The 72,089-nt window shown below is 35.8% G+C and overlaps 4 protein-coding genes across 4 annotated transcripts; 3 read left to right on the top strand and 1 right to left on the bottom strand.

The window, feature by feature from the left end:
* Positions 1 to 38,255: 38,255 nt before the first annotated feature.
* LOC145005169 (cytochrome P450 Tp9025-like) lies at positions 38,256 to 40,812 on the top strand. The gene is made up of 2 exons (XM_078964218.1): positions 38,256 to 39,189; positions 39,920 to 40,812. Exons 1-2 carry the CDS (start codon positions 38,308 to 38,310, stop codon positions 40,532 to 40,534), a joined length of 1,497 nt encoding a protein of 498 aa, XP_078820344.1. The 5' UTR covers positions 38,256 to 38,307; the 3' UTR covers positions 40,535 to 40,812.
* A 1,025-nt stretch (positions 40,813 to 41,837) lies between these two features.
* LOC145006822 (uncharacterized) lies at positions 41,838 to 42,455 on the top strand. The gene has a single exon (XM_078965864.1). The coding sequence runs from the start codon at positions 41,838 to 41,840 to the stop codon at positions 42,453 to 42,455; it is 618 nt and encodes a 205-aa protein (XP_078821990.1).
* A 2,197-nt stretch (positions 42,456 to 44,652) lies between these two features.
* Positions 44,653 to 45,911, top strand: LOC145006821 (secreted RxLR effector protein 161-like). The gene is made up of 2 exons (XM_078965863.1): positions 44,653 to 45,204; positions 45,864 to 45,911. The coding sequence occupies exons 1-2, from the start codon at positions 44,653 to 44,655 to the stop codon at positions 45,909 to 45,911; spliced, it is 600 nt and encodes a 199-aa protein (XP_078821989.1).
* Positions 45,912 to 48,900: 2,989 nt separating this feature from the next.
* LOC145006820 (uncharacterized) lies at positions 48,901 to 50,096 on the bottom strand. Its single transcript, XM_078965862.1, has 2 exons — positions 49,571 to 50,096; positions 48,901 to 49,529 (listed from the first exon to the last, which is right to left on the bottom strand). The coding sequence occupies exons 1-2, from the start codon at positions 50,094 to 50,096 to the stop codon at positions 48,901 to 48,903; spliced, it is 1,155 nt and encodes a 384-aa protein (XP_078821988.1).
* Positions 50,097 to 72,089: the final 21,993 nt, after the last annotated feature.

Here is a 72,089-nt window from a genome sequence, read left to right as displayed (position 1 = left end):
GTCCCTGGTAATAGATTTTGTTTTAGGGACGTAAAGTGAGTATAACGGGAATGGGTAATCGGGTTATTGTTGGTTGATGAAATTAAATATAATTATTTATTATAGGTTGAAAACCCTATTTGCTCACCAGGCTCCCAAGCCTGACCCACTAAGTTTATTTGTATTACAGGTAGTGGCGCGAGGGAATAAGATGTATGAATCATCAAGTTATTTTGTTTATTAGACCAGTTGTTATATGTAACTGTTGTATGGTCTATCTTTTATCGTTTATGCTTTTGGTCTGTATCGGAACATGACATCCTGAGATTTTGTTATTTAATGATAATACATTTCTTTAAGAAATGTTTTGATAAAATTTATTTTATCATATTTTATTTTGGGAAAAAATTTCGCAACTCTTTTAATCAAATGATTACTCTGATTTTCTAAAACAAAGCATAAACAAATCGGTCTTTTCTGGCATTGAAATTTGGGATGTCACACTTAACCCCAAATAACTTAGGAGCTATATAGGCCTAGAACTCCTAGAATAAGGCAGTTCAAGCTCCTATCAGACACGTAGTAATCTCAACTCGAAAAGAACTAAGACTTATATCCATCATCTCCATAATCCCCTCCTTGTTGGTATCGAACATCACAGAAGTAGCATCCAAGATACCGCGAGTAACCTCAACCGAAATGAACTCGCAGAGCCTCTCATCAATTGGTTCCGTGCTTGAGCTAGAACTAGAACTAAAACTAGAACCTAAATCTCATTGAGTAGTCATGAACATACTCAAATTGAAACACATACATATAAATAATCAATGTATAGCTCGAGGAAATCCTCACTATATAGGTATCCTTAGAGTTTCCAGATCTACTCTTTTCTTAGGTACCTATCCTATGCTTCCAGTAGTACGGGCCCAAGACTACCTTTCCTACCTACCTATACCTTCCTCAAGGGTAGTCCTGATTCCTCTGAGTGACCACACTTAAACCATATACCAACCTTATGCTAAAAATATACATATCCTAGGTTCTCTAGAAATGTCTCAACTCCTACCGCTCACAATACTAAGAACCACGATCAACACCACAGGTTGCCTTATGCATGCAAGTTATACACAAAATAAGATCACATAGACTGTTAAATGATAATTCTACCCTAAGTCCACAAGAAAAAAAGGAATAGGAATGAGGCCAAATTGGTCATTATAGGTCTACATAATCATAATTATATGCAACTTTGAAAGCATACACTTAGCAATTAATTGAGTTGAGATCAATTCCAAGTAAATAACATTCAATCCTTCAAGGATATAAGGAATCACACAAATTAGGTAGTTATATCATATAATTTCTGAAGGTATCCGTAGCCCTAATCTACGATGCAATTCTCATATCAAGCATACTACTCATTATACATAGGTATGGGTAATCTTGTGAACCACTTACTTGAGCTCGACTAATTACGTGCATCACACCCTTTTTCTTAGTAAAAATATTTTTAGTAGTTGAATTTCATTTTTCTTTAAAAAATATTATCATTTCCTCAGTTTGAGTTTTGACACACCCGACAGTGTGCTCGAACCCTACAAACCAACGCTCTGATACCAACTAGTAACAGCCCAAAAACAGTAAAAGAAAATATTTTTAGGTCCATCAAATCATTCATCAATTGTTTCAAATCCTACACCAAATCATAACATTCAAGGCATCATAGTACAATTATTCAAATTGTGGAAGTGATATGGGGAGGATGTTTTGCCATCACGCCAGAACCTTCCCTTTCGAATCGGAAGTACCTGAAACCACAAACATAAACTGTAAGGGATGAACTTTGTGAGTTCCCCAAATTACAACATATCAATTGTACGAATATAGGCCCCATCCTTGGGGTATATTTCAACCGAATAAACAAATATGGGTCCCACCCTGGCGCCTCATTACGGGGTATATTTCAACCCGAACATGCCATAGTGGGCCTTGCCCTACGGTATATTTCAACCCGACATACCATTTTGGGCCCCGTCCTAGGGTGTATTTCAACTCGAACATGTCATATTGGGCCCCGCCCTGGGTATATTTCAACCTGAACATGCAAACACATATAAGCCACATAACATCTATCATTCTAGATAACACTATAATGGGCCGACACTGGTGCCATTGACCCATAGATACAGTGAGAAAACTCAACTTACAAACTGATGAGAAACTGAAACAAGACACTGCACCGAAATCAACTCTATAGGTCACCTTTAAGAATGCATTGATCAAAGCTCAGAATATAGATCAAAATAACCAAAATACCCCTAATTTAACTTTGGCCAAATAGGAAAAATCAACCGACTCAACTAGGTCAACTTAGTGAGTACGCTGAGAGAACTTAACACGTACGTGGGGCGTACTATATGCTTGACGAAATGACGAAGGGCTGAACATGTACGTACAACGTACCTTTTGGTGCGCCTAATGTACGCGGTTGCCACCCACTCAACCTATTACGTGCTTAATCTTGAAGCACTTACATCCAAAATCTAGATCTAGACCCTAAAAGGTGTTCTCAACCGTAAGGTTTCCAACTTTATGGTTTTGTATGGCAATTAAGACCTTAACATCAAAAACCCTAGCTTCTTAACCCATTAAGACAACCTAGATCATGCATGGAAAGAAACTAATGTCCAAGATCACATTTTATGAATTAACACACCCTAAAACATCTGAAAAGACAACTCAAAGGTCCTAGAGTATGTCATACTCACAATCATCATGAACTGGGAAAAAATGTGCCAACTTTAAGATAAAATAGATCTTAATGGAATATTCATCAAGATTGGAGCTTTATACCTCTAGAAGATGCACAAGAGAGTAGTTGTTGGATCCAAAGCCTTGGCTGAAACACAACAACTTCTAGGTTCCTCCTTCACCACCAAGAGCACTAAAATGGCACCAATATGGCTCTCCAAGCTTCAAAACACACTCACACACTATAGGGTTTCGAGATAGGGATGGAGGCTCAAGATAAGAAAGGGTATGGGCTTATAATGATGCTTAAATAGGGTTCAAACCCTAAAATTTAAGGTTTTCACCTTGGCAATGTACGCGCAACATACGAAACGTACGCCCAATGTGCGCGAGCCTTGCCCAAAAGTTACGAAAATTCCCGTTGGGACTAAATTTGCAAACCAAAATCAAATCAAGGGTGAAATTTGAAAATACATGGAAATCAATATGTTACAACTCTCCCCCATTTGAATAGATTTCGTCCTCGAAGTCTGCCACAATGAATAAATCGGGGTAGTGCTCATGCATCTCTACCTCAGGATCCCATATCCATTCAGAACCCCTCCGATGCTACGACTGGACCTTGACCAGAGACACTTCTTTGTTGCATGGCCTTCGTCTTCCTATCCAAGATCACCACTGGTCTCTCCACATAATTCAGGTGTTCATCCACTTGAAGATCATCTAAGGGAACAACCGCAGACTCATCAGCCACACACTTCCTATGCTTAGACACATGGAAGGTGTTAGGAATCTGGATGAGATGATTAGGGAAATCCAAACGATATGCAACCTTTTCCACCCGGGAATAAATCCTGAATGGACTAATGAATCGAGTGCCCAGCTTGCCCTACTTAGGAAATCTGATGACACCTTTCCAAGGTAGCACCTTCAGAAGCACTAAATCTCCCACCTGAACCTCGAGGTTCGAACATCGCCAATCTTCATAAATCTTCTATCGACTTTGCATGACTAGCAACCTATCGCGCATATGTTGAATTAACTCAGTGGTATTGAGTACCACCTCTGTACTCCCCATGAACCGATGCCCGACCTCACCCCAACAAACCGGGGTCCTGCACCTCCTTCCATATAGCATCTCAAATGATGGTCGATCAATAATGTCATGATAACTGTTGTTGTAGGAGAAATTGGGGAGTGGAACATAAGTATCCCAACTCCTTCCAAAATCTAATACACAAGCCCAGAGCATATCTTCAAGCGTCTGAATCGTCCGCTTGCTCTGGCCGTCAGTGTCGGGGTGGTATGCTGTACTGAAATGCAGTTTATTACCCAAATCCTCATGAAACATCCTCCAAAACCTGGAGGTGAAACGTACATCCCAGTCTAAAATCACTGAAACTGGCACCCCATGCCGAACTACCACCTCCCGAATGTAGATGTCAACTAAATTCTCAATAGATATATTCTTGACAATTGGTATGAAATCTGAACACTTGGTCAATCTAACAACAACAATCCATATAAAATCAACTCCATGTACCATCTTGTGTAGCTTTGTGATGAAATCCATAGTAATCTCTTACCACTTACACATGGGAATGGGTAATGGCTACATCTTTCCATGGGAACTCTAATGTTCAGCCTTAACTTTCCTACAAGTTAGGCACTGCTCAACAAACCAAGCTATTTCCTTTTTCATATAGGGTTACCAATAACTAAACTTTAGATCCCATTACATCTTCGTGGCCCCCGGATGGATCGAGAACCTTGACTTGTGTGTTCACTCCACCAGTTGTTAGAACCCAGACTCTACCATATTGAGTCAACGACCCCCCGACTATCTCTGACAAATAAGGGAATCTGCCTCTGATTCTCTTAGCCTTCTATTTCTCTTTTTTCAATCCCTCCACCTGAGCCTTTTTGATCAAATCCAACAAAGGCAAAGTTACAACTGTTGGAATAGTGTCCAAGGTCATTAACTATTGGTAATATTTATAATAATAGCAAGGTCCTTTTAGGTTTCCCTCAAGACCTAAATTGAGTAGAATAAATAAAGGAGAAATTAGTTTATTAATTATTATGGTTAATAATTAATTAGAAACTAATTGGAAATATATTTTGGGAATTAATTAACAGTTTAATTCATTAAGGGGTTGAATGTTCATTAATCGGTAGTTGGTTAATCAGGAATGTTCCAGAACCTTATGGAAATAGGGTTGGATGAGAATCACTCCAACCCACATGGGAAAGGAGTGAAATTTCGTGGTTAGGCCTCCATCCCACATGGGAAGGAGTACTAAACCTAAGGAGGTATCCAAGGCTATAAACATGGCCTTAAGGATTCCATTCCTCCTTGCACCTTGGCTTGAAATATTCGCTAAACCTTCTTCCCCTCCCCCCCCCCCCCCCTCTTAGGGACGATTTCTAACCCCTTTGGGTTTGTGAAATTTACCCTTCTCCTAGTTATTTCTATTCCACTCTTTGGTGTCATTGGGTGTGATACCATTAGAGTGATTCTGGTTTGGGTCCTTTCATCCAAGCAACTTCATGGAGGTTTAAGATCTCAAGCATGGAGATCAAGGGCTAAATTAGAGGTATGTTTTCTTACTTATGTTTTAGTTTTCTAGGGTTGATGTAATTAGCATGAAGCCATAGATTCATAGGATGCATGTACACTTAGGTATATCGATGTTTCGATTTTTCCGCTGCCTAGTTTTAGAGTTTATTTTATGCATAGAAAATCCAACAGCGGTATCAGAGTCATTGGTTCATGGTTACTTTCACCCTAGATCCATGTTTTCTGTAAAAACTTGTTTGAAACTGAATGGAAGAAGAATACTGAAAATTTTGTAATTCATAAAAACCTTAGCCGCAGCTCACGATGTGAACTAGGAGTTCACGACGTGAACTTAGCATAATTTAAGGTTTCAGGGTTTTTGCCATTTTTCGAATATGTAGCTTTGATAAACATGGATAAATACCTAATTTAAATTGTGTTGAATCTAGAAAAGTAATAAATATTATTTAAATATATTTATTTGAATTTGAGTATATATTTAATAATAGATAAATATTATTTAAATATGTTTATTTGAATTTGAATATTTATTTGATAATGGATAAATATTATTTAAGTATGTTTATTTGAATTTGAATATTTATTTGATTATTTGAATTTGGATATTTATCTATTATTTAAATAGCGAATTTAAATATTTTATATTATTTGTAATAAAGGTTTATAAATTTGAATATTAACCCTTCATGATTTATTAATTGTTACATTGCGTCCTCCCAATTAATTAGAATTAATAATAGACAAATAAATTTATAGAGTTTTAAATTTACCTCTTACATATATATATATATATATATATATATATATATATATATATATATATATATATATATATATATATATATATATATATATATATTAGAATTGTGTCTACTATATGTATAAGAAAGTTACAACATGCGCCCTCGCATGTTTAAACATTGATATTGTCAGTCTTACCTTGACTAGGCTCACCCGTTCTAATGTAAGGGTTTAAGGAGGTCTATTTGATTCCTAATGAGGTCAGTTTTTAATATGTTTCGTGCTTACCACCCTCACCGTCTTATTGCATTTTGAGAATGGAGTTACCGAAAGGGTTTTGATAGTGATAATGATCAATCTAAAAGTATTATAAATACAAGTATAAAACAAATCTCATTTTATTAATAGAATGTGAGTTTATATTATCCATGAAAATTGCCCATTCTCTTTATATTTTGTTGGTGGAGCTCGTGTGGTTAACCGGTACATCAATCTAGAATATAGTTGAGAATGATACGGAACTCGCAAATCTCAAGCGTAACTTGAGTCGGGGACCATGCGGTTTTGCAAGGTTAGTTCTCAATCTGTTTAATGTGAATCTTATGTTATCCATAAAAGTTGCACATTCTTTTTATAACTTGTTGATGGAGCTTGTGTGGGTAACCGACACGTCAATTTGAGAGTATAGGTAGAGAATGGTGTGGAACTCGCGAATCTCAAGCGTAACTTGAGCTGGGGACCATGCGATTTTGTATGGTCAATTCATTATCTGTTCAGTGATCCGCGGCGACCCCGTCATTGAATTTGAGATGAACATAATCTGAGATTAACATGCTATTGATAGTCAATGAATCTCAAAGATCTCGGAGTTTCATAGTGATCAAAATTGGGGTTTGCCTACCTAAATAACTTTATGGTGTGTTTACGGCATCTCTTTACACATGATGAAGCCAAATATGGATCCTAGCCTTCTAAAATAATTTTATTTAGGGTGATTATTTTCTAAGGATAAGTAAAACAAGCTATAATGGAATTTTATTGAATGATGTCTATAACCTTATCCACTAAAATCTAGTTCTATAAAACCTTTGAAAGGATTAGTTATGAGGATGATTAATCTTGTCAATTTCGTAGTTTGGGAATAGTTCTCATAAAAGAAAGGAAAGATCATGCCTTTGTTAAAGCTTTTCCTAGGTTACTTCAAACATTGTTAGAAAGAGCAATTATCAAATGTACGTTGTAAGTTGACATATTGAAGTAAAAATGGAATTTCCTTAAGTTGGGAGTTGACTATGGTTAGTCGACTAGCTAACATGTACATATGATCAGTTCATTCTGATTTTGATATGAACAACTTGGAATATCCATTAAGGAGTTGTGTGACATGTGGTTTCCTTTTGGAACTAACATGGCTAATCATAGAAACTCATACTTCAAATCACTCCCATATTTTACTATCACGAATAGAAGTTTCAAGAAGAAGAAATCCAATTGTCCATGGTTTTAAAGGCAATTAGTGTTGGTATACCTAATATAGGCACAAACACCTAGGACAAAGGAATGCCTATTTTGAGACACGTTTTGATAGCTATTTGTTTCCATAACAAGAAAAGGACTAAGAAAGCAAACTTGCCTAAATGTATATTTGAGGTGAAAGGACTGAAACGTGAAGATGTTAAATTTGATCGTGGATCACGAGCTCGTGCTACTTTCCATAGGATCAAAAAGATAACTTGTTCTTACATGTTTGTTGTGAAATCAAATATATGGATTTATAAGGCCATTAAAACATTACTTCTAAACATTGAGTATTTTACTAAGGATTAAGAACTAACATTTGCAAGAATGTGCAGTTACTAAAATGAAGTAAGAAGACTAAAACATGGAGAAGATAATTTGATCATGGATGCCAAGCCCTTGCTACATTCATAGGATCAAAAGACAACTCTTTTCAAAATGTTTAGTCTATGGTATTATAATTGAAATTGTTTATACTATGATTCATGAGATAGTTCTAACTTATTTAAATGTGGAGCAATCTTACATGTTAAAAGAAAGTTATGAAATCTATGAAGCTAGTATAGTAGCAATAGTTCAAAATTGATTCGAACATTTGAATAAGGTGTATTATTGTGAATATACGTTGATGTTAGTTCAACTAATGGATCATTCAGATTGACCATAATAAGTACTTATTCAAATACATCCAAATGTTTGGGTGAAATGTATTTGTGGAATCATAGTATTGGATACATAAATGAGAAATGCATTACCAAAGTATCCAGTTGGATCGGATTTTGGATATCATTTGACCTTGAGTCTTATGAGAAATGCAAGTCTTGTTTATCAAGATAGATGATGAATGCGTCACTAGTGATGAGAGTATCTATTGGAATTAGTTCACTCTAATATACCGTTCAGATTAACCATGATACATGGTGAGACCAACTTCATATGAATGTGAGTCTGGAACCTTTCAAGTGTTCAGAGCTCTCATAAAGTGAAGTTAATAATCAATTAGGCAATAGGATGAGACACTTATAGTGAGAATCTCAGTCCAAACTTTATCGATCATCTAAGTAATTGTGAAAGAGTGTCATGATCTGTCTCCACCCAAAACACTGCCACTAGGAAGTGTTAGTTGGGTAGAGAAACAATTCGTTCATTGATTTTGTACTACACGAGTCGCATTATGTATACTAACAATTCATTGATTGTACCATGGATAGCGATACAAGAAGTCCTTTGGTCTTGTACCAACTAAGTAGGTTCATAAAACACTCTATTGTATGTGAAGTTGGATTTAGTCCTCACTATCACATATGTAAGTCTATGATTATGAGGCTTACGCTCATCGTGAAGCGTTCAACAATCTAGGACTTTGAATAGAGATGTGTTATCTTGTTGGAGAGCCGATCAAGCATTTTGGATAATTATTTAACAATCCTTCTGAGAACAAAGTGTATGTTGCTCGAAGGACAGTCTTCCAAAAGAGCGAGCTGATTTCCAAAAGGGCTAGTGGGAGCCACATTACTCTTAATAAGATTCGAGAGTCAACCAACGAAGAGCATAAAGTTAGAAACATTCAATTTGGAATTGAAAGAGCTATTAAGGAAACTGACATATTTCCACTTTTTCTTTATAGATCTGATAGAAGATGTCATGAGTTTTTGATGATTTCTAACCCCTTTGGGTTTGTGAAATTGACCCTTCTCCTAGTTATTTTTATTCCACTCTTTGGTGTCATTGAGTGTGATACCATTAGAGTGATTCTGGTTTGGGTCCTTTCATCCAAGCAACTTCATGGAGGTTCAAGATCTCAAGCATGGAGATCAAGGGCTACATAAGAGGTATGTTTTCTTACTTATGTTTTAGTTTTCTAGGGTTGATGTAATTAGCATGAAGCCATAGATTCATAGGATGCATGTACACTTAGGTATATCGTTGTTTCGATTTTTCCGCTGCCTAGTTTTAGAGTGTATTTGATGCATAGAAAATCCAACAACAACCATCATCAAACAAATATCCCTGATAGGAGAACTCATGGCCTTACAGCTCAAAGCATCGACCACCATATTGGACTTCCCGAGGTGGTACACGATGTCGCAATCATAATCCTTCATCACATCCAACCATCTCCACTACCGCATATTCAAATTCAACTGATCAATCCAGTATCTCAAACTCTTGTGGTCAGTATAAATAATACACCTATCCCCATACAGATAGTGTCTCCAAATTTTGAGGGCAAAAACCACATCCTCCAACTCCAAATCATGTGTAGGATAATTCACATCATGAGGCTTCATCTACCTCGAAGTCTTGGATAAATCTCAAATAATGCATCGGGGCCTTGCACAATCTCTGCCTCGGAGTCTCAAAAGCAAATTGTTGACCAAGCCTCAACCGAAAAAACACATTCTTCTTCGTCAAGCGGGTCAAAGGTACTACAATCTTGAAGAAGTCTTGGATAAATCTCAAATAATACCCTGCGAGGCCTAGGAAGCTCCGAATATCATATGGGGTCCTCGGGACCCTCCATCGCATCACGACCTTGTTCTTGGTCGGGTCGACCAATATACCCCTCTCGTTGACGATGTGCTCCAAGAATTGCACCTCTCGCAACTAGAACTAACATTTGGAGAACTTGGAATAAAGCCTCTCCCTCGTAATAACCATAGTGAGTTCTAAAGGCTGTCTTTTGCACATCATCATCTCTAAACCTTATCTGGTGGTAACCTGATCGCAAATCAATCTTGGAAAACCAAGATGCACCCTGAAGCTAATCAAATAAATCATCAATCCTCGTAAGTGGGAAACGGGTGTTCACTTTTAACTTCTTTAACTCCTGATATTCAATACACATCCTATGTGAACCGTCCTTCTTCTTCACAAATATGATTGGTGCTCCCCAAGGAAAGCTACTCAACCGAATACACCCCTTGTCTAGTAGCTCCTAAAGCTACGTAGACAACTCCTACATATCTGGTGGTGCCAAGCAATACGATATCTTAGCTGTCAGAGTCGTACTAGGAACTATATCAATCCAAAACTCGACCTGCCTCTCGAGAGGCACTCCTGGCAAATCCTCAGTAAATACATCGAAAAAAATACCGAACAATGTTCACCCCACTCAATTATGGCGTTCCCTCAACTAAAGTGTCTGCAACATAAGCTTGGAACCCAAAACAACCCTAATAAAGATATCTACTAGCCCTCGTGGCTGAACAGAGAACTGGACCATGCAATGCTCCCTCTCTAGGGATAACTAGTTCTCCCCCACTTGAGGTTTAAACTTCACTAGCTGTCACTCGCAATCAATCATGGACCCATTGGGGCCTAACAATCCATCCCGATGATAACCTTCGACCCTTTCAACGGAATCTGCACCAAATCAATAGAGTATCACTCACTACATCTAGGGCACACCCACGATGAACCCTCAAAGCACTCACGATATAGTCATCTGCGATATTAACCTCTAATAGAAAATCCAGACTCCTGGGAGCATCACAAAACTTCTTGCTAAGAACAAGAGATAGAAAGGATCAGGAAGCACCCGAATCAAAAAAAACTTGAGCAGTGATAACATTGACCATAAAAGTCTCTATACAAGATCAAATATAATCATAATCATAAATAAGGAAATCAATAAAAGATAGAAATGAGTCACATACCTGTAACTACACGTTCCTCATCCATGGTCAGCTGAAATGCCCTGCTCTTCAGCGCAGGTGCCCCCGCCTTACCCAGGCGGCCATCAGTAATCCTCAAGGTGGCTTGCACAGGCATTGCCACTACTCTGCTGCCAATCTAGAACAATCGACCTTTTTATTTCCGGTCAGATTGCAATGGAAGCAAATCAAAGTACCCCTGGGCAGTCCCTACTCATGTGGCCCGACTAACCACAACTGAAACATATTGAACCCGTTGCTCGAAAAGCTCCACTGCACGGCTTTCTGCAATGGCCCTGACCCTGTTGGCCTATGGTGTGGGAATCATAGGTCTTAGGTCTCTTAGCCCAGTCCACTTTTGTCTGTACCTGCTCCGTCTTGAGCTTCGACTGAAGCTCCAACTTAATCTCCTAGTCACGGGTCGTTTCGATCATATCGTTAAGGTTCTTGCACCCTGAGAATCTCATAAACTCACTGATATCATCTCCCAGCCTGTCATGATACTTTGTTTTTTTCATCTCCTCATCTACAGCATACTGCATGACCAAAAAGCCATCTCCCTGAATTTGGTGGTAATCTCCGCCACAGTCTTCATAGTCTGGCGAAGGTCTTGGAACTCCCTTTCTAGTTGCTACACCTCAATAGCTGGTGCAAATTCCCTTTAGAACCACGAAACGAAATTCCCTTTGCTACACCTCCTCCCATAAGTCTCATGCTCGGTCCCTCAACAAGCAAGATGCAAAGCCCACCTTTTCCCCCTCAAGGAAAAAATCGTACGCTAAGCATTCTCCATGTTAGCGATCCAACGTCAACAAATGATGACGTCCTTAGCCCCAAATAAATCATGAGCTCCACAGGCCTTGAACTCCTAGAATGAGGAAGTTCGAGCTTCTATGTAGCCCACAGTAATCTCAACTCAAAAAGACCCGAGCCTCTTATCCATCAACTCTATAATCCCCTCATTGATGGTTCCAAACATCACAAGAGTAACATCCAAGATACCGCGAGTAACCTTAGCCGAAATGAACTCGCACAACCTCTCGTCAATTGGTTCCATGCCTGAGCCAGAACTAGAAACTTAACCTACTCGAGTAGTCATCACCATACTCAAACAAAAACACAAATATATAAATAATCAATATATATCTCGAGGAAATCCTCACTATACATGCCTCCTTAGAGTTTTCAGATCTACTCTTTCCTTAGGTATAGATCCTATGCTTCAAGTAGTACAGGCCCAATACTACCTTTCACACCTACCTGTACCTTCCTGAAGGGCAGTCTAGATTCCTCTAATTGATCACACTAAAATCATATACCAACCCAATGGTAATAGCATACATATCCTAGGTTCTCCTAGTAAGTCTCAACTCCCACCGCCTGCAATACTAAGAACCTCAATCAATACCACTTGTTGCCTTATGCATGCAAGTTGTATACAAAATAGGGTCATATAGAGTAGCAAATGATGATTCTACCCTAAGTCCACAACCAAAAAAGGAACATGAAATGATCCAAAATCGATCATTCTAGGGCTATATAATGCTAATCATATACAAATTTGAAAACATACACTAAGCAATTAACTGAGCCGAAATCAATTCCATGTACATAGAATTCAATCCTCATAGGCGATAAGGCATCACACAAACAAGGTAATTATGTCATATGATTCCTGAAGGTATCCTTAGCCCTAATCTAGCATGAAATTGTCGTATCAAGCATACTACTCATAATACATACGTATAGGTAATCTTGGGAACCACTTACTTGAGCTCCGCTAATTACACGCATCATACCTCTTTTTTTAGTAAAAATATTTTTAGAAGTTCAATTTCATTTTTCTTTAATAAAAGATTATTATTTCCTCGGTTTGAGTTCTGACACACCAGAAAGTGTGCCCGAATCCCTCAAACCAAGGCTCTTATACCAACTTGTAACAGCCCAAAAATAGTAATAATATTTTTTATTTTAAGGTCCATCAAAACATTCATCAATTGTTTCAAATCCAACACCAAATGATAATATTAAAAAACATCTTAGTAAAATTATTCAAATTGCGGAAGTTATATGGCGAGGATACTGTGCCATCACGCCTGACCCTTCCCTTTCGAATCGGAAGTACTTGAAACCATAAACATAAACTTTAAGTATGAAGCTTAGTGGGTTCCCCCAAAGTACCACATACCAAACATACAAATATCGACCCTGACTTGGGGTATATTTCAACCCAATAAACTAATATAGGCCCTTCCTTGGGGCCTCGCCCTAGGGTATATTTCAACTCGACATACCATAGTGGGCCCTATCATGTGGTGTATTTCAACCCGAACATGTCATAGTGGCCCCCACCTTGGGGTGTATTTCAACCAGAACATGCAAACAAATATAAACCTCATAACAACTATCATTTTAAAAAACACTATAATAGGCCAGAATTGGTGTCTTCGACCCAGAGATACAATGTGGAAACTTACCTTACAGACAAATGAGAAATTGAAACAATACGCTACTTCGAAATCAACTATATTGGTCACCTTTATGAATACAATGAACAAAACTTAGAATACAGGTCAAAATACCCAAAATGCATCTAGGTCAACTTTGGTCAAACTTTAAGTCAAAGTGAACCGAGTCAACCAGGTCAACTCGGTGAGTATGTTGGGCGTACTCAACACGTACACAGGGCATACTACATTCTAGACCAAATGACGAAGGGTTTACCACGTATGCACAACATACCCTTTGGTACGCCCAACGTAAGTGACTGCCACCCACTCAACCCATTAAGTGCTTAATGCTTAAGCATTTACGTCTAAAATCTAGATCTTGAACCTACAAGGTGTTCTTAACCATAAAGTTTCCAACTTTATGGTTTTTCATGGCCATAAAGACCTTAACATCCTAAACCCTAGATTCTTGAACCATTAAGACAACCTAGATCATGCATGGAAAGAAACTAATGTCTAATATCACATTTTTATGACTTAACACACCCTAAAATATCTGAAAGGACAACCTGAAGGTCTTGGATATGCCATATTCACAATGATCAAGAATTGGGACAAAAAGGTGCTGACTTTATGCTGAACCAAATCTTAATGAAATATTCACCAATGTTGGTGCTTTACACCTACAAAAGATGCACAAGAGAGAGTAGTTGCTAGATCCAAAGCCTTGAGTGTAACAACACAACTTATAGGTTTCTCGTTCACCACCAAGAGCACTAAAATGACACCAAAATGGCTCTCTAAGCTTCAAAACACACTCACACACTTTAGGGTTTCGAGATAAGGATGGAGGCTGAAGATAAGGAATGTCATGAGGCTATAACGATGCTTAAATAGGGCCCAAACTCCAAAATTTAGGGTTTACACCATGGCTATGTATGCCCAATGTATGAAACGTATGCCCAACAGTCACGAGCCTTGCCCAAAAATTACGAAAATGCCCCTTAGGACTAAATTTGCAAACGAAACTCAAATCAAGGGTCAAATTTGAAAATACATGGAAATCAAGAGGTTACAACTTCCTGCATGTTAATAATCCTGAGAATACATGCATTAATATACATCAACAAAATATTGTTAATGAGTTTTACAAGTTTTGACTTGAAGTAATTTTATAATCAAAAGTATTTTATAAAACTTTATCTGGTAGACAAACTTTTATAAATACGTACTTTTCTATCAAAAATATAAATTAGATGAGTGAATCTTGATGAATGACTTAAGTCTATGTGCCTTTCCCCATGACATATATATTGGTTTATGATTTAACATATAATGCCTTGCCTTGATGTCGTGAAACAACATTATAAACAAGGCAGTTATATAGGTTACTATCATATATGACATGAAACTTATGAAGGATGAATATATTCAAGATTAGGGTTTCTCCTCTAATTGTTAGAGTATGGTACACTTGGTATAGTCTGATATATGGAAGTTTAAGGCCATATACATACAATATTGATAATCAATTAATTATGTTATCTTATCTAACTTTGTTGATAGAGAAACCACTATTGAACCTATATGATAATGATTAGGTCTACATATCATGTTTAATTATATTAGGACAAAGGAAAATTAAGATGATAATGTATTCACGATTAAAAGTTAAGGGAAGCTTTGTGGGGACAAAAAATTATGTATAATTAGGGAAAGTGATTTGTTGCTAAGAACATAGCATTGTTTGTATAATGTATCGTTTTTTCTATTGTATACATGGGAGCCTATTAGATATAGCATGTACGATACAAATAGTGTACTTCATATTGTTGAAGATATGTCAAAGGATGTTGTCATATAGTAAGAACTATAAAAAGGCTATGAGAATAAATTATATGTGTATGTTAAGATTTATTATTTACTAACTTGAATAAATAATTAAAAAATAATTTATTATTTATCAAATCAAAACAAATTAAATATAATATTGATTTAATAATTAAATAGAAGTTATATTTTAGATAAATAATTATAACAATTGCCCTTGTTGGACTACTTCAATTGTTTGGCTAGAAACTGTTTAAAAAGTCAACAAACGGATAAAATATAAAAAAAAAAAAAAACAAAATAACCAACAAATAAATAATGTATCACAAGTGAAACCCTAACTCTTCCCTCCTTCCTCCCTTGTATATTAAAAATGACTCCAAACTATAAACCTAAACAGGAAGAGGATCAATTTGGAACTTGCCTCGAAGGTGTTATTTTAAATAGAAACCCTAACTCTTTCCTTTCCCTCCTTCCTCGCCTGTATATTAAAAACTAATTGTGAGACCGGTATATTATACGGGTTGGATAAAATAAAAATAAAAATTAAATATGAAGGTTTAAACAAAAATTTATTTAAATTTAAAATTTAAAATTTAAAATTTGAATTTAAAAGGAAACATATTAAATACTATATGAGTTGTAGTTTTGTAATTTAATTGTTATTTTCAATTAAAACAATTATTAGTTAAGGTGTAAATATGATGTGTTAATTAAGAAAGATAAAAAAAATGAGAAAATGACAAATGGAAAAAACACTTATTAAAAAATACCATAAAATGACAAGTATCAAAACTCATAAAAGATTGACATGTGGTAAAAAAAACTTTTATTTATTAAGGAAGATGGCTCCAAACTATAAACCTAAATAGAAAGAAGATCAATTTGGAACATGCTTTGAAGGTGTTATTTTAAATAGAAACGTTGACCACATACATTTAAATATTTGAAAACAAAAAAAACGTATACCATTTTAAAAAAAAAACATATTTGAATCGAATGTCTGAAATAGTATAACATTATGAGCATAACATCATTGCAATGTCTGAAATGGTGTAACATGACGGGCATACTACCGTATATGGATTTTTGTTTAAATCCAATACATTCAAGAGTAGGAAACTTTAAAAGAAATCGTTCAGACTCTGAAATCCGAAAAACATTTCGATGTACATGCATAAATAAAATTAACAAAACATAAAAAAGATAGAAAAAATATGGAATACATTAAGATATAGGATTTTTGTATTTAGTTATTTTGTAATTTAAATAGGATTTTTTTTATTTAGTTATTTTTCTGTAATCTCAACTTAAAATGTCAACATGCATTTTAGGACGTATCTATTTTCACAAAATTGAATTGCTTTAATGCTTTTCTCTATTTGACTTTTCTAAATCTATTTGACCTTTCTAAACCTTTTTGGTATATCGTTTTCATTCTTTTATTGTTTTGAATTTTGACTTCTGACTTTCGACTTTCGTAGTTTTATTATTATTTTCTTTCCTCAATGTATGTATACATATTTTTCTTACAATAACTTGTAATATATAATACAGGGTTAATGTCATAATATGGTAACAAATTATAAATAATGTTTTCAAAATACCATTAAATTAATCTTCAAAAGGTAACAGTTTTTAATTTTTGTTTATAAAATAACATTGTGACCTGTAATAACCTTTTCTTCCGATCACAATTGTATTTTAAAAACAAAACCAATATTTTATTATATTTTCATGTCTTTTTTAGTTTAATGATATTTTAAAACATTTTACATATTTCTTTATCTTTTCATGATTTTTTTAGTTTACAATTATATATATATATATATATATATATATATATATATATATATATATATATATATATATATATATATATATATATATTAAAAATTTTAAAATAATTTTAGCACTTGTCTATTATCTAAAAACCACATGAAATTTATTAATTTTGTACTTTCAATAATTACACATCAAGATCAATCTTTTTTTCATACAAAATAACATATTATACACTTTTTTATTGTTTAAAAATAACAAAACATATCAAAATTAATAAGTTTTTGTGACATCCCCAAATTCATGGTCATTTTAAAAATTTTATTTATGCTTATTTGAAAATCAGAGTATCAATTTTAAAAAGTAGTATTGCGGAATTTGTTCCCAGAAAACATGATAAATATATTATCAAAGCATTTATAAAGAAATGTATTTTGTTTATATTAAAACTTTGGGATGTCATCGTCAATACAGAAATATAAGCCTAAACAGACCTTACATTCATTAACACTAGCGACTTACATCTCCTTTAATCTCTCAGTGTAATGTAGTTTCGTATCGACACTTGTGATACAAATAAACAGAGTGGGTCAGGTTGGGAGGCCTGATGAGTACATAGGGTTTTCAACCCAAAATAATATAATTGTTATGTTTAATCATCAAACAATTAACCCAACTTCCCATCCCTATTATCTCCATTATTCTTAAGGATCAACCCGAAGAATCATCTATTCATCATTGATTCATTCCTAAGGATTGTCCTAAGGAGTAAGCACAAACTCCATCGTTGCCAGGGTTCATCCAACATGCACTAAGTCCATAGCTGACAATATCTATTTATAGGTCATTAAATTCGTAGTGCCAATGTTCATTTGTAAGGCACTAAGTCTAAGTTGCCAATGTTTATTTGTAAGACACTAAGCCCATAGTTGTCGGGGTTTATCTATTTGGCACTAAGTCCATAGCTATTAGGGTTTATCTATTAGACACTAACACCCCGTTCCCGAGTTCAATTTAAGGAGAGGAAAGAAAGGAAATGGGTGGAAGTGAGAGGAAAGTAAGAGAAATTGGTGTTCCCGAGTTTCATTAAAAGAGGGAAGTGGAAGGAAATGGAGGGATCACTTTCCCTCCTAACTTTCCTTCCGATTTGGAAGGATTTGGAGAGAAAGAACAAAATGTTTAACTTTCCTTCCATTTCTCTCCAACTCGGGAACACAAAAGACAAATTTCTTTTCCTTTCTCTTCTCTTCTTTTCTCTCCTGACTTTCTTTTCTCTTCTCTTCTTTTCTTTGCTACAACTCGGGAACGGGGTGTAAGTCCATAACTACCAATATCCATTTATAGGGCATTAATTCCATAAACGTTCATTAGTAAGGCACTAAGTCCATAGCTGCCAATGCTTATTTGTAAGACACTAAGTCCATAGCTGCCAAGGTTTATCTATCAGGCACTAAGTCCATAGCTGTCAATGTTCATCTATATCATCTTTCATCTCTCATCTCATTTCATCTTTAATCTACCCATCTTTACCTATCATAATTATAGTTATAAAATACATATACACTTTAAATCAAATAAAAATGTATATTTTGTTCATCCAGCATAGATATCAAGAATGCAAATAATATGCATTCATGGTATGTAATTTATATTAAATACTTCATATCTATGTGTAAGATGAAAGTAACTATGCACTCACTTGTTAAAGTGATGATTCCAAACTCGGGCAACGCTTCGCTTCTAACAGTTCTAGTTTCCTTTGGCGAAACCTAGTATCAATATTGCTAGATTTTAGTCTAATATTTATAGTGACTATCTACGAGGGATATTTTTTTATAAGTGTTAAAAAAAATACTTTTCAACCACTATGAACAGACAGGGGCCAGACATGAAACACTAGAGGGAAGTACCATTTTGGCATTATAGCACTTCTGAAATCCAACAACCCTCTGTGGCATTTCAAACCAAATTCCCCGTACCGCGATTAGTTAAAAGATATTATAATAACACTTTGTATATTATATATATATATATATATATATATATATATATATATTGCTTACAAGTTCATAATAACGATATTGAACTTAAACATAAGTTATACTTAAAGTAGGGTAAGGATAACTCACTTACTAAGAGGTTTGGCTAGGAACCTGGCTCTATGGGGCAAAAATTCTGAGCCGAAAGCTCTTCTTCTTGGAGCCTTTTGCCACTCCGGAACTCACCTCTTAGCACTTGGGAAGTACTAAGGGTTGGGATGGTTTAGTGAGAAGTTAAAGAGAGAGAGAGAGAGAGAGAGAGAGGGAGAGAGAGAAGTGTTGAGGTATGAAGAAAATGAGAGAACATCACATGCTATTTATAGGCTTGAAATTGGCTCAACTCGGCGAGTTATGGGCCTCCAACTCGTCGTGTTGGTGTACCACATGTCACTATCTGGTGGCAAGGTGTGGGGAGGAAGTAATGGTCAGGATTGTGCTACGTGTCACTCGCAGATTACTCCATAAACTAGTTATCTTCTAAAGTCTGTAACATTCACATACAAGCTCCTTTTTGACGTTCTTTTTATCCATGCATAGGTATTGACAAGATCTAAAACTATCACTTTGACTCCATTAGCTAGTTCTCGGCTGATTTTAAATTTAACAGTATGAGGAGATTACACTGTTTAACGACCGTGTAAAATTCATAACTTCTAGATACAAACTCCCTTTTAGAATTCCATTTTATTGTTGAACTCCTATTAATGAGATATTCAATTCTCATTTAGGTTATGTTGGCTTAAAATCTATTAATCTAAAATTCGATTTCCGGGTTGTGCACTTTTATGCTAGTTCTTAGAAAAATCATAACTTCTTCATACAAAGTCAGATTTGAATGTTCTTTTTATGTACGCTCTCGGTTTAACGTATACTAAAACTTTCGTTTAGACTGATAAGGCTAAAAAGTACTTTATCGAAAACTCACTTTTTACGTCACAGCGTCGTGCCGGTTTTGCCGCAAAACTTCGACAAGTCATAACTTCTTCATTATAACTCGGATTTCAGCGTTCAGTATATGTATGGAACCCTTGTGAAATATACTATAACTTAGTTAAGATTATTTATTCTAAGTAATGTTCTATCAAAAAGTCATTTTTGACGCTTATTGTCTGTAATTTGATTAGCTCGAATATTTGGGTGTTACAATTATCTCCCATTTAGGATGATTACGTCACGAAATCATCAACGCAACAGGGGTTGTATAATGACTTTGTGCGTTATCTCTTTATCCTAGGTAATAACCGTAACTTCCTATATTCCTTCGAATGAGTATCTAAGTCTTGGACTTCTTAACTGCAGGTGGTGCTCAATCTTGCACCTGCTCTTTATCATATGTTGGACTTTCAATCGTAACCTTGAGTTACAAAACCGATCCTTATTGGAGACTCCTACTTCTACTTAAACATACTTAACTTAAGAGAAGTTCTTTAGTTCGATTATCATGACATACCGATATGTCATGTTCTAATGACCTCTTGTCGTATGATGGAACGCTTAGAATCAGGTCTCTTAGAGTCAAATTCCAGAATGGAATATACCTTTCTTCATGTTCTAATGTGATATAACCACATTCTAGCATGTATCACTTCTAGCTACAAGCTTCTTTACTTTAACGGTGATCGCGATACTTCTATTGATCGCTTTAATTATCTTTCACTTCAATCGTCTAGCTTAAGTCAGATGCTACATCGAACTTGATTCTTTGAACCACGTAACATACTCTTCTTAGTTAGACTCGATTTGATATGACCATTAGGGTCGGGATAACAATCATCTTCTTAGTCATTACCGAAACGATGGTAATGACATACATGAATAAATTGGAATCAATTACTAGCGTCGTGGTAACCTTGTGACTTTCCCGATCCAAGTGCGAGTCATGTGCTTTTAGTAGTATATACCTTTACTACCATCCACACCTACTTATACTCATCCCAAGTATTGTCTCGCAGTCCCCAAGTTCTTATTTCCTAAAATCACAAAACAATTTAACACATACGAATGTGTCCAAATAATGATAAAAATTTCCCTAGACTCTACTAGGACTTGTTCCATGCATATCTTAAACAACAATTATTCTTCAACTTGGTTGGCAGCGAAATTGCTAGACGATGGGATAACTTCATGGATTATACCAAAACTTCTTTCTTTCCGCCAACCGAAAGTGTACTTCTCACGTACCAGACATATTACCTATTTAGACGTATTCTAAAGGCAACATACTGCTCTCATGATATCTTCCAATATGTATCATTCACTATCTTAACCTTCTCATTTCCTCCATTTTCCCAGTCTGCTATGAGTCCCTATCATGACATTCTATACACCAAAGTAGGCGTTCCGTGTATCAAGATGAGAATATAGATAGATGAAGGTTTAGATGCGTATTCCTCCTTTGTGACAACCCAAAATTTCTATCTTGTACAAACCATTCAGTTCAATCAAAGTCAGACTTGTTTCTGCTAACTATTAGCACTGTTTAGAGTCTGTTTGAGCATTCTGAGCTTAGTACACCAAAGGAAGGAGTGAAAGGAAGTGCCAACTAGAGTTGTAACCTATCAAGCTAGCCATAAACCCTCAAAGGAGGAGTATACGGCCAAGAACCATGAGTTTACGGTCGTAAAATCATGGTGACTATAAACTCCATGCTATATGTACAAACCTTGGCCATTTTTCAATCACTTTTACTATTCTAAGCCTAGAAATCAGAATTATCTCCCAAGGATCATAAGATTTTGCTTCCAAAACTACAATAATGTAAGTGATTCCTTCCCTTTGTGAGTTAGTACATCTCTTCTTCTTGATTCACTCTTGAATTTATCCTCAAATTTCATCTTTTGAGTCTAGATCTTTAAGATCCTCAAGAACATCAAGAACACTCAAGTGTTTTGGGCCGAAAACACCCTCATTTGCCTTCAAATTGTAGGTTCCTACCTCCTATACATGTTTTTTAGTTAGGATGTTGAATTAAGGACTTGAAAACATCAAGAAATCAAGAACAAAAGGGTGTTTACGGCCAAGGCAATCTCCGTTGGCCGTAAACCCTAATTATGGGTGCATTGTTGCCATAACTCTTTCCTTAGCCTTGGAACTAAGTCTAGAACACTTCCAAGATGACCATAGGACCTTAACACACAAAATGGTACAAGTTACCATGAGTTTGCGGCTGTAATTGGGCATAAACCCATGGTCGTGAACTCATGGGGGATTACCATTTGGGTCGTAAACTCCTAAGTGAGGCCTTACACCCCCTAGATGCAAACCTTTGTACCTCTAGCACTTGAATCAAAGTGTTTTCCATGACCTATGGTGTCTATACTTGCTTAATTATTTGTTTAATCACTAATTATATGCATATATGTGTCATTATGTGCTAACTAGGATCCGTGTGTGTGCTCAAGTCTTCACTTGACACCTAGCATCCTATACCACTTGTCATCCAATCTACTCACTATAGGTGAGTTCATACCCCTTAATTAACCTTTAAATACTTTTAAATGCTTTTATGGGGGGAATACAATTTGAAATATTATAGTTATTAAATCAATCACATGTGATTAATAACTATCAAACAACTAGATTTACTATACTTTTAACTGTGTTATCAAACATACTACTTCAAAATGTTTATCAAATTCTTTTACAATACTAAACTTTTTACCAAACTTGTTTTTATATGACAAACCTTTTCTTTTAACTCTTTCAAACTTATATATATTGTCAAAACCATGTCTAATGCATATATAGTTATATAAGTAAGGTTTGAAGGACTTAGGACTGACAACTCACTTTATTTCTTGTTCCTTCTTTGGTTGTGGACTTAGAGTACCCTGTTGTTTGTCCGAGTGCCATTTGATCCTTAGTTATATATTTAGTATATATGTATGGACATAAAAGCTTTTATTTTAGTTCAACACACTCAGTCATACAAACAACTCTGCTAGTAAACTATAATAGGTATAGTTTAGGAAGTCATTACTCACTATTACTAGTATTATGAAACATATTAGATTCAATTCATTTATGATTAAGTACAAACTTACTATCATGAGAAATAGAAAGAACATACTATGATGAGAAACTAAGAGAACATACACATACTATACAAGAGAACATACTATACACTAGTACAAAGAGAACATTAATACACTATAACTTACTGATATGGGCATATTTAGTTATAAAATTCATGCATTATCTTAATACTTTATGTTGATTTTATCTCATTTAATGAACAAAAGGTGCTTAATTAGTTTATAATTTCATTTTTCAGCAACAATGACATGCTTGGGTGGAAAAGGAATCGGAATTGGCGATTGGACGCTTGGATCTTGGATTTTGAAGAAAGAAGGACGTTGCTGGACAACTTGACCCCTCGTTAGTGTTTTGGCCATATCTCATGAACCGTAACTCCGATTGATGAGATTCAAAATGTTCTGAAAAGTAGACACAATTTTGGACGACTTTCGTGTTTTGAGAAAATGCTGATTCGAAACGTACTCGGTGAGTAGGGTCGATTACACGGGTTTTAAGTGATGGACTCGCCGAGTAGGTCACTGGACTCGCCGAGTAGCCCCTGTTTTGTGAAAATCTATATAAAGGGACTTTCAGATCGATACCCTAGCATATAGATGAACCCTTGGAGGCCAATTGTCGACTAAAGGTGCTGCTGGAGCATGGGAAGCAAAGGAATCAACCCTACATTCAATTTTAAGAAGAATCAAGTCAAAATCAAGTTTACTCTTACCTAATCTCTTGTTTGAACTATGTTTTTACCAATTGACTTCGTTTTTGTGCTTGTTTCTGCTGTAATCATGAGCTAAAAACTCATAACTTTTGTTTAGGTAGATGAATTTGTGAACATGGATTGATTATTTGATTAGGATTAATTTTAATTGGTGATTATATTTTATAAAGCTTGTTAAAGAACCTTATTTGTTAACAATAACTATTCTTCTGTTAATAAATTAGTAATTAAGTTGTATGAACATCTCTTAGTTATTAATTTCATATGATTTATTGTGACCACATAGTTGTATGTCTAGGAATAACGAACGTGAAACTAGAATTAACTTGAAGATAGGTAAGTTAATGTGTGAGCTTGTGTGATACACCATCAACAAGAGGTTAATTGAATCACTAATTTGATTAGCTAATTACAAGTCTTTCTAAACCCGAATCAACAAACTAGGAAATTCATTAATTTAGACAACTGGCCATTGGTTGAATTAATATGTTTTCTAAGGATTAGCTATAGCGAATGTAAATCTAATCACTTTAGTCGGTAACCAATGAAGAATTAATCTGATATATTTACCATAACATCATCCATGGGACCAAATGATTTGAAACTAAACAGAAGGCCTTTTTAATTATTGAATTTAGTTGATCTTTGTTTTCTTAGCTATTAGTTGCTTAGTTTGCGTGTTAGTAAAGTATTAAAGTTTCTAGTCTTGCAAAACTAGAGAAAACTTTTTTTTACATGTTTTATTTAGATAATATTAGCATTTATTTTAATTGTTTACCGTTCCCTGTGTTCGATACCCTACTTGCTTGAACTATATTACTAATCGATAGGTACACTGCCTTTCTTGTGTTTATTGTGTGTCTAAGTTAGTAGGATTAAAACTAGTTTGTTTCACACACATCACTTACTATAGAAACATCAGAATATGATAACTAGAATGTGACATACTATTTCCGAATACAACAAGGAATTGTTGTATCATATTGTAACCAGAGTCTCCTGGAGGGAGAGCGGGCATCGTGTGTATAGATCTATACGGGACCGACACTCCCATACCCTGACTGCTAGCTACAGTCCTGGTCGCGGTAAGGCCAAGGGGTGACAAAATGTCAGCTCACTATTTTATGACACCGAAAGGTCGTCATGTATTCAGCCGTCAATCAACATGGTTACAACCAGTTCACATTCTAAACCGTTCATTAACCAACTAAGGATTAAAGGCAATGAGACTTCCCGAGGGGTATAACACATTTATTACTACCTGGAGTCTTTATTTTACCAACTATAGTCAGTAGTGTCACTACTGAGATAAAACATTGTTTTCCCTATGCCATTTACTTTATGCTGATACTCTCTTTCAAAATAACTTGTATTCTTAGGGAACCAGTAAGACAGGTACACCCATGCAACTTTTGATGGACGGATTAGATTTTGATTGTACATTTTTGGTGTCATTTAAACTTATAGAAGAACACACATGTATTTAACTATTCTATTAATGCAATGGATGTTGTTGCTTGTTTTTACTTTTATGCATTGTTCTGATACTGTACATTATGTCCTCCGCCCCAGAACGTTTCCGCCGTTTCGGTTTTGGGGTGTGACATCCTTATTACTCCAAAAAGTTACATGCCAATTCTAATATCGTACTTAACGTTTAAAAACTTGAGCACATAAAATTTCCAGATCCGGTCGGTGACATACCAAAGATCCTATCAAACGATAGCATCATAAAGCATATAAGGCATATTATAGCATAAATCATTTAGCACACAATAGCAATTTAGGCATCTTCCTTAAATAAGCTAGTGCTTGTGTCTATTCATGTATACTACCTAAAATACATTAGACATACTTCTCTCGATCATCGCTTAGCATTCTAATATAGATCTAGAAATTTCCTACAAATTCCTTATTCGCTTAAACCAATGATCTGATACCAACTGTGACATCCCCAAATTCACAGTCATTTTAAATATTTTATTTATGCTTATTCGAAAATCAGAGTATCCCTTTTGAAAAGTTGTATTGCAAAATTTGTTCCCAAAAAACATGATAAATATAATATAAAAGCATTTCCGAAGAAATGTATTTTGTTTATATTAAAACTTTGAGATGTCATCTTCAATATAGAAACATAAACACAAACAAACCTTACATTCATTTACACTAGTGATTTACATCTCCTTTAATCTCTCACTGTAATGTAGCTTCGTATCGACATCTATGATACAAATAAACTGAATGGGTCGGGTTGGGAAACCTGGTGAGTACATAGGGTTTTCAACCCACAATAATATAATTATTATGTTTAATCGTCAAAAATTACCCCAACGTCCCATCCCCATTATCTCTTTTACTCTTAAGCATCAACCCTAAGAATCATCTAGTCATTATTCATTCATTCCTAAGGATTGTCCTAAGGAATGGACACGAAGTCCATCGCTGCCAGGGTTCATCTAATAGACACTAAGTCCATAGCTGCTAATCTCCAGTTATAGGGCACTAAATCTATAACTACAACGTTCATTTGTAAGACACTAAGTCCATAGCTTCCAATGTTTATTTCTATGGCACTAAGTCCATAGCTATCGCGGTTTATCTATTTGGCACTAAGTCCATAACTACCAGGGTTTATCTATCAGACACTAAGTTGATAGCTACCAATGTTCATCTTATCATCTTTCATCTCTCATCTCTCATCGTTAATCTTATCTTTCATCTTTCATCTCCCATCTCATTTCATCTTTAATCTACTCATCTTTACCCATCATAATTATATGTATAAAATACATATATAGTTTAAATCAAATAAATCATGTATATTTTGTTCATCCAGCATAAATATCAAGAACACAGATAACATGCACACATAGAACGTAATTTATATTAAATACTTCATAACTATGTTTAAGATAAAAGTAACTATGCACTTACTTGTTAAAGTGATGATTCCAAACTCGGGAAGCACTTCGCTTCTAACAACTATGAACAGACAGGGGCTAGACATGAAACACCGAAGGGTAGGACCATTTTGATATTACAGCATTTCTGAAATCCAACAACCCTATGTGGCGCTTCAAATCACATTCCCCGTACCGCGAGTAGTTAGATATTATAATAACACTTTGTATATTACATTATATATATATATATATATATATATATATATATATATATATATATATATATATATAGTTTATAAGTTCATAATAATGATATTGAACTTAAATATAAGCTATACTTAAAGTAGGGTAAGCATAACTCACTTACTAAGAGGTTTGGCTAGGAACCGGGCTCTGTGGGGGTAGAACTTCTGAGTCGAAAGTCTTCTTCTCAAAGCCTTCTGGCACTCTGGGACTCACCTCTTAGCACTTGGGAAGTATTAAGGGTTGGGAGGGTTTTAGTGAGAAGTTAGAGAGAGAGAGAGAGAGAGAGAGAGAGAATGGTTGAGGTGTGAAGAAAATGGGAGAACCTTGCTTGCTATTTATAGACTTGAAACTAGATCAACTCGGTGAGTTATAGGACTCCAACTCATCGTGTTGGTGTGCCACATGTCACCATCTAGTGGCAAGGCGTGGGGAGAAAGCAACAATCATGATTGCGCCACGTGCCACTCGCAGATTACTCCAAAAACTAATTATATTATAAAATCTGTAACTTTCGCATACGAGCTCCATTTTTGACGTTATTTATATCCACACGTAGGTATTTACAAGATCTACAACTATCCTTTTGAGTCCATCGGTTACTTCTCAACCGATTTTAAATTTAACAATATGAGAGGATTACATTGTTTAACTACCGTGTAAAATTCATAACTTCTACATGCGGACTCCGTTTTCGATTGTCTTTTTATCGTTGAACTCCTATTAATGAGATCCTCAATTATCATATTGGTTACTTTGGCTAAAACTTGATCAATCTAAAATTTGATTTTCGGGCTATGTACTATTATGCTAGATCTTAGAAAAATCATAACTTCTTCATACGAAGTCAGATTTGGACGTTCTTTTTATGTACGCTCTAGGTTTAACGTATACTACACTTTCGTTTAGATCGCTAAGGCTAAAAAGTACTTTATCACAAGCTCACTTTTTACATCACGCAGCGTCGTGCCGGTTTTGCCGCAAAAATTCGAAATGTCATAACCTCTTCGTTATAACTCGAATTCCAACGTACTGTATATGTACGGAACCCCTATGACATATACTATAACTTAGTTAAGATTATTTATTCTAAATAATCTTCTATCAAGAAATCATTATTGATGTTTATTGTCTCCAAATTGACTGGCCCGAATCTGCGCCCGTTACACTTTTATACCTACGTTTAGACTAATATCCGTATATTTTAATTTTTTTTGGATGTTGCAACATTCTCCATTGTCACAATTGGGAATTTTTTCAAGTCAAACTTTATAAATAAAATTCGAGGTTTTGTTCATTTCGTTAATTTAATGAGGGTTAGAGTATGATTTAAATTATATAAACGATGTTTTGATATAAGCAATTGGAGTTAAATACACTTAAAAATCAAAGTTTTCTCTTTGAAAAGAAACTCTTGGACTGAAAACCTCTTTTCGGCCGAGAACCCTCTAACCGAAAACTGATTTCGGCCGAAATCTCTTTTACGGCCGAAAACCAAATCGTATATAAGTTTTTCAATAGAAAACTTAATCATTTCTCATCTTTTACACTTGAAAACACTTTCATTTTGCTCCCAAGGATCATCCAAGAACATTCAAAACTTCAAGAGAAAACCTTCAAATCTTCATATTTTCACCAAGAAGGTCGTAGAGGCCACTAGGTCATATTAATATGGTTATATGAAACTCACAATAGTATCAACTAAACATTGTTTATGGGATTAACATTACTGTAATAGTTTTATTTTAAATTAATGAAACTACAATATATTACAGCTGGTGGTATCCAGACATTCATACAAAGGTTTTTCATACAACACACTACTATACATAATAACTGGTGGTATCCAGGCATATGTATAAAGATTTTTATACAAATAGAATTATTGTACACTACATTACTAGTACAAAGTACACTAATACAACATATAATTACCAGAAACACATAGAAAACAATTTTATTTATTAATAAGGCTACAACTTGCTACTACAGGATACAGTGACTACATACTTTTTGGTCTTAAGGACTAAGACTACATTACAATCACTAAAGAGAGTATTGGATTTTCTGGAAGTACACTATAACATTTTCAAAGAACAAAGAGCATGCTTTCTAAAACAAAATGCTTATGAACTCACCAACTTTAATGTTGACACTTTCAAAACCACTTGTATTCTTAGGGCACTAGTAGACATGTACTCGCACATGTTTCGAGAAGACGAAGCATAGTGGCTTCAAGTCTTTATTTTGTTAATTACTTTTGGAGTCAATCCTATGTGATTCGAATATAATGTAAACTCTATATTATCAATACAATGGTTGTTGTTACTTTGATTACTATTATTCATTTGTTGTGATACTACACATGATGTCCTCCACCCCTGAACGTTTCCGTCGTTCCAATTTGGGGGTGTGAAAGATTGGTATCAGAGCATTGTTTATAGTGAACTAAGTATATCAACCCATAAAAGATATACACCTATAAATATAATGGGGCTATAGTGCTCTGACTAAAAATATACTTTTAAAATATAAGTATTTTATGATAAGTATACATACATACATACATACATACATACACACACACACACACACATATATATATATATATATATATATATATATACACACACACACACACACTAGAACAAGTATCACAAGGAGAACAAAGCAAAAGTATTTAGATGTTGGATGCTACAGTCAAACCTAGACAGTTATGTAATCATATCTGGGATAAATATAGCATGATCAACTATTTGAGATGCGACCAACATGTGTTTGGGAGTGATTGTGGTGTTGCAACAAGTCTAAAACTTACCAACCCAATATACAAAGAATCTATAGAACAAAACATATAGTTAAAATACTATAGGAGTATTTTAGGATACTATCAGATAACAACAAGTCTAAAAACTTACCCAGTTCATATACCAAAAAACTTTAGAATCAAACATACAATTAAAATACTATAGGAGTATTTTGGGCACTGTAACTAACTTATGTGAAAACTAAAAGACCCTTACTGGCAGGTCTATAATTTCGGAGTGTATTCTCCCAAGGTTATATATAATTGAGATTTTATAGACTTAGAATTTGTAATCTTCGCTCTACTTCCTATTGCTTGTTTGGTTGTGGCATTAGAGTAGGATCGCTTATTCGAAGGTCTATTTGATCTTGGTTATATACAACTTGCATACACTGTGTGATTATAGAAAGAACCGGTAAGGATCACCATAAAAATTTTGTTAGAAATGATTTTATTAATCTCACAGGATTATTTAGACATTTCCTTTCTCGCATGAACAACATAGATAGATGTAGCCACTCCACTACAACAGTCAAAAAAGGAGTCAAGGAAGAACAACAAGAGGTTCACGAGGAAGATTCCAAGAAGGGATCAACTGAAGAAAAAGGCACCAAAGTAATCATTACTGAACCTTAGCAATAGCAGACATAAGGAGGCTCACCCGAACATTCAGAGTCAGACTCTCCATCACGAAGTACTGGAGATCATTAACAAAACCCAAATCACGAACAATCGAAGATTCAACACACCTACGTAGAACAAAACACTATATGGAAGTCCAAAGATAACAGATCTTTACTGCTGTAACTAGGGCAATGATAGGAAGGATAGAGAGGAAAGGAAACCACTCACTAGACATGCGAAGAGACCAAGCACCGTATGCGTCATGCTAATAATTGATTAACTAATATAACCTAGTGAGTTAGTGATTACACTTCTCACACTATGTGCTAGGCTTACCGCCTCTTTCATTGCAAGTAATAACAGTAAACCAGGTCACAGAATTTCAATTAAGGATGGTCACTACTAAAAAGTCATAAGTTTATTTTACATAGACCTTTGTTATGAATTATTTTCAAAATCTTTGAAAGTGGGAACATGATACACTCGGAACTAAGATAAATTAGTTTAAATAACACTCGGTTTGTAAACACTACTAAAGGGATACCATCGTTTCATCCTTAAAAAACATATAGTAGAAAGATACTTCCCAGTAGACCCATGGGGTGCGATCATACTAGAACTAATGCACCGAATCCCATCAGTACTCCGTAGTTAAGAATGTTTGGGCGAGAGTAGTACTGGGATGGGCGAACTTAGCACTTGTACAATAACTACTTCTACCCACTACTATAAATACATCTCAGGAATATTGACAGAAACATTAAGAATAGTACAACAAAACAAGAAATTTAGATATGTGTATATAAATAGATAGAATACAACTACCAACGACCATGGTTATTCACGAGCTCGTTTCTCACCATGCAAAAGAATCATGCCTTGACATGGAAGTAACCAACCAATTGGCGAAACACCGATTCTACAAATAGACTCCACCAGTTTTCAAGCTGCAGTCACAGCCTCCGTGACAACTATCATGGCGCAACTTAATGCTAACAATGCCAGCAGAAGCGGAGGCTGTATCGGTAATTCTAAACGTAGTAACAATCAAGGGTAACAGCGAGCGTCTGTCGACAAGGATACCCCTGACCACAAACTTAAGAGCAAGAAGCGAAAATTCAGGAACAAGAAAGGGAGCAGTTCGACTCAAGGTTCTACCAAGAGAAAACAACATGTGATAGCCCCAGTAACCATAACATCTGCCACTCCAACACCATCCAGTTGATATGCTATAACACTCCCGAAGTGTGACAAGTGTAGCTTCCATCACAAGAGAGTTTTCCGAGAGATGCATTGCAAGAGTTGCAACAGGAAGGGACACACCGCTCGTTTATGTAAGACTCCATCCCGATACATCGCTTCAACCACCAAGACTGGTGTGACCCCTGTATGCCTTCTATGCGGTGCAATGGGAGATTTCAAGAGAGATTGTCGAATGAAGAGGAATGAAGAAGGAGCGGGAGGAGTTTAACGATAGGTCGGATCGAAACAACAAGGGACCTTTCTGGGATTTTTGGTACGTTTCCAAACGATAATATTAACAGCTTAAAATTTTACTAACACTGGTACCAATTAAAAAGTAACTAAATTGCTCTCTCCTTCGAAAAAATCACAACAATCATATAAGAACTAAGGATCCTTACTGGTGAGCTATGATGGCTTAGTATAAATATTAGAGTCACTCAATCGACTGTCTTCTTAATCTTAACTAAATACGGCTTGTAAACATCAAGCGATTATAGACGGACCTAGTGGGGATCATAATATGAAGTATCATCACTATTTATCGGAACACCTTCACTGCTAGTCCTCGCTTAGCGCGGTATTCAATATTCGTAGTAGTAATAACAAGGATAAAACTGAAAGCACTAGAAAGTACACATAGGATGCACTATTTTTCTAACATACACTCCTTCCGAATCAACTTAATACATGTGACAATAAGAAGTTACGACGTTGTCATCCGACATGGGTTGGCATGGTCCTCACCATATCAATCACGTATACTACCGAAATGACCTTTCGCTTTAACCGACCAACTAACGAAACTCTCGTAACTCATAAAGAAAAACTAGATATGAACCTTAGAATTGTCTCTCGCTTCAAACCTCTAAAGGACTCGTGTGAGGAGTACCACACCTTCCTTAACCTAACTGAAGTATCCCCAACAGACCTTCTAGGGATACCACACATGCAGCAAGTCAAATTTAAGCACAAAGGTTAAGGACAAATATGGTTAATCTATCACTACCAAGGGTATACGAGAGGGTGGTATATAATTAAGATTCTACGGACTGGGGATGTGTGTTTTTGCCGTATCACTTGTTTCTTGTTTGATTGTGGACTTGGGGCAGAGTCACCTATCCGACCATCTTGTCCATCTTAATTATATACAACTGTTATATACGAGGCGATGATGGATGGACCAGGTATGAATCCTACCATAAATTTTATAACAAAGGCTAACCAGGACTGCGAGTGTACATGCTACCATTCGGATGAAGATAGACAAGTAAGTCAAACCTACACACTCTCTACCGATCAAAGTAGCATACACAACAGTGAAGATATGTTGGAACGCCAGGCGAGGATTTGAATTAACTTGAGAACGAGATGATCGAATGAAACAGATGTAACCATCTCTTTCCTAATTCCTAAGTAACCTCTTTAGAATGAATTTCAGGACGAAATTCCCTCCATCGGGGGGATGATGTCACAATCGGGAAATTTTTGAAGTCAAACTTTATAAATAAAATTCAAGGTTTTGTTCACTTCGTTAATTTCATGAGGGTTAGAGTATGATATAAATTATATAAACGATGTTTTTGTATAAGTAATTAGAGTTAAATACACTTAAAAATCAAAGTTTTCCCTTGGAACAGAAAACTCTTTGACCGAAAACCTCTTTTTGGCGAGAACCCTCTAACCGAAATCTGATTTCGGACGAAATCTCTTTTTTGACCGAAACCCCAACCATATATAAGTTTTTCATTCAAAAACTTAATCATTTCTCACCTTTTACACTCGAAAGCACTCTCATTTTTCTCCCAAGGATAATCCAAGAACATTAAAACCTTCAAGAGAAAACCTTCAAATCTTAATATTTTCACTAAGAACACCAAGAACAGCCTTCAAATCTTCAAGTGGCCAAAAACTCTTAGACCGAGAACTCATATTCGGCCGAAAACTCTCCAAGAATGAAAATTGATTTCGGTCAAGGGATTTTGGTGAAGGACAAACTAAAAACCCCTCTTCCACACTTGTACAATTCTCGGTAATCATTCTTAACACAAAATAAGTGTTTTCTAACACTTTAATTAATGGTTTTGCTAATTTCAAATACAATTATGTGTTTAACTATTATTAGGATACCGTTAATTCCATGTACATCAACCCGAGGATCATCTCTACAACACCACTATCCTTACACAAACACATATTAGAGGTGAGTTCATACTCCTACGTTTTCACTATTTGTCTATGTTTTTGGGTGGGAATACAAGTAAAACACAGGGAAATTTTGTGTTAATATTCAAATGATTTCAAACGGTTTCGAACTATGATGAGCTATTCTAACTAATTCAAACCATTTTAAACTGTTTCAAAGTACTTCAATTATTTTATACTTTGGTTTCCTAAAATACATGTTATATATATGAATATAAGACTCGTTAAATAAAACTTTAACCCTTTTGTAACATGTTGAGTATAAAGGGTACCTTTCTTTGATTAATTCATTGCATTCTACAAACTACTAAACTCTAAGATTTCCATCGCATACAGAACATACATTTAAACTATAATAGGTATAGTTTGGAAGAAACTACACTATTTTACAAATTCAAGAACATTATTCAGAAACAAGTATATAAACTATTGTTTGTATAGTTATGGAACACTACTCTATTACAGTGATTCAAGGATACACTACTAAATAATTATTGACGTATAATTATTTTATGTTATAAAGTACATTATTACAAAGTAATACATACAGTTTCAAGTACAATAAAACACTATAACACTACACGTAAAATAGTTAATACAGGGTTGTGAGGCACTTCTTCAGGGTACCCATCAGGGTACAGGTTCAAGTCCTATAAATTATAACCAGAGTCTCCTGGAGGGAGAGCGTGAGATTTGTGTATAGATTTATACGGGACTGACAATTCCACACCTGAGTTGCTTGCAATAGCTAGGCCGGCAGGCTTGGGGTGACAATAAAACTCACAATAGTATCAACTTAACATTGTTTACAGGAATAACACTACTTTAATAGTTTTATTTTAAATTAATGAAACTACAATACATTACTATACATTATAGCTGGTGGTATCCATGCATTCATATAAAGGTTTTTCATACAACACACTACTATACGTAATAACTGGTGGTATCCAGACATATGTATAAAGATTTTTATACAAATAGAATTATAGTATACTACATTACCAATACAGAGTACACTAATACAACATATAATTACAAGAAACACGCAGAAAACAATTTTATTTATTAATAAGGCTACAACTTGCTACTACAGGATACATTGACTACATATTTTTTGGTCTTAAGGCCTAAGACTACATTACAATCACTAAAGATCATATTGGATGTTATGGAATTACACTACAACATTTTCATAGAACAAAGAGTATGCTTTCTAAAACAAAATGCTTATGAACTCACCAACTTCAATATTGACACTTTCAAAATCACTTGTATTCTCAGGGCACTAGTAGACAAGTACTCACATAGGTTTTAAGAAGACGGAGCGTAGTGGCTTCAAGTCTATTTTGTTAAATACTTTTGGAGTCAATCCTATGTGATTCGATACAGTGTAAACACTATATTATCAATACAATGGTTGTTGTTTTGTTGATTACTATTATTCATTTATTGTGATACTGCACATGACGTCCTCCACCCCGAATGTTTCCGCCGTTCTGGTTTGGGGGTGTGACATAAGGAGCTCGAACAAAACGAAAATCACTTCAGATCGACGAAACCACAATGTATTATGGAAGATTTGTCGAACAAAACGGAATCGGGAGGGATGTTTTTAGCATTTGGTCGTGAAGAGTTCTTGGGGAGGAAGATGAATTTCAAGTAGAATGAGAATAAGGAGCTCGAATCAGAAGATCAACTTAGATTTATGATAAATTTGAAACAAATTTATGAAGGAAGCAGAAGATGTCGATGATCGAGATTTGGAACAAATGGGTTTTAGTGTTCGCATCTAGGGTTTTTAGGATGAATACCGAGTGTTTTTTGTGAGTTGAATGGAAAAGAACGTAAAATTTCATTCCTGCCCCTCTGTGTTTTATTCTAATCCCAAAGTTCCATTTATTTACAAAAATGTCACCGCCTACTTTATGTTCCTTATGGTTTAATCTGATTTAAGACCATCTCCAATGGAAGTTTAATGGGGAATTTAATCTCATTAAACTTAAAATCCCCATTTTGGGAAACTGACTAGGATTCAATGGAATGGAGAGTTTAATCCCCATTGAACTGTATATTTTCTCTCCTCACACACACACACACATATATATATATATATATACATATATAAATTATTTTTTATTTTTTTATTTTAAATTAATATTAATTTTAATTGTAGTTTTTAATTTTTATTTTCATGCTAATTAATTTTTTTTAAAAATAACAATAAATAAAACGAAAATGATAAATGATATGACAATTCATTAAATTATATAGAGTTTAATGGAATGTAAAGTTTAATGAGTAAAGTTGTATAGTGAATGTAATGTATATATGTCAATCCATTGAACTCATATAAGTTCTATGCATTGGAGATGGTCTAATATTAATCTTTGATTATTCAAAATGAGTGGTCAAGATTTTTGTCTTCATGTCTTACAAAATATAATACTCTCACATAAACCTAACCCTATATATATATATATATATATATATATATATATATATATATATATATATATATATATATATATATATATATATATATATATATATATATATATATAACGAACCTAAAACTAGACCCATTTTTTCTAAAAGAGTTTTGTATTAAAACATGTAATTTTATGTTAGTAATAAATGGAGTTGTGTTTGCTAATTTTTTTTTTCTCATTTGATAATTAGTTTTAAAACTATTTAAAGAGTGTTGTTAATGAAAAGTTTCAAAGTATATAACAATATATTTTTAATAAGAAAAAAAAACACAGTGGTAGATTGGCGCTCACACCTTTACATTTGAAGTTTTTAACGTATTCGTTAATTATTACATCTAATTAATTTTTTAATAGTATGATCAAACGAATATATATATATATATATATATATATATATATATATATATATATATATATATATATATATATATATATATATATATATGGAAAAGTGAATATACCTTTAAAGGTATATAAGCTTAGGTACCCAAACTCATCATATTACGTCGTTTTGTATCATATATATATATATATATATATATATATATATATATATATATATATATATATATATATATATATATATGTATATATACATTTTAATTGTCTAATATTCTTATAATTCAACTTCTAACTTGATATCATGTAAAGATTTTTATAAATTTCACATTTATTTTCCTCATACATAATTTTCATTTTCAATTATAATATATATATAGCCTAATTGATGTTCGTCAAAAAGATGTGATGTAAGAGGTAGATAATAATGAAATTTTGAAAATCTTGAAAGTAAATCAAGTTAAGGATTGAAGTTGAAGAACATTATAATAAATATATCAAACAAAATGACGTATTATGGTGAGTTTGGGTATCTAAGCTTATATATTTTTAAGGGTATATTCACTTTTCCCTATATATATATATATATATATATATATATATATATATATATATATATATATATATATATATATATATATATATATATATATATATATATATATATATATATATATATATATATATATATATATATATATATAGGGATAGGGAATATACATGACAGCCCCACTTAAACTTAGGTACAAAACCACTAAAATATGTCGTTTTAACTTAGTAAATATACACGATTTGGTTTTCACTTGGTAAATATACCTCCTCGATAACATTTTCTTCCTCCATTATCATTTTACCATGCTTGTTTTCTTTCGTCAATTAATGTTAATTACTTCACTCTAGTAAACATTACTTTTTTCCACTATTAATAAGGTCGTAGATAATCAATATTCTTTCTTCCTTATCAAAACAATTTCGTCTATCTTGAATATACATCATCAAATGTTAATTGTGAATCCTTTAACCACAATCTTTATATAGTAAAACGATATATTTTCATGAGGTTTGATATCTAAGCTTAGGTAGGGCTGTAATATATATTCACTTTTCTTTTATATATATATATATATATATATATATATATATATATATATATATATATATATATATATATATATATATATATATATATATATATGGTAAAATGATAAAGAAACAATAATAATAATAATAATAATTCAACGGAAGAACTAAAAGCAACATGATTATTGACTAGGTCAGGTGATTGCCACAAATTACAAAGGGTTTACACTTGACACCCGTTTTGCAGGTGCACTACAAATACAGATACACAAACGATCATCTTCTTCATCACCACAATGGACTTCGACATCACCTTCCTTGTCCTCATCTCTTCTCTCATTCTTTCATTCTTCGTTATTCTTAAGAGAAAAGCTAATGCTTCAAAATCTATAAACCTCCCACCAGGTCCACCAAAACTACCCATCATCGGAAACGTCCACCAGATCGCCGGAGCACTGCCGCACCATGCATTCCGTGACTTAGCCAAGAAATACGGTCCCATCATGCACATGCAACTCGGCCAGATCTCCGCCATCATCGTCTCGTCACCTAAGTTAGCCAAAGAAGTCTTCAAAACCAACGATCTCGCACTAGCCAGCCGTCCATATGCACTCGTCGCTGATATTGTGTTGTATGGGAGCTCCGACGTTGCTCTTGGCCCTTACGGCGATTACTGGAGACAAATGAAGAAGATGATCACCGTTGAACTTTTAAGCGCCAAGAAAGTCCGGTCGTTCAGTGGATTCCGGGAAGAAGAGGTCGACCATTTCATTGAGTTCATTCGATCGACCTGTGGAAAACCGGTGATCTTACGTAATAAGGTAACGGAAATGATCAACAACATCGTGTGCAAATCTTCGTTTGGTGGTAACTGTAAACAACAAGATGTATTGATCGAAGTTGTGGATGAGTTGGGAAGATTGGTAAGTGGGTTTTATGTTGCAGATCTGTTTCCTGATTTTGGATTCCTTTCGGTCATTTCTGGATTGAAATCCAAGCTGACGCAGATTCACAAGAGTCTTGATAAGATTTTTGAAGAAATCTTTGAGGAACGGAAAATCAAAAGACAAAGTAACAAAGAATCCGAAGACGATCTGCTTGATGTTCTTCTCTCCATCAAAGAGAGCGGTGGCTTACAGTTCCCTATCACAGACGACAACATCAAAGCTGTTTTTGTGGTAAGTTCGTTGACTTTATTTCTAATATAAATATAAATATTTTGTAGCGTTGATATGACACGACAGCAATTTTACAAATAGGGGGATAAATTTTTTTTATTGAATTATTAAAGTCCATTTTTAAACGATTGTGTGACATCTATCCTTATTTATTATTATCAAGTTTCAATTGTGTGACATCCATAAATTAACAAATCCTGGATAGATGACGTGATGGACATTAGATAAGACTTTGAATACCAATTTACCGGGTTTAGTTCCATTATAATGTCGTAACAAAACATATAGACCATAACTTTATACATATCTTATAAATTTATAATTGGTTATGGTTTACACATATCTTATAAATTTATAATTGGTTATGGTTTACTCTGGAAAGTTTTCTATAATTGAATTATATGATACATATTCCATAAATTAAATACTCTTCTATATTTTCATTCTACCTATCATCCAACATATTTTCAATAGCAACAAGTGTATTATGAAACACGTCATCATTAAATATGACAAACATCATTATAATTAATTTTATTCCATATATTATTACTTCCCATTAAATATGACCTATGTTACCATATTTCAGTACTTGATTTTGAAGGGTGTAAGGTGTAAGTACATATGTCCCCGCCTGTTTTAACTAGGCATGTAGTACCTCTTGCGTTCACAATGCAATATATAGATAATCGAGCATTTGATGACTTTCTAACATTTTTTATTCACACAGAATATGTTTAGCGGAGGCACCGATACAAGTGCTATGACAATCGAATGGGCAATGACAGAACTGATGAGAAACCCTAAAGTCATGGAGAAGGCACAAAAAGAAGTGAGAGAAACATTTAAGGGAAAGAACAATATCACCGAGAGCGACTTAGAACAGTTGGTTTACCTCAAATACATCATCAAAGAAACTCTAAGGCTTCACCCTCCTCTACCTTTGTTGCTTCCAAGAGAATGTAGAGAGCATTGTCAAATCGATGGTTATGATATACCAGTGAAAACGAAAGTGATTGTCAACGCTTTTGCATGTGCAGTTGATCCTGAATATTGGGATGATGCAGAAAGTTTCAAACCAGAGAGATTCGACAACTCTTCTGTTGATTTTATGGGTACAAACTTTGAGTTCGTCCCATTTGGATCAGGGAGGAGGATGTGTCCTGGGATTAATTTTGGTTTGATTTCCATCGAGTCTGCTCTTGCTCAAATGTTATACTACTTTAATTGGCAACTTCCTTCTAAATCAAGCCCTACAAGTATTGATATGACAGAGAACGATGGAGCCACTGCAGTAAAGAAAATCCCATTGCTTGTAACTCCAACTCTCTATTCTTCATCTTGACGAGCAATTTAATAGTGAGAACAAATAAGATCAAAGGTTGCTGAGCCTTATCTAAGCTTCTATGTGTAGAATATGTTTTATTTTTTTTTTAATTTCTTTTATTTATGTAATGTTGTTATTAATTAAGTAATACGCATGTTTAAAAGTATACACATTGAATAGAACTTACCTCATCATCTCAGAACTACTCGCAAATGGAAAAGCATGATAAATAGCAAAGTATTTTGTGTTTTGTATCAGTACATGTAATATATACTTGAATTGATTTTTCCATAGTAGCAAGTTATTTAAATTTTTCTTACTAATTATTATTATTACTAACAGCGGTGAGTGGATAACCGTTGTTAGATCTTCAGCTGTCTGATTTCTTTAGCTTTCAATCTCAGCCATTATAATTGGCTATTTATTAGGTATTTTACGGTTCCGATCTCAACCATCACTTCGTCTTCAACCTCCCACTACATCTTCCGAGGAGCCAATTTCTCCAAAAACCGCAGAAGCCACGGCTTAATTTCATGTGGTGCTTTCTTTGATATGGAGTGTTATTCCATCTAAGCCCGTAACTGCACAACCACGATCTCTGTTTCCACCTATAGAAGTCTTCGATTTTGAAGAGGGAAAGGGTTGTGCCACGTGCTCTCTTAGTTGGACACGTGTTTTTTTAATAACACCAGGTCTTTAGGTTACGTGGTCTTTAGCTTCAGTTAGAGATCCTTTAGGCCACTTAGTCTTTTTCTTCTTTTTATTTGTAGCCTAATTAGAAGGACTCTGTTATTTTGTAAGACTATTTAAAGCCAGTAGTACACAATGAATAAGCACAACTTTTCTTCGATTTGCTTTCGATCGAGTCTTACTTTCTTAACAATCTGGTATCAGAGCCTAACGAAGCTCTAACTGTGAGAAACACACTGAGAGTTTGAGAGTTGTGACAATCATGAATGAAGAACAGATGTCAACTGTTCCTCAGTTCAATGGTCAGTACTACAGCCATTGGAGAGTATTGATGGAGAACATTTTAAGGGCAAAAGGATTGTGGATTCTTTTTGAAGACGGCCTTGAAGAACCCATATATGGTGTTGTGCTTACTGATGCTCAAAGGCGACAACAGGAGGGGGCAAAGATGAAAGATTAAAGAGCAAAAGGGTACCTGTTTTGTGCCATTGACAGAATCACGTTTGAACAGGTACTGGACAAAAGCAATTCCAAAGTCATTTGGGATTCGTTGAAGTTGAAGTTTGGGGGAAACCAGCGAGTGAATTAGTCACTCCTTAACACTTTAAGACAAGATTTTGAAGTGTTGGAAATGAAGAAAGAAGAGGCCATCAGTGAGTATTTCACCAGAGTGATGTCAGTGGCAAATCAAATGAGAAGCAATGGAGAAGAGATGCCAGACTCGAAGATAGTGCAAAAAATACTGAGAACTTTAACTGAAAAGTTCACTTATGTTGTTGTGTCCATTGAAGAATCCAAGGACACAATCGCCATGAGTGTTGATGAACTTCAAAGCTCTCTATCAGTCTATGAACAGAAGTTCAAAAGAATGGAACAACGTGAAGATCAAGTTCTGAAGGTGAGCATGGAAGGCGGAACAAGAGGTCGAGGTGGCAGATCTCCAAACAGAGGACGAGGATGTCGAAGAGGAAGACAACCATTCGATAAGTCCCTCATCGAATGTCACCGATGTTATAAGTTGGGACATTTTCAATATGAATGTCCAAATTGGGAAGAAAACTATGCAGAGCATGATGAGAAAGAAGAAATGCTTCTGATGGCTCAAATTGATTTTCAAGAGCATAGCAAAGAAGATGTGTGGTTTCTGGACTTGGAATGTTCAAACGATATGAGTGGGGATCTGTCTACGTTCATGCAGATGGATTATAGCTGTCAACAGTTTGTGAAGCTAAGGATAACCACAAGATGATGGTGCACGGAAAGGGAATTGTGAAGCCCTCCATCGGTGACATAAAATACACTTTAACTCACGTGTTTTGTGTTCCCGATCTAACAAAAAACCTCATCAGTGTGGGGAAACTACAAGAAAGAGGAGTTGTGGTGTTGATTCAGTTGGGAAAGTGCAAAGTCTACCATCCCGAAAAAGGCCTCATTCTCGATATCACTATGTCATCAAACCGAATGTTCTCAATTATGGGAAAAACAATACATAGAGAATGTTTGTATACTAACACACAAGAGCAAGATCTAGCTGATCTTTGGCTTCACATATTTGCACATTTAAGTCATAAGGGTCTTATTGGGAAAAAGGAATGATGAGAGGCCTGCCGACTTTTACCCCAGTTGACTCAATTTGTAGAAGTTGTCTTATTGGGAAGCAACTCAGGGAAACGAATCCACACAAGAGTACATGGAGAGCAACACACAAATTGCAACTCGTTCACTCGGACCTATGTGGACCAATAACCCCTGCTTCTAAAAAAGGCAACAGATATGCACTTTGTTTTATTGATGAACTTCAGTAGAAAAGCATGGACATATTTTCTTGAAAAAAGTCAGAAGCACTGGAACATTGTATAGTCTACAAAAGTATGGTTGAAACCGAGATTGGTTTGAAGATCAAGGATTTACACACAGATAGGGGTGGAGAATTCAATTCAAATGAATTCGACCAGTTTTGTAAGATGCATGACATTAAGAGACAACTCACCGATGCCTACACTTCTCAGCAAAATGGAGTCGTTGAGCGCAAGAATCTAACCATGATGAATCTCGTTCGTTCAACACTCTATGAAAAGGCGGTTCCAAAGACCTTCTGGCCTGAAGCACTTAAATGGATCATATATGTTCTAAATCATAGCCCAACATTGGCAAATAAAGATGTCACACCAGAAGAGGTGTGGACTGGCATCAAACCTACAGTGAGTTATTTTCGTGTTTTTGGCGGTCTAGGCAATGTCCATTTCCCTGATGCCATGAGAACTAAATTGGAAGATAAAAGTCATGTATATGTGTTGATGGGAATCAATGAAGAGTCCAAGGCATACCATCTGTATGATCTAAAGAAAGAAAAGATAGTAATCAACCGTGATGTTGTTTTTAAGAAGATAAACAATGGAGTTGGGGAAAAGAAGGAGAATATACAAGCAATGAGATCACTTGGGGATACATAGAAATAAGAGAAGATGAAGAAGAGCATGAGGTAGAAGAAACTGTTGATAATGATACAGTTGTAGAAGGGTTGATTTACAGTTCTGTAGCAGCTGTAGACTCAAGCACTCCAGAAGGGAACCTACATGAAGCAACTACAGGTCCCACAAGCATGCTCTCTAGAAGAAACACATGAGCTCCAACCTATCTAGAATATTACTCCAGTGGAGAAGGGTTTTCAGATGAAGAACTTGATGCTAATATGGTGATGATTGAGGTCAATGATCCAACCACATATGAAGAAGCAGCTAAAAGTTCAGAATGGTTGGATGCTATGAATACAGAATAGATGCTATAGAAAGAAATGTCACCTGGTCTCTAGTTGATCTACCAAAAGGATGCAAAGAAATTAGAGTGAAATGGATATTCAAAACAAAGTTCAATCAACTTGGGGAGGTTGATAAACTTAAGGCTCGTTTGGTGGTTCGAGGGTACTCATAGAAGTAAGGAATAGACTCACCGAAGTGTTTGCACTAGTGGCAAGAATGGAGACTGCGAGGATAACCGTGGCATTTATAGCTAAAAACAGATGGAAGCTCCACCAACTGAATGTTAAATCAGCATTTCTTCATGGGGAGCTTAATGAAGATGTATATGTAGAGCAGCCACAGGGATTCGATAAAGAAGGGAACATTAACTAGGTGTATAAGCTTAATAAGGAACTTTATGGACTAAAGCATGCACCCAGGGCCTGGTTCAGTCGCATAGAGGGATGTTTTATGAAAGAAGGATTTGAAAGATGTTCAAATGAACAGACCTTGTTCACTAAGACAAGAAATAGAGGCAACGTTCTGATTGTGAGCATATATGTAAATGACCTCATCTATACAGGAAATGATAGAGAGATGCTACAGGAGTTCAAATTGTCAATGATGAAAGTATTCAAGATGACAGACTTAGGTGAAATGAAATTCTTTCTTGGGATTGAATTTTCTCAAAATTGAGAAGGCATCTTCATGTGTCAAAAGGCTTATGCTCAAGAAGTTTTGAAGCGATTTGGAATGGAAGAAAGCAACCCAGGAAACACTTTTATTGTTCCTGGTCATGTTTTGAAAAAATATGAAGATGGAAAAGTGATACATGAGACTTATTTCAGGCAAGTGGTGGGGAGTTTAATGTATCTCACATCTACACATCACGACTTAATGTACAGTGTAACTCTTATCAGTAGGTACACGGGAAAACCTACTGAAATGCATTTTGTTATAGCTAAAAGGATCATGCAATATCTCAAAGGGAGTTGGAATTATAGGATCCTCTATAAAAGTGGAAGGTGTGATGGACTTGAAGCTTTCACTGATAGTGATTATGTAGGGGATGTAGATGACCGCAAAAGTGCCTCTGACTATGTTTTCTTATTGAATTCAGGTGAAGTCTCTTGGGCATCCAAGAAACAACCAATAGTCACTTTATCAACAATAGAGGCTGAATTTGTAGCAGCTGCGGGATGTGCAAGTCAAGTGATGTGGATGAAAAGAGTACTCGCCATGTTCAATAAATGTAAGCAGGTGTGTTGTTGTTCACTGTGACAATACCTTCCCAATCAAATTGTCAAAGAATATGGTACTGAATGGGAGGAGCAAACATATCGATATCAGGTTTCATTTTTGCGTGGTCTTACAAAAGAAGGGTTGATCGAGTTGGTTCATTGCAGCTCTCACGATCAAGTTGCGTACATAATGACCAAGCCACTAAAACTGGAAGTTTTTCAAAGGCTTGGGCAAATGATGGGGATCTGTTGTATTGATGAAGTAAACTAAATGCAATATTGCATTTAGTTTAGGGAAAGGATTGAAGAGGGAAGGGTTTGTGCCACGTGCTCTCTTAGTTGGGTACATATTTTTTAATAACAACAGGTCTTTAGCTTACCTAGCCGTTAGCTTCAGTTAGAGATCTTTTAGGAGACTTAGTCTTTTTCTTCTTTTTATTCATAGCCTAATTAGTAAGACTCTATTATTTTGTAAGGCTATTTAAAGCCAGTAGTACTCAATGGATAAGCATAACTTTCCTTCAATTTGCTTTCGAGTCTTATTTTCTTAACATATTTCACTGTAAATGGTTCAATTTTTCAATCAATTGCATTAATTGAAATCGCAGACAGAATTCTTTGTTTCTTCTCATTACTGCTAATGATTGATTATCTTATGGTGTTCATGTTTCAATTTAGATGAACGACCCTCCATTATCTTCGCCTTTCTATCGATTGCATCAATGATAAGGATGCATACATACACTTATTAGTTTTTGTTTACAAATGTGTTTTCAACACCTACGCTTAATATCTCCACCAAGGTAATCCTAATCCTCCAATTTTTTTCTTCTTCAACATGAATGTCTTTCACTTTGTGTAGTTAGTGAAGTTCACATATTATCAATTTTCGACATCCTGAAGTAGTTTTCTCAACTAAAATTTATTATAATCATGTCAATCATGCTATTTCTTTTTATAAACTTTCTTGTTATGGTTTTGATTTAAGGGTTATTTGGTTGTTGTCTGCTATTTTTCCAGTTTCTGCCCCACTATCCTATCAATTTGCTTTGTTGTTTCGATTCTATTAAAAAAACAACTTAGTTTGTATCAATTTACTATGTTGTATAAACTAACATTCATTTGATTGATATACTAGGAAATAAAAAAATTATCATTGAAGAGATATTCACAATATTTTCAGTATCATTTTCGTATGTTCTTAGTTGGTTTCTTATAATTTCTACTTGTAAGTTGAATTCTCTATGTTTACTCTTAGGTTTTTAGGCCTCTAACTTTTATTGAAATTGTGCATAATATTTAAAATCTAATATCAATGTTTACACGAAATGTTGTTGCAGGACAAACATCACTTGTCTCGACTATCGTTTAAAAAGGTGGTGGCCAATGTCGTGTATTATTTGGTAATGCAGATGGGTAGGTAATTTTTTATTAATTTTGATGATTTGTTATCTTACATATTTCACAATTAATCTTTGATTATATTTTAATTAAACAAGTTTTAAAACTAAATCTAGTCATTTGTGTCTAGAAAAAAAACAAAGAACTATGGATGCCATAGTTGAATGGAGCTATCCCAAGTGTAGAGATGAGTGCAAGTGCAACATCTGTAGGTAAGTTAGATATAACTACTATTGTTTTCATACTTGTTGTGTTTGGTATTAAATTTGCAAGTTTATTTTGGAATTAACACGGTCATGAGCCCACTGGTATGCTTGCCTTAATAGCAGTGACAGGTGGGGTTTCCTATATTTCCAACATGGTTATTGTAAAAGGGTGCTCAAATGTCAGTAATTATAAGAGATTAAAAAACATGTGATTCACCAAGAAAGAAAGCTACTCGAGAAAAGGTATGATTGTGTTTCTCTCTATATTAAATCTTTATTTTTTTGAAAGACTTTTTCAAGTATCATTTTTTGGGAGATCTTATGTTGCTTTTTTGTGTGAAATTGAAGAGGGTGTCATGGTTACATCACCAAAGAAAAAAGGAAAACAATCTTTTTGATGGAAAGGCCTATCTTGATGGGTTTTATACATAACAAAATCATATTTTTAAGCGGAAAAGTAAAACCATAAGTTTGCATACACCCTAAAGGATCTATGTTCTCACTATGATTTGTAAACAGCAATTTGAATTCAAGAAACCCTAAAGCACATTGCTATTTTCAGAATTAAGAAGGGTTATTAAGAAAACATACCTTTTAATTTATTATTGTAAATGAACTTGAATTCCTTATTTGTAGATCTTCAGAAAGTTAGCACCATAAATCTCGTACCTCTGATGGCTCACACCCAAACACTAGAAGTTGGAGGCTATTGAAGAGAGAGGAGAGGGGAGAGGATTTTCAGTGCTTCTCTATGTATATGGGATGGATGAAATTTTCAAGGTGGTGAAGGGTTGATATAGGTGATCAAGGAGGCTTGGATAAGGCAGGTATCCTTAAATAAGGCTTATACCTTTGCTTCCTCCCTCCCTCCCCCTCCCCCCAAGTTTCCTTAGAGCCCAAGAAAGGCTCTAGAAACTATCTACAATACCTTTATAGACTTCGAAGTCTTCAACTCTTCCAGGTAAAGAAAGAATTGGTGCTTCATACAACTTATTCTTCAATTTCTCAAATGCTTCTTCATGTCATGTATATGTAGATCCTTTATGGGTCAAAGCTATTTATGGAGCAACTATCGAAGAAAAGTGTTGGATAAACCTTTGGTAATATCCAACTAATCTCAGAAAGCTTCGAATCTTAGTGAGACTTTTGGTTGTTCCCATTTCATCACAACTTCAATCTTTTTAGATCAACCATTATCCCTTCTTAATTAACCACATGACGTAAGAAATGGACTTCTTGAATCCAGAAATCACATTTGGAGAACTTTGCATACAACTTCTCCTTCTTAAAAACTTCTAATACTTAGCGTAGGTGCTTGCCATGCTCCTGCTGGCTCTTTGAGTAAATCAGAATGTCATCTATGAACACTATTATGGATTTATCTAGGAATGGTTTACAAACTCTATTCATCAAATCCACATAGGCTTCTGGAGCATTAGTTAGTCCAAATGAAATAAGCAAGAACTCATAGTGTCTGTATATTGTTTTCAATGCGCTCTTCTCAATATGTTGCTCTCTTACTTTCAACTGATGATATCCCAACCTAAGATCGATCTTTGAGAAATAGCTTGAATGTTGCAGCTGATCGAACAAGTCATAAATCCTTGGCAATGGATACTTGTTCTTTACCATTTCCTTGTTCAGCTCTCTATAGTCTATGCACATCCTCACGCTTCCATCTTTCTTCTTCATGAATAACAGCGGAGCTCCCCTGGGTGATGAACTTGGTCCAATGAAACCATTGTCAACAACTCTTGTAGATGCATCATAAGCTCTTTCATATCTTTCATCTCTTTCGGTGCTAACTGGTATGGTGCTTTCGCTATTGGTGTCGATCCTTGCAATAAGTCTATTCGAAACTCTACTTTCCTATCAGGGGGAAATCCAGGAAGATCTTCGGGAAAGACTTTCGGATAGTTACACACCACCGATATTCTTTGTATCTCCTTCTTCTCCATCTTTGTATCAATCACAAATGTCAAGTATGATATGCATCCTTTAGACAAACATTTTCTGGCTTTCATCAGGGAAATGATTCCAGAATTCACTCTACATTTGTCTCCGTACACTATAAATGACTCTCTTCCTGGTGGGTTTACTCTCACCATCTACTTCTTGCATAATATCTCGGTATCGTTCGGACTAAGCCAATCCATTCCCAGTAGGATGTTGAAACTGTTCAACTCAATGGGTAACAACTCCTCATGGAATTTATTCTCATTCAAGCCGATGATGATGTTTTTAATGCAATCGCTAACAGGTATGAACTTGTCACTGGAAAATTCTACAATTAGAGCATTATTAAGTTTATCTACAGGAAATGCTAGTCTTCCTCCAAACTTATGCGATATAAAGGAGTAATTTGCTCCAGAGTCAAACAATATATTGGTAGGCAATCCGTTTACAAGTAAGGTACCTGAAGCGACATCCGCTTCATCCCTTGCTGCTTCCAGAGTCATCTGGAATGCTCTTGCCTTTGGCCTCGATGGAATATTAGGCCTTGCTGCCTCCTTCTTCTTCGAGCAGTCGTTTGCAATATGTCCTTCTTCGTTACACCCATTACACACCCTTTTGCTGGATGTGCACTCATTGGTGTAATGCCCAGTCTTCACACACTTGTAACAAGTCACCTCCTCGCTACATTTTCCATATTGCTTCTTTTTGCACTTCTCACACCATCTTGCTTCACCTCCTCCTCTTCCAAACACTTTAGAACCAGATTTTGAGATTTTTTTTTCTAGTTGGACATTGAAGATCCATCAAACTTCATTTTCTCACCAACATCAGCTCTCTCCAGACCTTTTTCCCTTATCTGGGTCTCAGCAATCTTAGATGCTAAGATGGCGAGTTTCAAAGTGGTTGCTTGCTTGACCATCAGACCAAATTTCGTTGGCAATCCATTAGCAAATTCGTTGACCTTGGAGAGTTCAGTCAGAACTAGGTAAGGATCAACCTTCATCTTTTCTGTAAAACTTACAGCATACTCAATGATGCTCATTCTTACCTTCTTTAGGTTCTGAAACTCGTTTTTGATCTCCAGAAGATCATGCTCAGAGTAGTACTGCATTTTTAGTTGCACCAAAAAGGCTTCCCAAGACATCTTGCTAGCTTCTCCCTTGGGCATGGTATCAACTACTAATTTCCACCAGCTTAGTAGTACTGACTTTAACAGTTTAACTGCGAGAACGATCCTCTGTTTGTTGCCACAGTCGTGACTTTCAAACATCATCTCCATCTCAGAGATCCAGTCCATGATTTCCACTGGTGTTGGGCTTCCAGAAATACTCGGTGGTTCGTATTCCATGAAATCCTTGTACTTGCACCTACGTCCATCATTTCCTCAATTGGGTGGTTTCTTCTACCCACTCGTGGCTCAGCTTGACTGATATTCTAACTATAGCTTCCTTCTTCTGATTGTTCAAGGTTCAGTTTAGGCTGTTCTCTCCATGTTGATCTATACACCAAAGTAGGTCAATTTATATCTTTATTTATGATAGACGTTTAAATTCTCCTTATTTCTACAAAGAGTTACATGCAAGTTCTATTTTCGTAGTCTAATGTATAGAAATCTGAACACATAAGGTTTCCCGATACGGTTAGCAAAAGACAATAGATCCGATCGAATAATAGCATGTGAGGCATCTTCATAGCTATCACATAAATCATCTAGAACATAAAAGCAATTTTGGCCTCTTTCCTAAAATAAGTTAGTGATCGTGTCTAAAATATAGTAGACACTCATCTCACAATCATCGCTTAGCATTCTTAGTTTAAGTCTAGAAATCCTACAAATTCTTAGTTTGCTTAAACTAATTCTTTGATACCAACTGTGACATCCCCACTTTCACGGCCAGAAAAGACTGATTTGTTTATGTTTTATTTGAAAACCAAAGTATACTTTTGAAGAAATATGTTATGGAATTTGTTCCCAAAAATATGATAAAGAATTTATCAAATCATTTCCGAAGATATGTATTTATATTAAATACTTCATATCTATGTGTAAGATGAAAGTAATTATGCATTCACTTGTTAAAGTGGTGATTCCAAACTCAGGAAGCGCTTCGCTTCTACCACTTCTATTTTCCTTCAACAAACCTAGTATCATTACCACTAGATTTTAGCCTAATATTTATTATGACTAGTTACGAGCGATATTGTTTTATAAGTGTTAAAATATACTTTTCAACCACTATGTACAGACAGGGGCCAGACATGAAACACCGGAGGCCAAGACCATTTTGGCATATAAGCACTTCTAAAATCACAAAACCCTATGTGGCTTTTCAAATTAGATTCTTCGTACCGTGAGTATTTAAAATATATTATAATAACACTTTATATCTTATAATACTTAGCACATATATTTTTTATAGGTTCATAATAATGACTTATGACTATAAATATAAGTTACACTGAAAACATAATAGTGTAGCTTAACTTACCGGGCTTTTAACAAAAATCGGGAAATTACACAGGCAGAACTTCAACTCTAAAAACTTCTTTCGTCGGATTTTTGACGACTCGGAGTTTCTCTATCGCACCCTAAACTAGGAGACATTCAAAAAGAAAGAAAGAAGGAGTCTAGACAGATTTTAGAGGAATGGAGTAAGAAAATATGAAAATTCATCCTTTATTTATAGAGGTTTGATAAAAAAGTAGGCCCAAAGTTTTGTACGTATCTTCCACGTACAAGCTCTGTTTTCTATGTTCATTATATCCACGTGTTGGTATTTATGAGTACTACAACCTTCATTTAGACCCCGTCAGCTCATTCTCATTCTATCTCAGATTTACAAATTTGTATCGAATTTATCGAGCTTGAAGAGTAAGGACTAAGTTTCATCCATATCTTTAACATACTAGCTCTATTATCGAAGTTCTTTATATCCATGTGCTCGTATTTCCGAGTAGTACAACTCTCATTTAGACTCCATCGGCTAATTCTCATTTTATCTCAGATTTACCAATTTGTATCGAATTCGCCACGCTCAAAGAGTCGGGACCCAGTTTCGTCCATATTTTTCGCACACGAACTCTGTTTTCGACTGTCTTTTTATTGTTAAGCTCCTATTAACAAGATATTCGATTATTCTTTAGATTGTTTTGGCTAAAAATTGACTGATCTAAAATTCGATTTTTGGGTTGTGCACTGTTGTGCTAAATCTTAGAAAAATTATAACTTCCTCATATGAAGTCAGATTTGGATGTTCTTTTTCTGCACACTCTCGTTTAACGTATACTAAGAATTTCTTTTAGATTGCTAAGGCTAAAAAGTAATTTCTCAAAAATTTACTTTTTACGATATGCAAAGTCATGCCAGTTTATCCGTAAAACTTCAACGAATTATAACCTCTTTGTTATATGTCAGATTTCAACATTCCTTATATCCCTGAAATCCTTGTTGCGACCACTTCAACTTTATTCATACATATTGGGTCTATCTACTATTTTATTTTTGACACATATTTTTATTATTATTTTATTACATCATTATATGCACATATATTGCACATAAATCACATCAATCACATAATACTCAAATAATTCTTCTTCGTTACTTCAAAATATGTTACAATTGTTGACCCTAACTATTAAATCATTATAATAATGCTTAGCCAGATATTCGGGGGTTATAATTCTCTCCTCCTTAGGATGATTTCGTCCAAAAATCATGCATCAACAAACATATATGTATAAGGACTCATCATGTCACTCTTTGTTTCTTAGGTGAGTTTCTATCCATTTCTATGTTTCCATCACACAAGTACTAATTTAACCATCTTGCGTTGCAACTTCTTTATCTTACGGTCAACAATTGCTGAAGGATCTTTGATTAACCTCGTATTTTCATCCATCCTTAACTCTATAAGTGGAATTACATCAAGAACTTCTCCCGTGAACTTCCTAAAACGACACACATGGAAGTGTTATGAATACCATCCAGTTCTTCCGGTAATTCCATCTTGTAAGCTTGGTTCCCAATCCTTTGAACAACTTTGAATGGCCTAATAAATCTTGGACTTGGCTTTCCTCTCTTTCCAAATCTTATAAGTCCCTTCCACGGTGATACATTGAGTAATACCGAATCTCCAAATTCGAATGTCATCGGTTGTCGTTTCTTGTCAGCATAGCTCTTTTGGCGATCTTGAGCTGCCAACATCCTTTCTCTAATTACCTTTAACTTTTTAGTAGTTCGATGGACTATTTCGGGACCCATAAGTTGCTTTTCTCCAGCCTCAAGCCAACAAGATGGCGTACGACACTTCTGACCATACAAAGCTTGATAAGGTGCCATCTTAATGTTCGAATGGTAACTATTGTTTTAGTAAAACTCTACCATGGGTAAATGCTCATCCCAGTTACCTCAAAATTCTAGGGTACATGCTCTTAACATATCTTCGAGTGTTTGAATCGTTCTTTTGCTCTGACCACTGGTCTGCAGATGGTAAGTTGTACTTAAACACAACTTCGTACCTATTTCCATTTATACACTCTTCCAAAATCCTGATGTGAAACAGCTATCACGATCTGAAATCGTTAAAGGTACACCGTGAAGTCTTACTACCTCATTCACATAAGCATTTGCAAGCTTATCCATATACCACCTTTCATTGGCTGATATGAAGTGTGCACTCTTTGTGAACCGATCCATGACTACCCAAATCAAGTCGTGACCGCTCTTCGTCCTGGGCAGTTTAGTCACAAATCCATGGTGATGTCTTCCCATTTATCCATTTTACAGATAAAGTTTCTAAACTCCCATAAGGTTTCTGATGTTGTGCTTTTACTCTTGCACATGTTACACAATCTGCCACATACATTGCAACATCGAACTTCATCATCGGCCACCAGTAGTAAGGCTTTAGATCCTTATACATCTTAGTGTTGCTAGGATGAATCAAGTACATGGTCTTCTGGGCTTCTTCCATCAAAAGATCTCTCATTCTTCCCATCTTAGGTACCCAAATCCTATCTTGGAATACCTTCAACCCTTGACTATTTGTACCAAATACCAATGTTTTGCTTAAACATTCTTCCTTTTGGTTGTTTTTCTCTAAAGATTATCCCTGAGTTTTCTTGATGCTTTCCATAATTGTTGAGACAACTTCTATTCTTAACACTCTTGGCCTTTTTTCTTTCCATGTTTACTTTTCAAATTACAACATCAGCTATGATATTTGCTTTACCAGGGTGGTAAAGTATCTTACTGTCGTAACTCTCGAGTAACTCTAGTGAACATTGTTGCCTCATATTCAATTTTTTTTATCAAAGAGATACTAGAGACTTTTATGATCAGTGAAGAGCTTGCAATTTGTGCCATAAAGATAATGCCTCCATATCATTAATGCGAATACTATCGCTGCCAACTCCAGATCATGATTGTGATAGTTTTTCTCGTGCACTTTCAGTTTTTAAGATGCATATGCTATCACTTTATTTCTTTGGGTTAGAACACAAGCTAACCTAAGTCCAGATGCATCGCTATAGACTGCGAAGTCTTCATCTCCGTCAGGCAATGAAAGAATTGGTTCTTCACACAACTTCTTCTTTAATTTATCGTATGCTTCTTCATGATTCTTACTCCATGTATAGCTCCTTTTTGGGTATAAGCGGTCAATGAAGCAAGTATCAAAGAAAAGCCTTGGATAAATGTTCAGTAATATCCAGCTAATCCTAGCAAGCTTCGAATCTCCGAAGGACTTTTTGGTCATTCCCATTTCATCAAAACTTTAATTTTTGCTGGATTAACCATTATCCCTTCTTGGTTAACCACATGACCCAAGAATTAGACTTCTCGAATACAGAAATCACATTTGGAGAACTTTGCATATAGTTTCTCCTTCTTCAGAACTTCTAATACTTCTCATAGGTTCTTGCCATGCACCTACTAGCTCTTTGAGTAAATCAGAATGTCATCTATAAACACTATTACGGATTTATCGAGGAATGGTTTACAAACTCTATTCATCAAATTCATAAAGGTTGTTGGAGCATTGGTTAGTCCAAATGACATAACCAAGAACTCATAGTGTCCGTATCTTGTTTTAAATGCGGTCTACTGAATATCTTGGTCTCTCACCTAAAGTTACATCATAAATAGGTCTAATGAAACCGTTGCCCAAAAACTCCTGAAGTTGCATCATAAGCTCCTTCATCTCATTCAGTGCTAACCGGTATAGTGCTTTCACTATTGGTGTCAATTCTGGCAACAAGTCTATTTGAAACTCTACTTGTCTATTAGGGGGCAATCCAGAAAGACTTCTTGATAGTGACACACCACTGGTTTTCATCTCCTTCTTTGCATCGATCACAAATGCCAAGTATGATGTGCATCATTTAGAGAAAAAATTTCTTGCTTTCATCAGGGAAATGATTCCAGAATTCACTCTATGTTTGTCTCCATAAACCATAAATGGATCTCTTCCGGGTGGGTTTACTCTCACCATCTTCTTCTTGAATCATATCTTGGCATCGTTCATACCAAGAAATCCATTCCTAGTACAATGTCGAAACCGTTCAAATCAATGGGCAACAACTCCTTGTGGAATTTATTCCCATTCAAGTCGATGATGATGTATTTAATGTGATCGCTTACAGGTATGAACTTTCCACTGACAAATTCTACAACTAGAGCATTATCAACTTTATCTACAGCCAATGCTAGTCTTCCACCAAACTTATGCGATATAAAAGAGTAATTTTCTCTAGAGTTGAACAATATATTGCCAGGAATCCATTTACAAGAAAGGTAACTGAAGCGACATCTACTTTATCCCTTTCTGCTTCTATTATCATCTAGAATGCTCTTGCCTTTGGCCTCGGTGGAACATTAGGCCTTGTTGCCTTCTTCTTTTTCGGGCAGTCATTTGCAATATTCCCTTCTTCGTTACACCCATAACACACCCTTTTGTTGGATGTGCACTCATTGGTGTAATGCTCAGTCTTCCCACACTAGTAAAAAGTCACATCCTCGCTACATTTTCCAAAAATCTTCATTTTGCACTTCTCGCACCATCTTGCTTCACCTCCTCCTCTTCCAAAATTCTTAGAACCATACTTTGAGAATTTTCTTTTCTTGTTGGACCTTTAAGATCCATCAAACTTTTTTTTCTCACCAACCTCAACTCTCTCCATACCCTTTTTCCTTTATCTGGGTCTCAACATTCTTAGTTTCCCATATGACGGCTTTCAAAGTGGTTGCTTGCTTGACCATCGGACCAAAGTCTGTTGGCAATCCATTAGCAAACTCGTTGAACTTGGAGAGTTCAATCGGAACTAGGTAAAGATCAAACTTCATATTCTCTGTAAAACTTACAGCATACTCTGTGACACTCATTATTCCCTTCTTTAGGTTCTAAAACTCGTTATTGATCTCCAAAAGATCATGCTCAGAGCAGTACTGCATTTTCAGTTACACTAAAAAGTCATCCCAAGACTAATGGGTTTTGAGCATTCTAACACTCCTAAGGTGTGCATGCAACCCTAAATACCTTAGATCTATGTTTTCTATATTATACGTGTAAACTTGAACTTTCCAAGGTATTACCCTAGCTAGCATACAAAATCTATGATACTTGAGTACTAAGACAAGTTAGATAACATACCTTTTGTTGTAGTTGGAAGCCTTGGACCTTTAGGAACTTAGTGCCCCAAGTGTTGCACCTCAAATGGAATCACACAACACCACCAACAATGGAGGAACTTTGGAGGATGTCATTTGTACTTGTAAAATTGGCTAGCCCACTTATGTTTCCACTAGTCCCTCCTTAGTGCCACTTAAGTGCCAATTTCATGAGCTAGAGGGGTTCGTATATAGTATGGCAAAATAGGGTTACACCATGTAAACCCTAATGACTTTCCATATCCCTCATGCTCCATAGGCTAACACCTCCATGAAGTTGTTAGGTTTTATACAAACAATCCTATGTGTGCATACAACCCTAGTTTGGATCTATGTTTTCACTATAAGACATACAACTATATGAACACAAAATAAACCCTGGCATGCTTCTATGATTTTCTAAATTTACATAGAAGTGTAGAAAAACATACCTTTGTTGTTATATAGCAATAACAACTAGTTTCCTTGATCTCTTGAACTCTCTTGAACTCTTGAAAGCAAGCACCACAATTGTAGTGCCTCTAATGGCTCACAAACACCTTGAAGCAAGAAGGCAACTAAGAGAGAGGAGGGAATGAAGCTAATTTCGGCCCTAGGGTTCCCTTGGAATCAAGTGGCCTTAAATTGAAGCATAGGGTATGTATTTATACTATAGGGTGCTAGGGTTTCAGTCAAAACCCTAATGGACAGCTTAGCCACCAAGCAGCCCAAGAAACCTTATGGAATGAGGCCTTGGACGAAAATATGATGATCCTTCATCATAATTTCGTTCCCCCTTAGTCCATTAGGTTTCCTAGCCCAAAACTCAACTATCACACAATTGACAGTTTATACCCCTTTATTTAATTTGTCTCTTTTAGTCACCAAATTAATTCCTAATTAATTCATGACTAATACTAATCAAATAAATATGATTTCTCCTTTAATATATTATTCTTATAATATATTAATAAATCATAATATCTCCTCTCTCATATCAAATTACCTTGTCAAGTTGCTTTGGTGAAGGCAACCCAAAAGGACCATGCACACTCGGGTCAAGTATATACCAAATATGGTTACTGACTTAGACATTAATCCAATAGTCTCCCACTTGGATAAGTCTAGTAACTATATCTCACGTATTACTTCCGTACCCGATAGCAATCGTAGCTTTCAATAGCCGCTGTCAACTCTGACCAATAACTTGTCCTTTAGATAAGGGATCGTATAATCCTCTGTTCTAGATATCATGCCAACAATACTTATTGTCTAGCATTTTATTTCTTGATCTCTGATTTGTTCAACATAGAACTCAGTTGAACACATCAACTTCATCTTGACTGGGCCCGGCACATAAGTCAAACCAAATCATCAAGTGGCCGAGATATCGCTTTTATCCTCATAGAATAAAAGGAACAGAAAAACGTCGACTAATATGCCTTTATCATTTACCAGTTAAACCATACACAATAATGCGTTTTATGACATCAAGTTACTGATGCGTTTTCGCATTATCAATGTATAATCAACTAGCAAACAATAACCATATCTCTAGGTTTAAAGATTATATGATATTATCATCTTGCGATCACTTGTGATGACATTCATGAAGTAATACCAGCAAGTGTGGGTCTGTTCCAATGCTCAATACTAATTTCATAAGCACTCATAAACTTTGCAGCAAACCTTTGCTATGTCTAAAACTTTTCAGACAATCTACAAACAAATTTATGACAATCTTTCTTCATATCTACTTCCAACATATGAGCGATTGTGGACTGTTCGAATAATCTCATTATTCAGGAAGTCAAAACATGCAAAAATCGGAAAAATAGATAAATAATCAACACATGATAGAAACTTTCTTATAAATAACACACTTTTATTTAATCATCATTTGTTGAGTATGACATTATCTATTACAAGTTTCCTACCTATCTAATCTAAACTAATATCGTCCTTCAGCCCTACGCTCCTAGCGTGCTGAAAATGCTTGACCCTACTCAGTCCCTTTGTAAGGGGATCTGCTGGGTTATCTTCTGACGATACCCTCTTCACAACGAGGAGTCCCTCTTCTACCCGATGTCTAATAAAATGGTATTTCCTGTCGATATGTCGAGATCTGCCATGATCCCTTGGTTCCTTGGTTAAGGCAACCGCTCCTTCATTATCACAGAAAATTTCCATGGGCTCCTTTATGGATGGCACAACTCCAAGGTCTCCAATGAAGTTCTTCAACCATATAGCCTCCTTTGACGCTTCGCTCGCCGCAATATACTCTGATTCGCACGTTGAATCAGCTACGGTCTCTTGTTTGGAACTTTTCCAAGTCACTGCTCCTCCATTTAGGGTAAAGACCCAGCCCGACTGCGATCGGAAGTTATCCCGATCCGTCTGAAAACTAGCATCACTGTACCCTCGTACCCTTAAGTCATCACTCCCACCGAGGACTAGAAACCATTCCTTGGTCCTCCGAAGGTACTTAAGAATATTCTTAACTGCAATCCAATGTGCTCTACCAGGATTCCCCTGATATCTGCTGACCATGCTTAAAGCGAAGGCCACATCAGGGCGAGTACAAGTCATAGCGTACATGATAGAGCCTACTGCGGAAGCGTAAGGTACTCGGCTCATATCAGCTATCTCTGTCTCTGTACTTGGGCTCTGAGTCTTACTCAGCTTGGTATTGCTTTGGATTGGCAACTCCCCTTTCTTGGAATTTTCCATACTAAAACGCTTTAGCACCTTTTCCAAGTATGTATCCTGACTGAGTCCTATCAGTCTCTTTTCCCTGTTTCTTACTATTCTTATTCCCAGAATATAAGCAGCTTCTCTGAGGTCCTTCATAGCGAAACATTTCCCAAGCCAGGACTTGACCTCCTGCAAGGTTGGGACATCGTTTCCTATGAGTAGTATGTCATCGACATACAATACGAGAAAGCTTATTATACTCCCACTGGCTTTGACATACACACAAGATTCATCTTCGCTTCGCAGAAAGCCAAACTCTTTAACCTTCTCATCAAAACAAAGATTCCATCTGCGAGATGCTTGTTTCAATCCATAAATAGATCTCTCAAGCTTGCATACTCTATTCGGATGCTTCACATCGACAAAACCCTCTGGCTGATTCATGTAGACATCCTCAGCCAACTTTCCATTAAGGAAAGCGGTCTTTACGTCCATCTGCCATATTTCATAATCATGAAACGCAGCTATGGCAAGCATCACCCTAATAGACTTTATCTTCGCAACTGGTGAGAAGGTCTCATCATAGTCAACTCCAGGAGTTTGAGTAAAGCCCTTCGCAACCAATCGCGCTTTATAAGTATGCACTTTCCCATCCATGTCCGTCTTCTTCTTGAAGATCCACTTGCACCCAACTGTCTTACGACCTGGTACATTATCAACCAAATTCCAAACTTGGTTGTCGTACATGGACTGAATCTCGCTGTCCATAGCCTCTTTCCATTTTGCAGACTCTGGGCCTGCCATGGCTTCCTTATAGTTGCTAGGTTCATCCAAATTTACTAGTGTACTATCACTAATAAACGTATCCCCTTCAGTAGTAATATGAAAACCATAAAACTGGGGTGGAACACTAGCCCTAGAGGAACGTCGAAGAGGTAAGGACACGTCAACAGGTTCAACAGGAGTTTCCTCCTCAAGTTGAGTGCCAGTGTCAGAGGTTCCTTCATCGCTTTGATCTTGAATTTCTTCAAGTTCAATTTGCCTCCCACTGTCTTCTTGGCCTATCAATTCCTTTTCTCGGAAAACTCCTCTTCTAGCTACGAAGACAACATTGTCACTCGGTCTATAGAAAAGGTAGCCAAAAGACTTCTGCGGATAGCCGATGAAATAACACTTCTCACTACGAGGTTCTAGTTTGTCGTGAGTCTCTCGTCGTACGAAAGCCTCACAACCCCAAACCTTAATATGTGCCAACGAGGGAGCCTTCCCTGTCCACATCTCGTGAGGAGTCTTGGAAACCTTCTTAGTGGGAACTAAGTTAAGTATACGGGCGGCAGTCTCTAAGGCATACCCCCAGAAAGCTATTGGTAACGAAGTCCGACTCATCATAGAACGAACCATGTCCAACAAGGTCCGATTACGTCTCTCAGCCACACCGTTCAATTGTGGCGTTCTTGGAGGCGTCAATTGTGAAACGATTCCACATTCTTTTAGATAGTCGTGAAACTCAAGACTTAGGTACTCTCCTCCTCGGTCTGACCGAAGCATCTTGATTTTCTTGCCCAGCTGATTCTCCACTTCATTCTTAAACTCTTTGAACTTTTCAAAGGTTTCCGACTTTTGCTTGATCAAGTAGATATATCCATATCTGCTATAATCATCTGTGAAAGTCACGTAGAAGCGGCAAGCATCCCTTGTGGTGGATCTAAAGGGCCCACACACATCAGTGTGTATGAGATCCAATAAACCCTCACCCCTTTCACAAGTGCCAGTAAAGGGTGACTTGGTCATCTTCCCAAGTAAACAAGATTCACATGTATCATCGTCCCTAAGGTCGAATGATTCCAACACTCCATCCTTTTGGAGTTGGGCTATGCGTTTCTTGTTGACATGGCCAAGGCGACAGTGCCACAAGCATGCTTTGTCTAGACTAGTAGACGAATCAATATTCAAAACATTATTTCCGAAATTATCAACAATCATCACAGATTCATAAATCCCATTACAAGGTAATGCATTGAAATAAAAGACACCATTCAAATAAACATTAATAGAACCATTACTATTATCAAAAGAATATCTGAAACCTTGTCTAAACAACCCGTGAAAAGAAATAATGTTTCTTGCCATATCTGGCGAATAACAGCAATTCTCTAAATCTATTCCTAACCCATTACTCAACACTAAAGAATAAACACCGACTTTGGTCACAGGCGATGATCTTCTGTTTCCCATAATCAGGTTCATCTTCCCATGCTCCATTTCCCTACTTCTTTTTAGGCCCTGCAAATCAGAACAAATGTGGTAACCACATCCTGTATCAAGAACCCATGAAGTAGCAAATGATGAGTTATTAGATTTAATAGAATACATACCTGCAAATGTGGGCTTGATCTTCCCATCTTTAATGTCCTGCAGATATTGTGGGCAGCTTCGCTTCCAGTGGCCCTTTTGGTGGCAATAGAAGCACTCTGCTTCTTTAGGATCGGAAGAGGGTCTAGCGGGGCCTACTTTGGTCCCACTTGAGGACGAACCATCACGGGGTTTCCCCTTATGGTGGCTCTTACATGGAGCCTTCCTCTTTTTACCCTTTCCTTGACCTATTGCCATCACAGGAGCAGCCACAGCAGGGGACGGTGCAACGGATTTGTCTTTGAGGTTGCTCTCAGCAGTCCTCAAGAGTCCTTGGAGCTTGCTCAAGGAGACCTCCTCTTTATTCATATGGTAGGTCATCCTAAACTGATTGTAGCAGGAGGGCAAGGAGTGGAGGATTATGTCGATAGCCAAATCCTCATCAAACTTAACATTAAGTTTGAGAAGACGATCAACATACCTCTGCATTTTTTGCAAATAAGAGGTTAGGGATTCTCCACTCCCCATCTTAGCGGTGATCATGGTAGTAATGATCTCATAGCGCTCTTGCCTCGCGCTCTGGTGATACCTTTCCAGCAAATCCTGATGCATTTCATATGGATACATGTCCTCATAGGACTTTTGGAGTTCGGGGTTCATGGTGGCCAGCATGATGCAGTGAACTTTCGTGGCATCACGCTCGTGGGCCTCAAAGGCGACCAATTCCTCAGGAGTAGCAACATCTGGGATGATCTTCTCAAGCTTTTCATCGAGGACATATTCTTTATCCTCGTAGCGTGTGATCATGCGGATATACCTCATCCACTCGGTGAAGTTTGAACCATCAAATGTCACTTTCTGACACAAGTTCATCAACGAGAATGACCCAGAAGCGTTGTTGTTGTTGTTTGTAGACATCTGAAAAGGAACAAAGTTTGATTAGAAATGAATCCCTAATTAAACACCCAAATGAGTAATTAGGGCTAGGATCCAACAACATTATTTACAACTTAGAAAGGGATGCCGTACTCTAAAAGTAAATAATTTGAAGGTAAGTGAATGACGATTCACTAATTCTCACCATGAAAAACGAAAAAGCAATTTAGGTTTTAAATGTATTGAAAACTCCTAGATCTTTGAGATTCATTGAACTTTTCAATGGCATGTTTAAATCTCGATATGCATTTCAAATTTGCGACTGGGATGCCGAGGATTGCAAACAAATTTGTGAATAACCATGCGAATCAACGCGGTGCACTCAATGTCTTTATCACCTAATCAATGTGCCGGTGAACCACACACGCTCCATTGATCTATGACAAACATCGAGTCACCCTTCGCTACCAATGTCATCCCCAAATTGATGTGCCGGTTAACCACACGCGCTCCATCAACGTTTGACAAGGGTACGAAGTGTAATTCCATGGATTAGCATCATTTTCACATTTTACCCTAAAGTAACTAAGAGTGGGAATTTGTAAAACAATGTAGTTACTTTAATATTTCCATTATACTTTTAATGAGGAATTAAGTGCCCTATCCTATCCGTTCGGCTAACGACCCTCCACCAGTCAAGCAAGCGGTAGATGTGAGTGTACATCCATTAAGCGCCATTTTATAGGCAGCATCCTTATACCCACCTTATAGACCGGCTTCGTGAATGAGGCCTACTAGTGATAAGACTAGCTTATTTTTATACATATATAATAATTAATCTTATAATATCATAATTGTATAAGGGTGTATTTTAAAGCATTTCAAAATACTAGTATCTTAATGTGTATTAAATTTTTTTTCGAAAATTAAGGCTATTTAATTTAAAATTTTAAACACCAAAAATACTTTGATTTAATAATTATCAAAATCAAGCAATTAATTTGAACTATTAAATCTTTAAGGATTATCATAAAATTAAACTATTAATTTATTTAATCCTTTTATTTTTAAATATATGGAAAGGATAATACAAGATCTTCAATTATCTAGTTTAAACAATTAAATTGATAATCACAAAGATAGTATTATCCATATCCCTAAAATCTTGGGATCTTATCTTGGGGACAAGGGATTTTCGAAATCCCTAGGGTTTCATAACCCTAATTTCGAAATTTGGAGGCTAGGCAAAAAGGTTTCAAGAACCCTATCAAAAATCGCCAACTAGGGTTTGGCAACCCTAATTTGCGAAAATCACCAAGCCTTAGGGTTTACTTGCCATAAACCCTAATTTGTCAAGTTCATAATATGCATCAAATCCAATTGAAAACAAAAAACCAATGGCTCTGATACCACTGTTAGGTTTTATACAAACAATCCTATGTGTGCATACAACCCTAGTTTGGATCTATGTTTTCACTATAAGACATACAACTATATGAACACAAAATAAACCCTGGCATGCTTCTATGATTTTCGAAATTTACATAGAAGTGTAGAAAAACATACCTTTGTTGTTATATAGCAATAACAACTAGTTTCCTTGATCTCTTGAACTCTCTTGAACTCTTGAAAGCAAGCACCACAATTGTAGTGCCTCTAATGGCTCACAAACACCTTGAAGCAAGAAGGCAACTAAGAGAGAGGAGGGAATGAAGCTAATTTCGGCCCTAGGGTTCCCTTGGAATCAAGTGGCCTTAAATTGAAGCATAGGGTATGTATTTATACTATAGGGTGCTAGGGTTTCAGTCAAAACCCTAATGGACAGCTTAGCCACCAAGCAGCCCAAGAAACCTTATGGAATGAGGCCTTGGACGAAAATATGATGATCCTTCATCATAATTTCGTTCCCCCTTAGTCCATTAGGTTTCCTAGCCCAAAACTCAACCATCACACAATTGACAGTTTATACCCCTTTATTTAATTTGTCTCTTTTAGTCACCAAATTAATTCCTAATTAATTCATGACTAATACTAATCAAATAAATATGATTTCTCCTTTAATATATTATTCTTATAATATATTAATAAATCATAATATCTCCTCTCTCATATCAAATTACCTTGTCAAGTTGCTTTGGTGAAGGCAACCCAAAAGGACCATGCACACTCGGGTCAAGTATATACCAAATATGGTTACTAACTTAGACATTAATCCAACAGAAGTATCCATGGGTTACAACATGGGTTTAGCCCAACATGAAGAACTATGGATTATAAGCCTACTTTATAAAAATGAATGTTTTACCAAATCAACCCCTTATATTTAATTAGTCTCTTTTGATCACAAAAATAATTTCAAATTTATTCTTGATCAATAATAATTAAATAATATGATTTCACATTAATATATTAGAACCTATAATATATTAATAAACCATAAATAACCTCTTCTTAATTATCCGTCCTTCATATTGTTCCGGTGCCATGCAACCCAAATGGACCATGCTACTCTCAGGTCAAGTACATATCAAGAATAGTTACATGCTTAGACACCTAATCCAACAAATACGTCTTGCTAACATCTCCCTTGGGCATGGTATTAGCTAGTAACTTTCACCAGATTAGTACTCCTGAATTTAACAGTGTAACCGCGAGAGCGATCCTCTGTTTTTTTGCGGCAGTCGCAACTTTCAAACATCATCTCCATCTCGGAGATCCAATCCATGACTTTCACCGGTGTTGGGCTTCCAAAAAGACTCGGTGGTTTGGATGCTATGAAATCCTTGTAGTTACACCCATGTCTATCATTTCCTCCATTAGGGTGGTTTCTTCTACCCACCCGTGGCTCAACTTGACTGGCATTTTGAGTATAGTTTTCTTCATCTGATTGTTCAAGGTTCAGTTCAGGTTGTTCTCGCTATGTTGATCTATACACCAAAGTAGGTGAATTTGGATGTTTGTTTAAGATAGATGATTAAATTATCATTGTTAAATTCTCATTGTTTCTCTGAAGAATTACATGTCAGTTCTAATATCATAGTTGAACATATAGACATTTGAACACATAAGGTTTCTAGATCCGGTCAGCAACAGACCATAGATCTGATCGAATAATAGCATATAAGGCATCTTTACAACTATCACATAAATCATCTAGCACATGAAAACAATTTAGGCATCTTTCCTAAAATAAACTAGTGCTTATGTCTAAAATATAGTAGACACTCATCTCACAAACATCGCTTAGCATTCTAAGTTAAAGTCTAGAAATCCTACAAATTCCTAGTTTGCTTAAACTAATGCTTTGATACCAACCGTGACATCTCAGATTTCACAGCTACAAAAGACCGATGTGTTTATGCTTTATTTGAAAATTAGAGTATACTTTTGAAGAAATATGTTGCGAAATTTGTTCCCAAAAATATGATAAAGAATTTATCAAAGCATTTCGGAAGAAATGTATTTTCGATATATTAAAAACATTGGGATGTCATTGTCAATACAAATCAAAAGTATAAACAGAAACAACATAGATCTTACAACATCTATTTATTTTAGTAGGTTATAATCCATCGATCTCTCATCAAATCATCACTCATGTGCTCTCTTGCTACTACCTGTATAAAAGAAACTGAGTGGGTTAGGCATGGAATTCTGGTGAGCACATACGATTTTCAACCCACAATAATTAAGTTTATTAATTTCATCAATCAATCAACCCGATTACTCGTTGTAGTTATCCTCACTTTCTATCTCTAAAGCATCTAATTCGAGAGACCTAGCCTAAGGATTTTCATTGGGATGATAACACTGCTTAAGGGATTCCTAAGCAATATATGTCAAAAAGACAACCATGAGGGGGATGAAGTACACCTGGTAAACACTTAGTTCAAAAACACCTCCAGATTGAAAGCGTGCCAGCATTCCACTAGACTATCTAGAATAACCTGTGATCATTATCAATACTCTGCTAGATAACCGAATCATCTTAAACAAAGATTACAATATATACATTTAAATTAAGTCTAGCAGCATCCGTACTTCCTTTCCAGCTAAGCAAAGGGCCATTTTTTTGATATAGCTGTAAAAAATTCTTTCTTTTCCAGATTCGTTTTTGCTAAACTCCATTCGAATTATTTTCTATGATGCGCAATGTACACTCGGCTATATTCATCTTGACTTCAGATTCTCAATCTTATAATACTATAGACGATTCTGATCTTCTCCTTTTTTTTTTTTTTTTTTTTTTGTTAAATGAACTACTAAACGTGGATATGAATCTCTCTAAAAGAGTGAACCACGGAAGCAGGAGGGTAAACAAAATCTTCTGAATGAAGAAGATGAAATTATGAAGGATAAGTTTTATGAGATAAAACCTGCGAAGAACGAAACGCAAAGGTCGGTGGTCCAGTGGAGCTGGTCAACGTTCTTGTTTCGACAACTTTTTTTTTTTTTACGAGCAAAATTTTGGAGTTTTGGCGCTTTTAATCTTGAGCTAAATAATATTGATTTTACAATCAGACAATGGAGAATCGAAATTAGAGCAACATAGTTGAATACATTCGATGTGTACCAGTAGAATAGGTATTCATTTGAAACCAACCATAGATTCAAGATAAAGTGCCCGAAGCATGTTTGATTAGTTGACGACCGAAGCATGCGTGACCGAAGTAGAGATCGATTCGTCATACCGAGCCCTATATACCGAACCATATATACCGAACCACAGGTACCGAACCACCGATAACCGATCATGATGATCCGAAGAGACGACCGAGGTGTATATGCTGAAGTGCAAATTACGGATGCATAATGTCGGAACTATAAAAAGACCGAGGTGCAGATGCCCGAGGCATAGATACTGAAGCATAGATGCCCAAGCCATAGATGCCAGAACAACAAATAGCGACCCATGTGTACCGAGGTAGGAAATTTTGGCGCATGGATTTCATCGAGAGCATCTTCTGTGCACAACTCCTCTTTTTCTTTTTTTGTTTTGTCATTAATTGGTGCGCAACCATCGATGGTGAAAATCGTAGAAAAACAACTTTTTTTTTTACTGATGTTTACGACATCTTGAAAGTCGCATTGGAAAACTGGAGTAATTAATCTTGTGTGCCTTTCCTATAAAGGTTTATTGAGGAACGATTATAAAACAAATGTGTATTGAAGCACATTAGAACCGAATACAATCGATCTGATCAAGGAATAGATAGTGGAGATTCGAGTATGTATCGAATAAAATATATGAGATTCATCACTTCACAATATTGAAATGGGTTTGAGCGGTCGGGCTGAATCTCTTTCAGGTTGTAATGAACGACCAGAAATCAAAATGAAAAGTCTGAAATTAAGCCTTCTTCATGCTTGTGTTAAGCTTTGTGTGACCGAACTCGAATCGGAGATGAGCCATCTATGCTTGAACCGTAGATACCCGAACCGTAGATGCCCGAACCATGCTTGACCAAAGTGTAGATGCCCAAACTAGATGCTTGAAATAGAGGACAGAAGTATGTCCATCGTAGATAATGAAGATAACCGAAGCATAGATACCACACCTTGATGGAATTCTAGGATAGAAGATTTTGATGTAGGTATTTCATCGGACATATGAGATGCACTACTCATCTCTTCCCATTTTTTCTCGAATGTATGTTAGGTGCATCTCCCTTTTTTTTAACAATATAATTCGGCAAGAAAACTCCAACACATATAGACAAGGTTAGGGATGGTACATTAGTTGACTGCTTGGAGTTTTTGACGATGATAACTGGGTTCGAGTATAGAAGGTCGATTTAAGTGAAAGCGTGAACTCTTGAAGCCGGAGATGGAGTGACGCCTTCAAAACTTGTCAACATTTTAGGTCGGTAGATTCAGCTTCCAAACGTGAATTTTAGGTGACATGAAATCGAAGGCTCTATTCTTTTAAGACACGCGAATGGCGGGAATCATCAAGGCTGCCTGGTGACCGACACCATGGAGCTCGATGCTATCATCTATGGAGTTTGGCGTAATTCGGGAATGAGAGAACGCTATGGGGTTAAGTGCAATGCTTGAGGTCGCAGACCAAGTTTGAAACCAAGTACCAGATGTTGTATATATGATATGATAGTTTTAAACAATGTTAAAATTATATCTAGTGTCAAAGCTTTTTTCCAAAGAGTTCAAAGGTACATATTGAGACGTGTGATCGTTTATTTATTTTGAGAATAAAATAACAAATATTCATATAACTTCTACTGCTATAAGGTAGAACAATAAAATACAACACTACTTTTTCATTTCTAGGTTGGCGTGCCCTCTTTGTATGAAATTGATCTATATGCATATTTTATGTATTGTAACGCTCTTTTCTTCATTGATCTACCTCGGAAATTCTCAGGAGGCTGATTGAGTCGAGATCTTGTATGTGCTTCGTTGACACTAGCGATATTTGATTCCTGTTGTTACACTCATAAACGAGATCGTTAGAATCGCCCCAACGGTCAAGTTAGTGTCGATTCGAAACAAGGGCGGGTCCTTTGAGTGGAAGGAACCCAATATATATATATATATATATATATATATATATATATATATAGAGAGAGAGAGAGAGAGAGAAAGAGAGAGAGAGACTTTTTGAAGTGTCTTGAGAGGTGTATATATAGTATAATCACATGTACCTTATTTCTTGGGGAAAAAGCTTAACAGCTGGACATGAGAAGGTTGAGGTGACTGATGTACTTTTCGCCTTGGGAAGGAGCAAGCCAAAAATGGCCGAAATGTCTAGAATTGGCCGAACTCCCTAGAACTAGCCAAACTATCTAGAACCGGCCAAACTGCGTAGAACCGGCCGAACTGCCTAGAACTAACCAAACCATTTCTAAAAGTTCAATAAGATATACATATCAATAGCATACAAGGCATCTTACAAATTAGTTGATTCTAGCATGCAATTTCCGAATAGATCCTTAGCCTACAATCTAGCATGCATATCTATTAACATAAATAACATACACAACATTATATGTATATTGGGAATCAGTTTCCTTTACAAATCTCGACTGATTGTATGCATTGCATTTTCCTTTTATAAACTAAATTCAAGTTAAAGGACCAAGTTCACGATCTCAAGCCAACAATCAGATGAGAATATGACTAAAGACCAAGCTCATGTTTCTAACTTAACTAATTTCTTGAAGTTCTTTTGATAAAAAAGTGTTCGTCTTTTAATTTAGAAAAATCACTTAGTCCTCAGTTTAAGTCCAGACACACGATAGAGTGTACCTGAATTTCTCAAACTAAGGCTTTAATACGAACTTGTAACATCCCAAATTTCAAACCAAAATTTTCATTTAATCCAGATTAAACATACAAGCACATTCTTGAAAACATATTATGTTATCCTTTCATTTTGAAAACAGTAGTTCAAGAGTTAATTTATGAAAACAACGAAAGTCAATACTAATACATTTTTGATGCAAATGTACAGTCATGTCGTGCCCTTCCCTCGAATAACCTGAAAAACATTTAACCTAACAACGCAAACATAAAGCTTAGTGAGTTCCCCAATATACCGCATATTCCACCATATATACAATGCATATAAACAAAGGCTCTTAGCTTCATCCGATTATAACATATCAATATGCATATCTATATTAGGACTCTACAGTTTATGACCTTTCTGGTCTCATTATCATCCCAATAGGGATTGTTTGACTCATGGTCGTTTCGGTCTTGTCAACAACCTAATGACCAGTTTTACTCACAGACTCTCTAGTCTTCTTATCAGCCCAATGACCTATTTGACGCAAGATCTTTCTTGTCTTTCATCAGCCCAACCAATCATAGAACATATAAGGAAACCTATATAGAAGACTATTGCTAATATTGAAAGATCAACTAATGAACGCATATTCATATGTAGTTAGAAAATAAGATAGATAGTTGAACATATGATCCTACTTGAGAGAAATCTGTTAGACAAGAACAACACAATAAAAACATATTAAGAGGTATGAAGCTATCGAATTTAAGCTATATACAACCCCTAAGGCATTCACTCAACAATCAACCAATACTACCAAAACCTCATCCAATCATGACACAAAATACTATCATACAATCAATCAACCATACACATCACAAAGGCTATCATAATCATCTAGAAGAGTCGTACCCTTACAATACCTATATCCTATCATACAAAGGATATATAATGCCGCATGCAGTATAGTAAGAAACTTATATGTACCAACAGAAAGAACTCAACAGCAGACTCCAAGGTGAAACAACTAGCACAACTAACCTACTACCAATATAAGACCAATCCTTAGTCAAATACTCTATTTCATCAAGGTTTGACCTGAAAGTCAATATAGTGAAAAGTCAACTAGTCAATGGTCAAAGTCAACAATCCAGGTCAAAGACACCCTACACGCCAAAAGCTAAGAGGCGCTCCATGCCCTCCAGGAGGCACACCACGCCTTATACCAAAATGTATTAACGGATGACTTTATCCATTAAGTCAGAACCCCCAAATCTCAGATCTGAAACTCCTTGATGTCTTAATGGATAAAGTTTCCAACTTTATTCATTAAGATGGTCAAAACAAGCAAGATCTAAAACCCTAATTCATAATTTGTCTAAAATATTCGTTTCTTCTACCATGGAACAAAGATAACTCTTATATGCACTCTTTACTCCACCAAAAGCTTAGATATGTACCGAAACTTCACCCTCAAGCTTTAGAGGTCTTCAAACTCCATGGAATAAACCTTAAAGGGACCAAAACTTGTTAAAAAATAACATAAACCCAACAAACTCGTAGATCTATGAATGAAAAGAGATAAATCTTAAAACTTTTGAACTTACAAAGGTCCAGAAGATTATAGACGACTGATTTCTTCAAGTACCAAGCTTCCTTGTCCAAGATTTCTTGTTTTCTTCACTCAAGAACACCAAAGGATCACCAAAAGAGCATAAAAATAGATTTAGGAGAGATGATGAGTTCTAAATAGTTAAAGAGAGGCTAGTGTTTCATTAGAGACATTCAAAGGATGGTGGAGGCTGCATATAACAAAACCTTAGAGGCCAATGCTCTTAAATAGGCCCACTTCCCATGGCCTAAGGCCTAAGCACAACCTGTAAAGGCGCTCTGTGCCTCAGGCCAAATGAATGCCTTAGTGCTTAGCTTTTTACTTCTACTTTTCCTTGTACTTTAAAACCACCAATCAAAGAATGGAAAACAAAATAGGAACTCGGGTGTTATTGGACACATATGTCACCGCCTGTTTTTACTTATAAGATAGTACCTCTTGCGTTCATAATGCATATTTATTGATTTATCTTGATGCCAAAAAGAGAGTGTATATGCATTTATTAATATCACTTTAAATAAGATAAGATATTAAAGGAACCAAGTATCAAAAACTATTGTGTGTGTTCACAAATTAGTATTAAAGAGACCAACAAAACACTTAATTAGCTACAAGTCATTATCAAGTGATACACATGTGGACGATCAAACTGCTTGTTTTGCGCCCCATGCATTTTTTTTATAGAATTATGAAGATCATGGCATAATTACTGTCCATTTATTCAGTATATGTATGCATACATCGAGTTTTGTACGAAGGCATAGTACTTTAAAAAGATATTTAACAAATCACAGTGTTTTGAGAATCAACTACCAAACCACCGTAAATTATTTTTAGTGGGATATGTTGTTTTCTTTTTTAATATTTTAAATACTTATTTAACTTGACCACCATCACCACCATTGATATT

The sequence above is a fragment of the Lactuca saligna genome, chromosome 7, assembly GCF_052625555.1.
Source record: "Lactuca saligna cultivar CGN05327 chromosome 7, ASM5262555v1, whole genome shotgun sequence".
Lineage (NCBI taxonomy): Eukaryota > Viridiplantae > Streptophyta > Magnoliopsida > Asterales > Asteraceae > Lactuca > Lactuca saligna.
This window is presented reverse-complemented; position numbering and strand designations above follow the sequence as displayed.

Excerpts from the sequence above, each read along its gene's own strand:
- LOC145005169 (XM_078964218.1), top strand. The coding sequence starts at position 38,308 with ATGGACTTCGACATCACCTTCCTTGTCCTCATCTCTTCTCTCATTCTT. Across the intron at positions 39,190-39,919 it reads ACATCAAAGCTGTTTTTGTG|AATATGTTTAGCGGAGGCAC; the intron begins GTAAGTTCGTTG and ends TTATTCACACAG.
- LOC145006822 (XM_078965864.1), top strand. The coding sequence starts at position 41,838 with ATGAAGAAAGAAGAGGCCATCAGTGAGTATTTCACCAGAGTGATGTCA.
- LOC145006821 (XM_078965863.1), top strand. The coding sequence starts at position 44,653 with ATGTGTCAAAAGGCTTATGCTCAAGAAGTTTTGAAGCGATTTGGAATG. Across the intron at positions 45,205-45,863 it reads TGTTCAATAAATGTAAGCAG|ATGAACGACCCTCCATTATC; the intron begins GTGTGTTGTTGT and ends GTTTCAATTTAG.
- LOC145006820 (XM_078965862.1), bottom strand. The coding sequence starts at position 50,096 with ATGGAATACGAACCACCGAGTATTTCTGGAAGCCCAACACCAGTGGAA. Across the intron at positions 49,530-49,570 it reads TCTGGAGAGAGCTGATGTTG|AAAAAAAAATCTCAAAATCT; the intron begins GTGAGAAAATGA and ends ATGTCCAACTAG.